This window comes from Mustelus asterias, unplaced genomic scaffold (genome assembly GCF_964213995.1).
Source record: "Mustelus asterias unplaced genomic scaffold, sMusAst1.hap1.1 HAP1_SCAFFOLD_2103, whole genome shotgun sequence".
Taxonomy (NCBI): Eukaryota; Metazoa; Chordata; class Chondrichthyes; order Carcharhiniformes; family Triakidae; genus Mustelus; species Mustelus asterias.
This window is the reverse complement of record NW_027592048.1, coordinates 1-64,746: the sequence shown is the minus strand read 5'-3', so window position 1 is coordinate 64,746 and position 64,746 is coordinate 1. Positions and strand designations below refer to the sequence as shown.

The window sequence follows — 64,746 nt, the reverse complement described above, 5'->3', positions numbered from 1 at the left end:
TCACTCTCCCCCCCCCCCCCCCTGTCACCTCCCCCTCAGCCCCCCCTGTCACCTCCCCCCCGCCCCCCTGTCCCCTCCCCCCCCTGTCACCTCCCCCGCCCCCGCCCCCCCTCACCTCCCCCGCCCCCCCTGTCACCTCCCCCCCTGTCACCTCCCCCCGCCCCCCCCTCACCTCCCCCTCCCCCCTGTCACCCCCCCCGCCCCCCTGTCACCTCCCCCCTCCCCCCGCCCCAGTCCGCGTCACCTCCCCTTTACACCCTACTTGACCCCTTTCTCAGCAAACTGCACTTCTCCCTCAATATTACTCCCAGGACCCTTGCACTTCCAATTCCAGTCTCTTAAACCAAAGCTAAGTTCCCACCCCCATCCCCGCAGCACTTGTTCCCTCACAGCTAACTGTAAATTGCAGCATTTAAATCTTAATGCCGGCTGGCACGGTATCACTTTAAATTGTGTGACTGAAAAATAATAAGCAGGTATTGGTGCAACTTAGCATGTTGTCCGTGACTGAGTGGCTATAAAGTATGTTACAAATGTATCAATACCAAACAGAATCTTCAAGTTCCTCCTGCACACTAAACACATTAGAAAATTGTAAGTTTCTTCAGGGTAAAGTAACTAAATAATATATACTGTTCCAATTCATCCATGAATGAAGAATAGAACTCAAGTCTTTCACGGACCTGGATGTCGGGTCAGATGTGTGGAGGAAATGTGGAACTGTTGACTCCTAAATTCATTGATGTAAGTGGATGCTGCTCCTTTGACACCTCCCCTGCCACTAAATATGAAAGCATGTATGAGGAACGGTTGAGGACTTTGGGTCTGTACTTGTTGGAGTTTAGAAGGTTGAGGCGGGATCTTATTGAAACTTACAGGATACTGCGAGGCCTGGATAGAGTGGACGTGGAGAGGATGTTTCCACTAGTAGGAAAAAATGGAACCAGAAGCCACAACCTCAGGCTAGAGGGACGATCCTTTAAAACCGAGATGAGGAGGAATTTCTTCAGCCAGAGAATAGTGAATCTGTGGAACTCTTTTCCGCAGAAGTCTGTGGAGGCCAGGTCATTGAGTGTCTTTAAGACAGAGATGGATAGGTTCTTGATCAATAAGGGGATCAGGGGTTATGGGGCAAAGGCAGGAGAATGGGGATGAGAAAAATATCAGCCATGATTGAATGGTGGAGCAGACTCGATGGGTCGAGTGGCCTAATTCTGCTTTTATGTCTTATGGTCTTATTATGTTGAATGCCCCTTTGGCAGACTTCACCACTCTATCTGAAATTATTTAGTGTAATTTCACCCACTTTATATTTCAGGAAACTAGGATTTAAACATTTTACCAAATATGTGATGCCTTTCTCAGTATCCAAGATAAATATCACTGTCGATATTAGATATCAATTCAGAAAACGACAGCTCTTCTATCTCAGTATTGCTCAGAAATTTTTGCCTGTTCTTCTATACCATCATGTCCCTATTGACTACTTTAGCATGATTTCCTTTTTTATTAGATCTAAATCCAAGCCAAAAGTCAGACGAGTTTATGCCAATAATATAAAAGCAAAATAGTGCAAATGCTGGAAATCTGAAATAAGAATAGAAAGTGCTGAAAAAACCCAGCAGGTCTGGCAGCACCTGTGGAGAGGGAAAAGCAGAGTTACTCTTTTGAGTCCAATATGGAATTGATAAGCGGTAGCGATGTGATGAGTTTTATGCTGTTGGGTAAGAAAGATCAGGAATAGATTCGGAGAGAATAAATGACAGAGTCATAGAACAAAAGGTAAAGGGAGGGGTAATGGTTGTAGTAAAGCAACAAAGCATTGATCCAGAGTTAATGGCAGAATACAAGGAAAGCAAGGCTCTGTATTGGGACCTCTGCTGTTTGTGATTTATGTAAATGATCTGGAAGAAGGTGTAACTGGGGTGATCAGTAAGTTTGCGGACGACACGAAAATGGCTGGACTTGCAGATAGTGAGGAACATTGTCAGAGGCTACAGAAGGATATAGGCTGGAAATTTGGGCAAAGAAATGGCAAATGAAGTTCAATCCAGATAAATGCGAAGTGATGCATTTTGGTAGAACTAACGTAGGGGGGAGCTATACGATAAATGGCAGAACCATAAAGGGTGTAGATATGTAGAGGGACCTGGGTGTGCAAGTCCACAGATCCTTGAAGGTGACGTCACAGGTGGTGAAGACGGCATATGGCATGCTTGCCTTTATAGGACGGGGCATAGAGTATAAAAGTTGGGGTCTGATGTTGCAGTTGTATAGAACGTTGGTTCGGCCGCATTTGGAATACTGCGCCCAGTTCTGGTCGCCACACTACCAGAAGGACGTGGAGGCTTTAGAGAGAGTGCAGAGGAGGTTTACCAGGATGTTGCCTGGTATGGAAGGGCTTTGTTATGAGGAGAGATTGGGTAAACTGGGGTTGTTCTCACTGGAAAGACGGAGGATGAGGGGTGACCTATTAGAGGTGTATAAAATTATGAAAGGCATAGATAGGGTGAACGGTGGGAAGCTTTTTCCCAGATCGGTGGTGACGTTCACGAGGGGTCATAGGTTCAAGGTGAAGGGGGGGGAGGTTTAACACGGATATCAGAAGGACGTATTTTACACAGAGGGTAGTGGGGGCCTGGAATGCGCTGCCGGGCAAGGTGGTGGAGGTGGACACACTGGGAACGTTTAAGACTTATCTCGATAGTCACATGAATGGAGTGGGAATGGAGGGATACAAAAGAATGGTCTAGTTTGGACCAGGGAGTGGTGCGGGCTTGGAGGGCCGAAGGGCCTGTTCCTGTGCTGTATTGTTCTTTGTTCTTGTTCTTTGTTCAAAGACATGATTGGCACTTGGCAAAAAAAAATTAAAATGAGGATAGATTTCACGGTCTGAAGTTGTTTATGAATTTATGCCTGTTTTGATGCACGCATAGTGTCATTTTATTTGATTTTGATTTATTATTGTCACATGTATTAACATACAGTGAAAAGTATTGTTTCTCGCGCGCTATTCAGCCAAAACATACCATTCATAGAAAAGGAAACGAGAGAGTGCAGAATGTAGTGTTACAGTCATAGTTAGAGTGTAGAGAAAAATCAAAATGCAAGGTAAGTCCATTCAAAGGTCAGACGGCAGCAGGGAAGAAGCTGTTCTTGAGTCAGTTGGTACGTGATTCCCGAAGGAAGAAGGCGGAAGAAACAATGTCCGCGGTGCATGGGGTCCTTAATTATGCTGTCCGCTTTGCCGAGGCAGCAGGAAGTGTAGACAGAGTCAGTGGATGGGAGGCTGGTTTGCGTGATGGATTGAGCTACATTCACGATCTTTTGTAGTTCCTTGCAGTCTTGGGCAGAGCAGGAGCCATACCAAGCTGTGATACAACCAGAAAGAATGTTTTCTATGGTGCATATGTAAAAGTTGGTGAGAGTCGTAGCTGACATGCCAAATTTCCTTAGTCCTCCGAGAAAGTAGAGGCATCGGTGGGCTTTCTTAACAATAGTGTCGGCATGGGAGACCAGGACAGATTGTTGGTGATCTGGACACCTAAAAACTTGAAGCTCTCGACCCTTTCTACTTCATCCCCGTTGATGTAGACAGGGGCATGTTCTCCTTTATGCTTCCTGGAGTCGATGACAATCTCCTTTGTTTTGTTGACATTGAGGGAGAGATTATTGTTGCCGCACCAGTTCACCAGATTCTCAACTCATTCTGTACTCTGCCTTGTCATTGTTTGAGATCCGACCCACTACGGTGGTGTCGTCAGCAAACTTGAAAATCGAATTGGAGGGGAGTTTTATTTTGCTTTCCAGCAACTTATCAATTTTGAGCTGATGCTTCCAGTGCTGAGTTATGTATTCGAGCATCCTTTGGCTGAGGCTGTGTAAATTTGAGTATCACTTAGCTTCTCATTGAGGATTTTTATATCACATTTATGCCATTCATAAGTTCAGCATTATCATATGACACTTACAGAATCAACAATGAATGTTGCTTATATTGTGTGGGGTTTACTGATAACAGTATTCCTTATTTGAATAATAACCTAACTGATTTTTGAAGCAGAAGGCAAATTGATTCATCATCCTTTCCGCAGACATGTTTTATTTTAAATTGAAGTCCTATCCCCTTAATCAGTCGACTGGGTGGACATGCTCATCAGCTTATTGTATCTGAGCATGAGACACCCGAGCACCTGTAGCATAAGATGAAAGTGCAGATAGATGGGAATGTTACAGTTGCCCATATTTTAGCTGGTCAGAACAGCAGGTCCTGCACCTTCTAGTTAGAATTTGTTAATTTTTAAAATTGGCATCTCATTGGCAACATCATTTGTACTATTAGACCAATGATACCAGCTACGAAGTGACCCATTCCATTGACAGCATTGTATAGTCAATAATCAAATTGTTTCAACTATTATGCATTGTGTAGAAGAAGAGGTTTGTGTGTGAGGCCTGCAATATGTCGTATGAGGACATCTGAGTCGGTTAGACCATTAAATCCCTCAGGCCTGTTTCACTATCTTGTGAGACTATAGCTGCTCTGCAAATAGACTCCATGTACTTGCCTTTTTACCCCATATCCTTCGAGTGGATTCTATCCCTGTCTTGTAGTAACACAAGTCTATCAATCTCAATTTTAAATTTAACAATTAATCCAGCATCAATTACCATTTTCAGAAAGGAGTTCTAAACTTCTACCTTGAAGAAGTGTTTCCTAATTTCATTCCCATTTTTTTGACTATGGCCCCAGTCCTATACTCCTCAACTGACACACATTTTCTCTGTCCACCTTATTAGTTTCCCTTTAATATCTTAAAAACTTTGATCAATTCACCATGCAAACCCTACAGTGCAGAAGGAGGCCATTCAGCCCATGGAGTCTGCACCGAAAACAATCCTACCTAGGCCTTATCCCTATAACCCCACATATTTATCCCGTTAATCTCTCTAACCTATGCATCCCAGGACATTAACGGGCAACTTAGCATGGCCAATGCACCTAACCCGCACATCTTTGGACTGTGGGAGGAAACCGGAGCACCCGGAGGAAACCCACCTTTTAACCTTGTAGTCATTTCTCATAATTTATCCCAGGGTGAGTTAACATGCAGGTGACACAGCTAAACCTGAGTAGAAACATCCATGAAATACATTTTGGCGCTTCACATGTCTTCAAGTTGAGAAATGGGATATTAACCATGTGGTGATGTCACAAATGACTAGTCAGACCAGCTTTTCAGGGTTGCTGGTTCAGGCCCTGAAGACATAAATGCTGTAAATCTCAATCACTATCCAGGTGCTTTTCTTTCCCTGAAAAGTATGAATTACCGGGTTAAATTTTCATTTTCACATGGGCGATAGTCTGGCAGAGTAAATTGTGTCATATTACAGAATCCATCCTGTTTTTATTCCAGTGTTCTACAGTTCTAAGATCTACCTACTTTGTCCTTGTTTTCTTGTTACTGATAGCGACATAGGAGATCAAATGCTTGGCCTCATCTCAAAGGCATGGCTAAAATCAGTGTTTGCCTTGCATGGGGCGTGAATATGCTTCTGTGATACTTTAATCTTTTGTTATCCAGTTTTGCTTTCTTGGAATAATATTTGTTAAAATGGCACTCTACTTTCAAATTTATTTAGTATCAGCCTTGGTTCAGTGATAGCGCTATTGCCTCTTAGTCAGAGATGATGGCTTCAGCCCTCCTGCAGAATCTTGCGTACAGTATCTAGACTGCTGCTTCAGTTCAGTAGGCGGCATCGTTTAAGTATTTAATCAGATGATTCATGAATCCTCTCTGACAGAAGTAAAGGATACTTGGTAACATCAGCTTAGATAAGGATGCAGCAACAGCAGCAACTTGCATATAAATAGCATCTTAACATCGAAAAATGGTTCGTGGCACACCACAGATTTATAATCAGACAAAAATTGGTGCCAACGGTTGACTAGCAACTTGTTTATTAAGCAGAGGTTTGGAGGTAGAGAGGTTTAGGGAGACAATTTCAGTTTGGAGCTTGTGCAGCTGCCAATTTTGCAAGATTGATTGGGAGCGAAGAATGCACAGAATGCCAGAATTGGAGGAACATGCAGGCAGGAGGAGTAGGCCATTCAGTCCATTGCGCTTACTCCACCATTGGATAGCAGCATCATGGCGGGTCTGGTTGTGCCCTCAGCCCTACTTTCCTGTCTGCCCAAGCTTTTAGATGGTTCCAGGGTTTGAGGTTATAGAGGCAGGGAGGAGTGAGTTTGTGAAGGGATTTGAACATTCAGTGTTTGAATTTGTAAGCTTCTGACCAAAGAGGTAGTTGCTACCACTGAACCAGGCTGACATGAGAACTATTCAGTCTCGTATCATGTCACTATTTCATTCATTAAGAGTGAAGCACTAATTGTTTTCTTTTTATGCAGATGTTCTCATTTGAGAAAGCACGGTGGAATTGTCTGTGTGGCAGTCAGATGAGATAGCTCTAGTGAAAATCAGCAAAACCGTATCTGTGAATTTGGCATTGTTATTCATTCAAAGTGCAACAGAGATCCTGAATTAACTGACTGCGTGTGAATTTCTAACTGTTTCAAAGTTAGTTAAAAGAATGTCACAACAAAGAGGAGCAGCATCTCAAAACCTGGATGTAAAACCCAAGGTCAACCAAGGGAAAAGTGTTGATCGTAGGGACGGTTATACATGGAGTGGTAAGAAACGTTCACGTTCTTCCAAAATGGAAACTCCTTTAGATGGAGGGGTTGGGGCTGTTGCTGGGATATCGTCAACTGCTTCCAGAAGGGAGAGAAAACTGAGCTCTCCTGGACCTGAGCTGGAGCTTGAAGACTCATGTTCACGCAGGCTCTCCAGTCGATCACTGAAGCAAAAGATTCAAGATGCAGTAGCTCAGTGTTTCCCTCTTAAGGTGCATAACCATAAAAACTCTGCTTTAGTTTCCAAAAGTAAAATCCACATTAGTGATCTGTTGGTGGATAATTGTCCGTTTCCAATAGGATCTGAGCTGGCTCAAAAATGGCACTTGATTAATTGGCACACAATGCCATTGGCTCAAAGTTGCGGAGTCTGGGAAGGCTCAGCAGTGGGATTTGATGAACATGAGCTAGAAGAAGGATGCAGAATGAGCATTGAACTAGAGGTGGACCCTCCGGATGCACAAATTCGCACACTTGAAGTGATTTCTCAGATCAATGCTTTGCACAAACAGAACTCTGAAGTAGAGCATGGAATGAATGAATTAGCATGCAATAATAACACTACATTTCCTTCAAATGATTCAGACTCTGATGAGGAACTGATGGCTCTATTCACAGATTCTGAAAATCACAATAATACCAAACTGGACTTTGAGAATAATTGCAGTTGGCTCGCACCCTTTCACAAATACCACACGGAGTTTGGCTACATCTACCGCTTAGTCCCAGATCTATTTTGGATCAGTAACAATCCATGTTACTGGGGTGTAATGGATAGATATGGAGCTGAGGCTCTGTTAGAAGGTAAACCAGAAGGTACATATTTGCTCAGAGACTCTGCTCAAGAGGACTACCTTTTCTCTGTCAGTTTCAGACGTTACAGCCGCTCTCTCCATGCTAGAATTGAACAGTGGAACCATAACTTCAGCTTTGATGCCCACGATCCCTGTGTTTTTCATGCACCCAGCGTAACTGGCCTTTTGGAACATTATAGGGACCCAAACTCGTGTATGTTCTTTGAACCACTGTTGTCACTTCCCCTGAACAGGACTTTTCCATTTTCACTTCAGCGCCTTTGCAGAGCTGTAATTTGCAGTTCCACAACCTATGAAGGAATTGATGCTCTTCCTATACCACCATCATTGAAAGCTTACTTGAAGGAATACCATTACAAACAAAAAATAAGACTGCTCAAGATCAGTGCGCAACAATGGTACGGAGGATTGAAAGGTAATCGGTAAATTTAAGAGCTACAAGAAAGATTTTTAAAGACCAACCAGGAACATTTCTACACCGTAAAGCAACTTAAGTGTTTGTCTTAAAAAGAACTTTACTGGCACTCTATTTTGTTACACTACAGTTTTGGCTTGAAGACTGCTAACTTTCAAACATTATCTTCTACTTTATCTGAGTGTTCCAATTAATTTTCTCCCCTGATTCATCAGTGCAATTAAACTAATGTACTTTGTCTGATGGGATGAATCATTAGTGCATGTCTTCTGTAGGTTACGACACTTTCTCGATTTTTTTTGCCCACAAAGCACTCCTATCATGTTGAAGTGGAAATTAAAGACTTAAAGTATTCAGTTCTGAAGCCAAGATTTTCATGGTAAAATGTACTTTTAAAAAGTCATGAAAACATTTGACATGTATATCTCAATTTTATTTGCACTTTTTTTGTACTCTTTCAAAGATGTTCATTAACCTATAATTTTCTAAGTTATCTGAAGCTTTAATTATGTAACATGGATTGTTGCAATGTAATTTTTAAAATTAATTTTACATGAGTAAAATCTCTAACAAAAATAATGCTCTTTGAAGTTTTGTTTTGCATAATGTTGCAAATTAGATATTGGCAAAAATTCAAATATCCTACTAAATATATACCAATACCCAAATGTATTTCACAATGCATGACCTGTATCTCTGAAGCAAAAGCAGAAAATGCTGCAGACAACAGGTCGTTCAGCATCTGTGGAAGGAACAATCAGATTGACTTTTTGGGTGCAGACACATCTGCAGAACACTCTGAAAGTATCTATCCCTTTTAGGTCCAAGTGGATCATCTCATACTTACATATATTGAAATCCATTAGTCACACTTTTGCCCTTTTACTTAATCTATTAATATCTTTGTAATTTTAAGCTGCAGTCTGCACTACTTACAATGTCACCTATTTTATATCCTCAGAAAATTGGATATGTGGCTCTAGCCCATCATTAATAAATATGGTAAACAGTTAAGAATAAATACTATAGAAAACAGTCACTTTGGACCTTTTGTAGATTCCCAAGTTATTACATGATATGTGGTTGTGACTGCAAAGGATGAAGTATAAAGTTGGTGAGAACTAGAGCTATTGTACAGTATATGCCATGTTCATAAAGTACAAGGTCTACCATGTTCAGATGAGTCAAAAACAAAATGACATTCCCACAATCTTTTCAGTAAGAGTAAAGGAGATGCTGATCACCCACGCTGTGAAGTAAAACAGCAAACAGTTGGTTCTTCAGGATATTTTAACAATCCCAACTGTTCTGTGCTCCTTCAACCCTATTACCAAAGTGTTACAAATTGGCAGCATTAAATGGATATACTGACACTACTGTATCAACAAAGTTAAAGTGAAACAACATTAAGTGAGTTGACATTTTAGCAAGGGCTTGCTGTGTTCATGTGCTTGAGGTAAAGCCAACCATCTGACTTGGTTTAGTTTCCCACGTTGGCATTTTCTAATGGCTATCTTGTGACTCCATTTAATACTGAAGTATAGAACCACTGAAGTAATTTAGGAAAGGCCTGAGCCATGAAGATGTAGTTTGTTTGGTTGTCACGAATGGTTGGACTATTGAATCAATGCACCTTTATTTCCTATATCATGAAATACCCCATCAGCCTAAATATTGTCATTACTGAGGTTTAGAAATGTAGAAACATTCCATATTAAATATAAATTTAAATTGTTACATTTATTAAACCATTACATACTGGTAGTTATGCATTTCTGTAGACCATTTAATCTACAGACTTCAGGAAAAAAATTCTAAAACTGAAATTTAATATTGATGGATGGATAAAACAGCAAATTACAAAATGTTAATTATCCTCATTATTTTAAAGTAATTTTTATGGTTTTAAAGCAATTGTTTCTTTGTAAATTTTGCTTCATGAAGAACTTAGGCTGAGTCTGATTGGGGGGGGGCGGAATGAAGGGAAAAAAAGAGGAGTGTCGACCCTGCTCTTTTGATCCTGGAGGGCTGAAGAAATTCACCAAATGGACAACTACAATTCTGAACCCATATCCTATACCTTTGTTGTAGGGTGTTGCTTACAGTTTGGGAAGTCTGAAGAAGTCTTTATAGTCATACGTTAACTGTAAGTTTTTATTGAGACTATTTATACATGTTCAGTGGAAGGTACAAGCTAAGCGCTCTCTCCATGCTCACTGGTATACATGGCTCTGTCCAACACCCGACTGACATTGGGTCTGGTGCATGGGCTCTCTTAAATCACCATGAGGATGGTATTGAACTCTCCCACATTAACCCTGCATGTGCTAGACCCTTATGCAACACCTTCCTCCAAGTCTTTATCCAGTTTATTTTAAGTGATTTTAGTTTACTTTATGTCTGGCATTATTTTTACTATTGTACATTTACATTATCATTACAACATTTTCACTACCCCATCTCCCCCTTTCAAGTCCTTGAATTCAAAGATTTAGGCAATCTGGAATACTTTTTTCCAGTTATTTTTTGAAATTAAGAATCTTTTCATTCAGCTCAGGAGCTACTCTGGTAAGCTGACTTGACTTTGTTTTTGAACTCATAAGTTTGACAACTTTATCCAGGCGTTCAGTCCTGTTCGGAATCTATCTTCCATGGTCGCTGATTGTTCCTTGGGTCTCTTTCAATCCACCTGATAGATTGCCAGTCCGTTTTGTAGAATTTCTCTTATCTATTTCCAAAGTCTAGATGTGCTCTTCAATATTGCATATCTCAACCTTCATGTTGTTCAGATTGAACCAAAGTTCAAGAAATTACTTAATTTTGGTTGTTAATTGTGCATTCAAGCAGCTGTTCTGATGCAACAGCAATTCCTTCTCCTGTTCCAGGCAGTTTGCACAATGTTTCCTCAAGACTTCTGATGCTGGAAGTTTACATTTTAACTGAACCTCTATCTTTATGGAATTTGCTTCTACAAGTTTGTCATTTGTGTTTCCTCTTTCAAGTGTTCTGCTTCCTGTGAGTGACATTTCGGTATTCTCATCACTTCTCATTTTTCCTTTACAAATTCATCTTTCGTACGTAACAGTTGGTTCTTTATTCTGATGAGATTTTCTTTGTAAGGAGTCTAACAACACCAGGTTAACCTGGTGTTGTTAGACTCCTTACTGTGTTTACCCCAGTCCAACGCCGGCATCTCCACATCGAGATTTTCTTCAGCAGACCATAATTCCTCTGTGCTATCCTTCAAGCTCTCATTCAGTAATTGCTCTTCTGCCAGTTGTTTCTGAGACTCTTCATACTCTCTTGTGAGAAGTTCTACTTGCCCTTGCCATTCTAGGTTCGTAGTTTTGAGTTCTTGATCAATATCTTTGGAAATGTAATGTTTTCTTTCAAATGTCCAATCGTTTTCTTCATCTGTAGTCTCTCTTTTCCTTCATTTTGAAATTTTACAGAGGAACAAACTTTGACCTGAGGGTTCTTGTAGCAGGTGAAGGTCCTTAGCAGGTTTTCCTTTTCTTTGTTAAGCACAATTGCTTCATCTTGAGTTGTCTTGTAACAGATTATCATCAAGCTTTTTCTGTGGTTCCCCCATTCTGTTGTTGAAGATACTGTATTGCTTCATGCTGCTGAAGTATTATTTTTGAATTTGATCTTGAAAGACAGTTAGTTGTTCTTCTGTTTATTTTCCTGTTTAAACCTTGCCTTCTCACTGTGTTTCAGTGCATTGCTTTTGTTACTACTGATATTTCCAACATATTCAATTGATTTAACTTATGTTTTCCCAGGGGCCTTATTGGTTCCTCAAGAGTCTTTCAAGGCCGCAATTTGTTTGAGTACATTTTCTACCTGCCCTTGTGGCTAGTTGTTGTGCCAGTTGAGTTTTCCCAATTCCTGCTTCAATTTGCCAACAATGGAATTCTGAGTAGTTAGTTCCTTCTTGTACCTTTGTGACACCTCAGAAATTTGTTTGCTCAGATCTGAGAGTTTGGTTCATTGAATATTTTAGTTTATTGTATGTTTTCGAAGGTATATGCTCAGCTTGAATTTGGTGTTTCAAATCTTCCAATCCAGCTTTGATGCACACATTTTGCAACCTCATTTCATTTTATTTTTGCAGTATTTATTTATTTTGGATTTCACCAGTCAGCTTTCCTTCATATATAGCCAGCTACTCGCTCCGCACTGCAGCTGCTGTTGCAGCTTGGGTAATATGTCAGAGTTTCCAAAAAATATATTTTTGGGACTTTCGAAAATTCTTTGCCTCTCTGGCACCCTCATGTGATTTGCTCAGGGGATTTACAGCAGGTTTTCTATCCTCTTTTAAATCTTTGTACGTTCCACAACTTGAAGATTCGAATGTTATCAAAGGTTTTTAATATTTTATTGAAGCTGAATGAGGGTTCATCAATGTCTTGCATCAGAATACTTCTGCAAATACACCAAATGAGAAAAAAAACATTAACTTGTACTTTTTCTGATTTCTAACTTAATCCTGATATACTCCTGTAATCTAAAAATTCTCTTCAAGAGACTCAATTTGGATCCGTTTTGATCTTTGCCTTAGCCTAAAGTGGTCTGGCAGTTTAATTTGCTATCCGTGGCTGTTTCTTCATAACGGGAGTACCTTTTTAATTTTTATTTCCGGCAAGATGGCTCCACAATTTTTTTCTTTTTGTTCTTCCCAAGCTGGTCAGGTATTAGCATGCTGCAGTTGTGCTAATGGGGGTCACTTTTTTTAACTAATTCTCTCTGCAGGAAACCTTTAAAACAAGAAGCCTGGACCATCACATAGAGTCTAACAACACCAGGTTAAAGTCCAACAGGTTGCACCTGGTGTTGTTAGACTCCTTACTGTGTTTACCCCAGTCCAACGCCGGCATTTCCACACCATCACATAGAACCATAGAAAATAGGAGCAGCTTTGGCCCTCAGAGCCTGCTCCCGCCATTCATTATGATCTTGGCTGGTCATCCAACTCGATATACTGATCTTGCCTTCCCCCATATCCTTTAATCCCCTTCGCCCCAAGTGCTATATCTAACTGCGTCTTGAAAACATACAATGTTTTGGCCTCAACTGCTTTCTGTGGTAGCGAATTCCACAGGCTCACCACTCTGGTTGAAGAAATTGCAAATCCCCATCTCTACCCTAAATGGTCCACCCTGTACCTTCAGACTGTGACCCCTGGTCCTGGACATCCCCACCTTGGAACATCCTTCTTGCATCTACCCTGTCTAATCTTGTATGAATTTTATAGGTTTTTATGTGCCCCCCCCCTCATTCTTCTGAACTCCAGGGAATACAATCTTAACCAACTCAAACTCTCCTTATACATCAGTGCTGTCATCCCAAATATCCTGGAAGGTGATTTTTAAACGCTGCCTTGAGTTTTAAAACTTTTTTCATTCAGTCAATCTTGGACACCACACGTTATGGTGCCAGCACTGGAACCATTGCTGCAGCTTTCTGAATTTCAAGATGGTGTCGCCATTGGAGACAAAGGGATTTCCCACACTTCCCGGTTTTTGGTAGGCTCTGCTACAATGAGAATCATGTTCAGCCTTGGGGGGTGGGGAGGAGGAGAGTGTGGAATTGAACAGTGGCTGTATGGATTGACTGCCTAAGAGTTCTTTTGCTCAGCTTTAAAGTTGTAAATTTGTTGTATCATGGCTTTATTGTGCATTTGATGCCATGTGTTAATGCACTGACTCGGAGATTAGGTTTCTAGTGACTTTTTAAAACTGCACTTCTGACTCTGAAATTTTTAAAGATTTCTCAGGATTTGCCGCAATCTGAAATATTAACATTTAGCTCACCATTACTGGGTCTGTTGATTCTGTACAATGGGATTTGAAGCTGGACTTCCAAAGGAGATGCAGTTAACTCTGTTCCTGCAGTAAGGAATTTTAATTCCCTGCCTTCAGCTTCCAAACCTTTCTTTGGAGTTTCCTGGCAATTTTTCTTCTGCACCTCTCTGATTCTAGGGCTTCTTTTCAGGTCAGAATGTTTTGTTAATTATTTTTCTCAGTTTTCCATCATTTTAGTTTTTCTTTCTTTTCTACAAGGTTTTGGGTTTTTCCACAAGCTGCCACCATGTTGTAGAATATTGATCACAGTTTGGTATGTCTGAAGACGTCTTCTTGGTACTGTGTAGGTTAACTAAGTTTTTATTGACTCGTAGAACCATATACAAATATGCAGTAAAAAGTACAAGCTAGAAGCTCTATCCATTCTTGCTGGTGCACACAGCTCTGCTCAGCACTCAGCTTACCCTGGTGTGGGTCATGTGCTCTCCTCGTCATTGTGGGGTGTACTGCTCAGTCCCACATTAACCCTGTATGTGCCATACCCCTGTATTACAACCTCTAAATGTGTCTGGCTGGTTGATCATTCAAAATTGACACTCTTTGGGAATATTTGATTTGGCATTGGCTTAATATCGATGTACATCATTTGATTAATACCTGTTAAATTCTCTCATAAATTGTGTTATAATCCCAGTTGATATAACTGGACGGGAAGATCCCAGATTGGAACCCTGGCTCAAAAGACGGTAACTTTTTAAAAATATAAAATGTGGAAGAAGACTCATAAGCCTACAAATTAGTTTTAAAGAAAAAACATTTATTAAACATGAAAAATTTGGATTATAATACTCTTTACTCCCCCTTTAGCTTAACACAGGTTGGAGGGTTAACACATTACAAAGTACAGTTTAAGCTACAATGGTCTCATTAATACACACAGTCCTTTTTAAACAGACAAGATGACTGTGGTCAAATACACATTCCACTCTGAACCCGAGTTAGTGTCTGTGAATTTCTCCTCCGAATCCCCCCAGATGATTCTTATATCATGAACCATCTTGTCTCACTGAACTCCGTCTGCCATATAACTGATTTCAAAACACACTTTCAAATTTTTTTGAAATTATGCTTTCCCTCCGCTCTTTTCATTTAAGGTTTCACACTCCCCCTTCAGATTTTCTTTGTCTTAAAGGTTTATACACAAACTCTGAGGTTCAGCCACTAATTTCCACAATTATTTCAAATAATATCTCCCAGACTAGTAATTTTTCACAAACCTTAGTGCTACTGCAGATATATTTCTGGTCCCTCACAATCCAATACCTTTTCCACTCTCTGACTTTACTGAACAGTAATCTGTTCAGTAACCAGCTTGCTCTGTTCTGTTAACTCCAAACTTCTTGGAAACGTCTTTTCATTTCTCTAGTGTCCTTAACTAGCTGGACTTTAGATTTCCAGCACCTGTTTTCTTAACCATTACTCCATAGTATGGCTTTTCTTCTCGCAAGGCTGAGAGAGATGTTCGCTCTTTAGCCTTCTATTTCTAACAGAGCTGAGAGAGCCTTCTCTCACTACCAACCTCCAACTGCAATCAAATTAGCTAAACTAAAACTTAAATGCTTCTTGACCTTACAAGGCCCCATTTGGTAAGCAGCCATTGCTGGCTTATGCCGTAGCTTATGCTGGTCTTCATGCTGTAGCCTTCTCTAAGCACAATTGTCACAGTGCATTTTCAAATTGAGACATAGGTCAACCAATTCAAGCCATATTTAAGACCAGCAAAAAGACAGGCAAACAAGTCCACTTAAATATTTAGAACAAGAAAAATATTCAATGACTCAGGAACATGAGATTAAAACTATTTAGGACATTTCGGCTAGAATTGTGCATAATACCTTTTAAACAAAACGTATTCAATTGAACATATTTCTGATGACATAAAGCTAGTGGATTAATCAGAAGAGGTTTTCTAACTGATCTTCAGAAGAGTTGGTAGGTAATTTAGAATATAGCTGAGAATGTGATTCTAAACCCAGCATTTATTCTATTTAACATTGACAACAGTTAGGGTTTTTTTTAACAAGCTTGGTTTTTGATTTTTCTTAATCCTAGATCTTCCACACACGAAGCTTAATGATGACAAATCAGAGACAAATATTTGAACATGTGTATAGAGAATAATATTAACCTTGCTTCAAATGATAGCACTGTTGCATCCGCATCAGAAGCTGTGGGACTATACATTATTTCTTCTCGAGTTCCCTTCCTGAAGGCAGGTCCGACCTACAGGGTGACAACCTCCGCCACAGGTAGAGCAGGAAGATGGATCCCAAATCCACCCCGTGCTGTTGTCACCAATCTGATCCACACCAGCCATCTAGTCTGCTGAGCCAACCAGCTTCCCAGGAGTCCAGAGTTACACCGACAAAATACACTTTAACATGCACGTTGTAACCTGGAGCTTTGGATGGTGATGCTAGAGGCTCCAATTTCTTCCCATTACACAGCTGACCAGGAATCTCTTCCCCTTCTTACTGCCTGCCATTGGCGTATGTTGGAAGGATTCACAAGTTGATATCCAACCTGTTTAGCTGTGTTATGAATGCACCTTTCTTGGTCGTCAAGTCCTGGTGTGAGACTTGAACACAGTAAGAGTTTTAACAACACCAGGTTAAAGTCCAACAGGTTTATTTGGTAGCAAATGCCATTAGCTTTCGGAGCGCTGCTCCTTCGTCAGATGGAGTGGATATCTGCTCTCAAACAGGGCATACAGAGACACAAAATCAAGTTACAGAATACTGATTAGAATGCAAATCTTTACAGCTGATCAGGTCTTAAAGATACAGACAATGTGAGTGGAGGGAGCATTAGGCACAGGTTAAAGAAATGTGTATTGTCTCCAGACAGGACAGCCAGTGAGATTCTGCAAGTCCAGGAGGCAAGATTATCTTGCAATCCTTATTCATCAGGTGAGTGGAGAGGTAGGTTCACAAACACAGCATATATAGGCGAAGGCACAATTGCAAGATAAGTATAGATTGGAATGTGAAGAATAGTTGGAATGCGAGTCTTTACAGATAATGGGGAGCACTTCAGCAGTCACGGGCATTCAGCCTCTGATCTTCGGGTAAGCGTTCTCCAAGGCGGCCTTCACAACACACGACAGCCCAGAGTCGCTGAGCAGAAACTGATAGCCAAGTTCCGCACACATGAGGACGGCCTCAACCGGGATCTTGGGTTCATGTCACACTTTCGGTAACCCCCACAGCTTGCCTCCTGGACTTGCAGAATCTCACTGGCTGTCCTGTCTGGAAACAATACACATTTCTTTAACTTGTGCCTAATGCTCCCTCCACTCTCATTTTCTGTATCTTTGAGACTTGGTTGGTTGTAAGGATTCGCATTCTAATCAGTATTCTGTAACTTGATTTTGTGTCTCTGTGTGCCTTGTTTGCGAGCAGATATCCACTCCATCTGACGAAGGAGCAGCGCTCCGAAAGCTAATGGCATTTGCTACCAAATAAACCTGTTGGACTTTAACCTGGTGTTGTTAATACTCTTACTGCATATAAAGGCTGTCAATGATTGCACTCTGAGTAACTGACAGCGTATCAGCAACACCTTGGCAGTGCTGATGCTGTTGCTTGTCAGCCAGCCTAGATGCTGTCGTCCAGGCTGAGAGGGTGCAGTCTGAAGCCTGTTCTCTGAATCCACAAGGGTGATTTGTTGACTTTTGTAGGAAATAACGTTTGTTGGATAAAGTTGGTCTGGAATGGTTGCTTTATGGTGACTTTTATTTCAATGTTATGGTCAAGAGGATGCAGCAAAGATCAATCTCGGGAATGGTTAGGCTGGTGAATGAGGATTTGAGGTTCTGTTTAGTGTTAGTGTCGTTGATAAGATGAAGTTGGATAGCTCAGTTCAAAAAGGAATGTGCTGTTTGTCTCCTTCTTGTCCTTCTCCGCCCCCTCCTTTCTCCTCCTGAACTGCACACTAACTTTGGTGGAAGGGCTGTGCCTTCATGCTGGCCAGGTTATGGAGGACACGTTCTTCCATGTGTATAATAAGAAGTCTCACAACACCAGGTTCAAGTCCAACAGGTTTATTTGGCATCACGAGCTTTCAGAGCGCTACTCCTTCATCAGGTGAGTGGAGAGGTAGGTTCACAAACACAGCATATATAGGCGAAGGCACAATTGCAAGATAAGTACAGATTGGAATGTGAAGAATAGTTGGAATGTGAGTCTTTACAGATAATCAAGTCTTTACAGGTACAGACAGTGCAAGTGAAGGGAGGGATAATCACAGGTTAAAGTGAATTGTCTAAAGCTAGGACGGTTAGTAGGATTTTGGAAGCCCAGGCCAAATGGTGGGGGTTACATGTCGTGTGACATGAACCCAAGATCCCGGTTGAGGCTGTCTTCATGCTCAAGGGCATTCAGCCTCCGATCTTTGGGTAAGCATTCTCCAAGGTGGCCTTCAAGACAGACAACGCAGAATTGCCAAGCAGAAACTGATAGTCAAGTTCCAACGTTGGTATCTCCACATCATGGCATCCATGTGTATGGTATTGCTCACCCAGAATGGTATGAGACGTGAAAACATTGCTTCAATACCCCAATCACCTGTTCTATGATGTTTTCTGTTGAAGTTACTTTGTACATGTGCTGGCCGCATGTGGTCAGGGGCAGTGAAGCAGAGGCTGGAGCCAGGTCCTAGTCACCCAGCAGCCACACTCTGTTTTGATGGTGGTGGCTCAAATTCTGAAGACACAGCAGACAGACGCAGAATGAAAGTGCAATGATTGCTGCCAGGATAGTGGGTATTTACCAGCATGATGTATTGAGCACGATCATACATTAACTCCACATTCAGGGAGTGGCAACCTTTGCAGTTGTGATACCTGTCTGCATCTAAATGCAGATATCTACAAAGCCACATGTGTGCAGTTGATGGCTCCTTGCACAATGGGGAGGTCCACTATCCTGGCAAAAGCACATACATGTTCTCCTTGCTTTTCCCTGGTCAGAGAGAACACAATGAACTCCCCTCTCCTGGCATTAAGAATGTCTGTCAACTCACTTATGCAGCTGTGGACAGTGAACTGAAAGATGTTACAGATGTCGCCTGCTCCAGTCTGGAAAGAGGCTGAAACGAACTAACTCAGGTCTGCAAGCCGAGCTGTAAGTAACGGCTGAGTTCTGTCACTGTCCTTAGTAAAGTAGAGATGACACACATACTACACCTGGCTTAGGCTGAGCTAAGAGAAATTCTTGAGACCCTAGGTGGATAAGGCGTTATGCTAAGAAACCTCATCCTCCTCCCTTTATGAGCAGCTTGTGATACTGCCTCTGCTGCATCTTCCAGACCAAGGGGTTGGTAACTACAGCACACATGACTGGAAACAAGGGGTCTGCACAGAACACTTGCAGTCAGAAATGAGGCTGTTTCCATGTGCAACGCCAACCTGTGTCAACTTCATCAACTCTGCATTAGAAATTAATCAGCAACTAACGGTAGTTGATGATTCCTTTATGTAACACAGGCAGGGTCAGGGGTGAACGGTGTCCTCCCTGTTGTCAAATGTATGTACTTAGCTGGTAAGTGGTTGAAAATGGCATCGCTGATAGCAAATCAACATTACATGCCGACTGATGTCATGATCTGTCTAATTTACATATTTATGCTCCTCCTGCCCTTACTAAAATGGCATTGTGTGTGGAAGGATGTTTGCATTCTGCAGACCCCATTTTGGTATCAAAATGGCACCCATAGTGCCAAAACTATGGGCACAGAGTCCAATTTTGCAGTCATTGTCTCTGTGCCAGTAATTTTGGTCCTAAATGCAGAAATTTTGGCCGGGATTTTCCAGAACTGTTGTGGAGGGACTGGCCACCAGAGATTTGGCAACCCAGTGAAAGGTCCATTGACCTTTGGTGGGAACCAGACGATCCAGGCAGCAAGTTGTTTTATACATTTCTCTAGAGGAAGTGACACACACAGCCAACGTAAATGATGCAATGCCTGGGGGTAAACCTTGCCTTCATTTCCTGCCCTGGCCTATCAATATGTTTATATAGCATTTTAAAAAATGACAATCCAGGTTTCTCTGCAGCAGATCCATTTGGCTAACATTTCAGAGTTCTATGATGTGAAAGCAAGGACAAGGAAAGAATTGCTATATTCAGGGTTTCTACTGTTTAGTGACTTGGCAATAACTGTTTCTGACAATATAAAGAAAATACAGTTTGTGGGGCATAGTGAAATATCAAAAGTCAATCTCACACTTTAAACAGTTACATTTCATAGAATATAATGTCATATACACCACTGTAAAATTCAGCTTTCAAGCAGATAACTCACGAGGAGGCACGGAACATAATTTGATCCATGGGCAAGACCATTAAATCAGGCCATAGTGTGAAGTGGATTTTCAAAATGCAATGGAGCAAATTCTGGCATTCGTTTCCGATAATACTTTCTGGAGACGAGCATAAATATAAACATTTCCAGGATTTTTACATGGTGGTCTATTTCTGTAAAAGAAATGAGAGACTTTTTTTTCAGTGTAAATGTGAGCGAGGGAATGGAATGAAAATCAGAGAAAGTTGGTACAATATTTAATTAACAACAAGATAAATAAAATTACAGGAACATTAAGAGTGAAGCAGATACAAGAGAAATTAAAGAGTAAAATAACTGAAAAATATAAACAATAAAGAATCTGGAACGGAGAAAAACAAAGGGCAATAATGAAATACAGATATGTTCCAGCACAGTATAGGAGGAGACTACTGTGTCTGCATCAGTTCTCTGAATGAGCAATTCCTCCAGTACTATTCCCTCTCCTTCTCCCTGCAACCCTGCACATTCTTCCTTTTCAGGCAACAATCTAATTCGCTTTTGAATATCTCGATTGAACCAGCCTCCGCCACATACAGGTAATGGATTCCAGATCTTAACTATTCGCTGTGTGAAAAAGATTTTCCTTTTTTTTGCCAATTATTTAAAGCTGTGTCTTCTCGTTCTTGATCCTTTCTCAAGTGGGTTTTTCCCTATCTACTCCGTCCAGTCCCGTCACAATGTTGAACGATGTTAGCAAATCTCTGCTCAGCCATCTTTGCTACCAAATAAACCTGTTGGACTTTAACCTGGTGTTGTTAAAACTCTTACTGTGTTTACCCCAGTTCAACGCCGGCATCTCCACATCATGACAGCCATCTTTTCGCCAAGGAAAATAGTCCCAATTTCTCTGAAGGAGAGTCATATGGACTCGAAACAAAGAACAAAGAAAATTACAGCACAGGAACAGGCCCTTTGATCCTCCAAGCCTGCACCGACCATGCTGTCCGTCTGAACTAAAACCCCCTACCCTTCCGGGGACCATATCCCTCTGTTCCCATCCTATTCATGTATTTGTCCAGACGCCCCTTAAAAGTCACTATCATATCTGCTTCCACTACCTCCCCGGCAGCGAGTTCCAGGCACCCACCACCCTCTGTGTAAAAAAAAAAAAACTTGCCTCGTACATCTCCTTTAAACCTTGCCCCTCACACCTTAAACCTATGCCCCCTCATAATTGACTCTTCCACCCTGGGAGAAAGCTTCTGACTATCCACTCTGTCCATCCCCCTCTTACTTGGATGTTGACCTTGAGGATCCAGACTACTGAAGTTAGCGGATTATAAAACACCAAGAAATGCCGAGTGCACTGGACTGCCTGCCAGGGAGCTTGTGTACAATACATGAGAGAATGAGGGAGTCCAGCTCTGACTGTCAGTGCTTGGCACAAAGCATGGAGACCATGGAGTGAATGGTTAACTCCAGGCACAATGCAGTGGGGGTCTGCCATGATGGAGCCTCTGATGACAACTCTTGACAGCTTCCACACCAGCTCACAAAGCCGCTATGGGAGCTCAGACGACTGCCAGATCTGGAGTTTAATATTAACAGGGGCTTCCAGAATGCTGCATCGCTCCAGTGCATTTTTCCCATGCAGCACAGTAAGAATGTTAAAGCTTAGTCCCATGATAATGGCTAGGGTTCCATGGGAGAGGCACCCTGCTGTCATCTCCCAGGAAGACAGCATTCCTATTCTCTCCATCTCCCAGTCAGTCAGGGCACTTTGCAACACCACACAACCAGCTGGGCTGCATGGCCCCAGTCTTCACGACTCAGAGCTACTTTAAGGCACCCACCTCAATGGAAACTCAACAGCTTTTCCCCTTTCTCGCTATAAAATACAAGACAGGCACCAGAGTTTTCGGTGGGGCAATTCTTAATTTTAAAAGCGCACAATTCTCAAACAGGACATTTTTTTTTTTCCTGATTTGATGTTGGTGTTAATGATTTGAGTAAAGTTAATGCAGCTTAGAGTGCAGAGGATCGAGTGGTTGTGAGAACGGCAGTTATAAGGATGGTGGATTGTTGTTGTTTATAGAATCAAGAGTTTCTGTGAGACTTCTCACTTTGAGGGACTGCCAGGCAATTTGCTTCTGTTCTTCTTCCTCCGCCTCTTCCTGCTCTTCACTTCTTCCACTTAAGTGATGGTTAAGGGTAGTTCTTCCAAAATGCAAAATTATGCAGTGTGTATCACTAATTTGGCGACACAACTAGGGTGTACGTCACAGCTCTTCCAGAAAAGTCCAGAGAGCAGCAGCGTTGTTTGAGTATGCTGATAACCACTGAGAGACCTCTGACAGCCACATGGCTCCTGGTGTAGGGCAGCTCTGGATCTGTATCAGGCTGGAATTATGAACCTTGTCTGGGGGCGGAATAGTACTTTTCACCATGTAGCCAGTCTGTAACCCCAAAGCCTGATTGGAATAGAAATGAGACAGATGACTGACAAGGTGAATCTATCCCAGCTGCTGCTAGGAAGCCTGTACTATCTGCTGCCTGTGATCACAGACAAAACACACTGAGGGAAGAGATATCTTTTTCTTTTTAGGAAGTTGCATGTCTGCCAGTGGGTAGCAAGTAAATGTGAGAGAGGTCTATGATCCCTTGGATAAATTGCAATGTGTGCAAAGCCAGCAGTTTCTTGCTTGGCTTCACTTGGTCCTTTGTGAAGGAGGCACAGTGGTTAGTACTGCTGCCTCATAGCTCCAAGGACCCAGGTTCGATTCTGGCCTGGGTGACTCTCTGTGTGGAGGTTGCATGTTCTCCCCTGTCTGCGTGGGTTTCCTCCGGGTGCTCCGGTTTCCTCCCACAGCCCAAAGATGTGCAGGTTAGGTTGATTGGCCATGCTGAATTGCCCTTTAGTATCCCAAGATGTGCAGGGAGATTAGCGGGGTAAATATGTGGGGTTACATGGATAAGGTCTGGGTGGGATGCTCCGAAGAGTCGGTGCAGACTCGATGGGCCAAATGGCCTGCTTCTGCGCTGTAGGGATTCTATGATGCTATGATTCTATGAGATGTTACAGCTGATCCACTTCAAATAGAGAGTATTGATCACTTTCCTGATGTACAGACATTACTTGCTGCAACAACCCGGTGACGAATGTTGGGCCACAGCGATCATGACAGTTTCAGGTTGTACTGTCCCTGCCCTTGGTTCGGGGATCCAGTCTTGGCTGCAGCAAGTGACAAAGTTTTGTTTGTAGTCTCCCTGGTGAACCAGAGCCACCTCATGCAAATCTGCTGCCAACATTCCCTCTCATTCTTGCTGTGTGCATGGTTTATCCATCCAAGAACTTAGGCCTTTTAATTATTTTGAACGACTGCAAACACACGGTAACTTAAAAGAGCCAATTGTGCTTGGCCTGTGTGCCACACAGCTTAGGGGAAACAGTGTCTGCCACATTTATCTTTTACTCAGTTTGATTCAGGTGCTCAAAATGCACATTTTTTCATGACCATTTGGAAATGTCTGTAACGCTTCTTTGACTGTATTGACGCACGTCAGAGAAAACTTGAATATCATTGCACTTTTTGCGATGGCCATTTCAAATGTCTGTAATGATCTTTCACATGTCTTCGGAATAAAGTATATTTTTGCAAAAAGTAAATAAACCTAAGTCTAACTTGGACATTAACCTGTGGGAAGAAAATAATGCAAAACAGGAATATATAAAAATGTTGTAGGAATAGATAGTCAACAGTATTACTTACCTGAGGATCTGAACCTAGTTATATTTTTTGAAGTAAAATTAAAATCCTGTTAACATTTGCAGCAGAATAATTCATATCCAGAATTATATCCAGAACACAGAATTCCTCGCCATACTAAAATCTATCAGTTTCACTTCATTTTATTTGTTTATGGGATGATAATAAAGCCAATATTTATTACCTATGCACAACTGTCCTTGTGAAATGCATTATTTATTATCAAGTGCAAGTTAACAAAAGCATTGTCTTTGTTAATATATTTTAAAAGGATGTTCCTTCCTACTCCTTTTCACATCCATTATTGACAAGTGGTATTTCATATTAATAGAGATTCTACTTACGTGATGCTCTGCCTTTTGAAGAATATAGACTGCCACAGGGAATGACATTATAGGTTGCAAGGCATTCTAGAATCAGTGGCTGCAGATTGCTGAGGATGGTATAGATAATTATAATTGCATACTTGGCCATGAGATGATAACCTGCTTCTGCAATTCCAAAGGCAGCCTTCAGCAACAGGTTAAACACATATAAGGATGACAGAGCAGATATGTTCAGCATGATCTTGATGTAAAATAGGGGATTGGTTGGATGTATCTGTAACAGAAAGTTTCATTGATAAGTGTAGTTCAGAAGAAGTTCCAGCCTTTGGGCAGCCATGTTAATGTTATTTTCTACAACCATCACAACACAAACATTTTCGAAATCAACAGAGCATATCACAGATTTGTTACGCTGACAGGGGGCCAGTGAAAACTTCAGCAAATCCTGATTTAAGTTAAGAAAAGATAAACAGAATATCTTGAGCAGGAAGACATAAAACTGAACATCATCAGGAAGACTGAGTAACGTCAAGACAGGTGAACATTTCTTCATTTTCTTTTTTGTCAGTTGAGAGAAACATTTTGCGCATTTACAATGAAACACGCCCGGCTTCATCATCAAATAATCTGCATTCCCTGGTTTTCAAACTGAGAATCTTGGGATCAACCGTTGATTCAGAGTGTGGTGTGGCGGGGGGGGGGGGGGGGGGGGGGCGCACCAGGTCTGGGTGTCTGGATGAAGGCCTAAACTGAGGAGACTAGAAATATGATGTATTCAGAAAAAAAACTGTTGTCTGCTCTGTATCATGACGTGAGATTGTCCCCATCAGTCTCAAAAGTTGTTGATATTACCTGAGCAGTTTAAGGATGGTGTCAAGTGGAGTTGGCGCACTTTCCGCTGTTTTTGAGCATTGTACCATAAGGCAATGTATTTCTCAGAGGCCTGGGAAAAGTAATCTCCCAAGGATGAACATCAAATCAACGTTAACCTCAAACTTTTCAAATCTGGTCACTTCAGGTTTAGATGTGTCCATCTCTCCAAAATAATTGCTGCCCATGTAATAAAGAACATTTCGAGATGCACTCAGTACCATTTTGCTGATAGCGATTTATATTTTCTTGCTGACAACGCCACTCTTAAGGTGTGCAGCTGACTTTTGTAGTTGGACCAGTGGAAACAAAGATTTTCAACAATTGGGATGGTAGAACGAGAGTACAGAGAGTACAATGTTCATGATTTAGGAGACGGAGCAGGAGTAGATTCTTTTCACACCAACGCCAAGATTTTTTGAATGGTGGCATTCCCTTCCCGCCATCCGGGATTCAGCGGTGAATACATTGCCATCAACACTGGCTTCACTGCAGTCATTTAATGATGAAAGAAGGAAGGAAGCCCCACCTCCGACAGCTGTCAGCCAGTCTGATGGGTCAGCAGCTCTCTCGTGCCAGCAGCAGCAGAGGCTGCAATGGACAGAACTGGGACTGTAAGCAATCCCCACAGTCTAAGTCCCGTGATACCAGGATCTGGTATGTTTTGGGCATCATGAGGCAAGAAGGAGAGGCAAGAAAGACATGTGAGGGGGTGGTGGGCAGAGGGGCTGGGGATGTTAGTGGAGAGGCAGGGACTGGAGGAAGAGCCCACAGGGGGCAGATCTTTTGGGGCCATCCAATGTTATAGTAATGTAAAGAGGCCATGGTCCCAGATGACCATAGGCTGTGACTGGTGGTCATCACCACACCTCAGGCGATGGGCAAGGTTGAGAAGGTGGGGGCCTCCATGAATAACCTCAGCCGTTACGGGAATTGAACCCGCGCTGTTGACATCTCTCTACAAACTAACCAACCATGCAGCCAACTGAGCTGAACCACCCCAATGTTATAAGGAGGTCATTGATGAAGGCACTCCCCCCTCCCCGAGGCCTGAGGAGGATCACTGTGTGGGCATTCCCCTATTCGTCAACCCCTCATGCTAGCCTGAAAAGTGAGGCAGGACAGAAAATGGCCCTTAGGTGGTCATTAAATTGCCTCTTAAGTGCCTCGATTGGGGTAAGGGTAGGGGTGGGGCAGTGGCCTCACCTGTCCCACTGTAAAATTGTGAAGGGGTTGGTGGCAGGCAGCTAGGAAGGTCATTTAAAGAATTTTATGGCCACCACTCCCTCCCCTGCTGAAACACATGCTGGGGGGGTGGGGGGCGGGGGGCGGGGGGCGGGGGGCGGGGGGGGGGGGGGGGGGGTGGAATGGGATCTTCTGGTCCCACCATAGTCAATGGGGATTCCTGTTGAAGCACCTGCAGTGGGGTGACACCATCGGAGCGGGGCCAGAAGATCCCTCTAGCATGAATGTCCCATGTCAGTATTTAAGAGCTGGTTGGATAAATCATTGAAGGAAAAGGAATCAAAGAGAAATGGGATCAGAGTACACACATGTGATTAGGGCTGCTGGTTGTGCGGAGGATAAACACCAAGTTGTTGGGTTGAACACGTTGCTTTGTCTTAATATATTTATGTAATTTTCTGTTAGGTCATTAAACATTTGGCAAGTGTTTATATGAGTCTTTGTTAGGCAGATACATCCTCAGAAGTGACTTCATGTGCAGCAAACTTACAATAAAATGCGTGAGGGAATTTCTCCCATCTTTATAACAACAGTATAGAAACAACAAGAATCCATCAAATGTTGCTTCTTCCATTTGGAATGTGCAGAGTTCTGATAACACCAGTTTCATTCTCTGCAACTCAGTCATACTAGGCAGTAACTACTAGATAGCTAAAGTCATTCTCAAACCTAAGTGTTCGGTAGCGCCAATCAACAGTCTTAACAAGTCTTAGCAAGTTATAAAGGCCAAGATTAATTTGGACGATGTCAACCATGTTCCTAATTTACATTGTTTCGAACACAAAACAGTCCACAAATCAACAGAATCCCTGAATATACAAAATAATACAGACCTTTCCTGTATTTACCATAACAGATAGAAGTTTCCAGAGTTTCTAATAATAAATATTTATGGAAACTTTATTCTAAGACAATGTTAGGAACTTTCAGGATTATAAAATGGATTGAAAACTTACAAACACTATTTAAATACATTTTTCCAAATGAAGAACAAAACTTCCTATCCAATGTCATTCAATATTATATGAATAGAGTTGAAGAACCCATGCAAACTAATTTTTTCATGAAAAAAACCTTGAATAAACCTGGAGTGAATTTCCATATGAAGGATGTTGGGGGCTATTCTCCCCGCCCTGGCCGGGAAACATTAGCAGCAGCAGCCGCTGCCGGAGCCATCAGCTCCATGCCGGAAATCAGTGCGGAGCTGATTACAATATGGAAAACGCGACTTCCATCTGATAGTGGGCCCGGGACTTAAATGTCTGGGCCCGCTAGTGACCCCCCGCCCCCTCCCCCCACCCGCTGGGTGCGAATCACTCCGGCAGGGTTTACTCCTTCTCCCTACTAACAAGGAACAGGCAGCCCAACCCTGCTGGAGGGAAGAGAGGCCATTGAGACCCCTCCAAGGAGGTAGGGGTAAGGGGGGTACCCCTTGGGCAGTGCCAGCCTGCCACCATGGCAATGCCCAAGGGGCACCTTAGCACTGCCCACCAGGCATCCAGTGCTAAGGAGGCGGGGCCAGAGGGGCTAGGGCCTTTAGGGCAGGCAGTTATGGGGGGACCCGCTGCCACTCTGCATTGGGATCGCTGGCAAAGGGAGGGAAGATGGCGATCAGGACTGACCATCCGGGTGGGGAAGGGTCGGGGCTGCCGAGAGCGTTAGGGGTGGTCATTGGGGGGGGAGGATGAATTGGGGAGATCGGAGCTGGCCAGGTGGGGGAAGGGCTGGGGAGATCGGGGCAGGTCCAGGAGGCTAGCGATCTGGGCCAGAAGGCCAGCAATGGGGGATTGCGGGGCAGGCCAGTGATCGGGAGGCTAACAGTGCAGTGTTACTGCGCTGATCTCGGCGCTGACAGACCGGTGCATGCACAGTGGCCTGCTCAGCGCTATGCGGCCAGCCTCTCGGACGGGAATAGGCCCCGACCACAGATTTCCAGAGTGAATCACACTCGGGCAGTCTGTGATGCACAAAGTGTTGGAGATCCATTCTGGCAATCACACAGATTTACTCCCATTTTCCTGCACGTTGGGAACTTGGAATCTTTTTGGGAGAATCCTGGCCGTGGTATTTATTTGAGACTGTTTGCTAGATCTGCCAATTAGAATTGAAACAAGCAAATCTCAGAAATTACCTCTCCGTTGTTATATTTTCCATCAGCCCACAAGACTGCAGAAATGAACTGAAGCAAAGGTTGTAGAATCAGTGTCTGCAAAATGCCAATTCGAAGGATTCTATAAGCTTTTCTGTCAAACAAATAGGCCAGCATTAATAATGAATATTTTAAATATTAGAGTAACAATATAGGTTTACTAATCAAAAGTAAGATGGCATCCCACTTTACATATTTCAAAATTATTCTCTGTTGTTGATATTAACTGATAAAAAAAATGGATAGAATAGCAAGAGTTTGCACCTTATAATATTGGTTCAGTTGTTATCACTCTCATATCTGTGTCAGAATAATGTTAATAGAATTGATCGACGTTGATATAGAAGTCATGAGAGAGGTGTTGCCCTTGGAAAGATACTGAACTGAAACCTTATCTACCAGGTTCAATGAAGAGTACAGGAGGGCACGCCAGGAGCAACACCAGGCATACCTAAAACTCAAGTGTCAACCTGGTGAAGCTGCAACACAAGACTAATTGCATGCCAAACACTATAAGCAGCAAGTTACATTCAGAGCTAAGCAATTGCACCCACCAGATCAGATCTAAGCTCTGCAGCCCTGCCACATCCAGCCATGAATGATGGTGGATAATTAACCAACTCACCGTGGGAGGAGGCTCCACAAATATCCTCATCCTTAATGATGGAGGAGCCCATCACATCCGTGCAAGATGCAAGGCATTTGCAAACATCTTCAGTCAGAAGTGCAAAGTGACTAATCCATCTTGGCCGCCTCGAGGGGATCCCAGCATCACAGATGTCAATCTTCAGCCAACTTCATTCACCCCATCTGATATCAAAAAAAAGCTGAAGGCACTGGATAGTGCAAAGGCTATGGGCCCTGACAATAGTCGTGAAGACTTGTGCTCCAGAACTTGTTGCGCCCCTAGCCAAACTGTTCCAGTACAGTTACAACACTGGCATCTACCCAGCAATGTGGAAACTTGCCCAGGTGTGTCCTGTACACAAAAAGCAGGACAAATCCAACCCAGGCAATTATCACTCCATCGGCCTACCCTTAATCATCAGCAAAGTGATGGAATGGGTCATCACCAGTGCCATTAAGTAGCACTTGCTTAGCAATAGTCTGCTCACTGACACTTAGTTTTGTTCCGCCAGGGTCACTCAACTCCTGACCTCATTACAGCCTTGATTCAAACATAGGCAAAGGAGATGAATTTCAGAAGTGAGGTGAGAGTGACAGCCCTTGACATTAAGGCAGCATTTGACCAAGTGTGGCATCAAGGGGCCCGAGCAAAACTGGAGTCAGTGGGAATCGGGGGAAAACTCTCTGCTGGTTGGAGTCATACCTGGCACAAAGAGAGATGATTGTAGTGGTTGCAAGTCAATCATCTCAGTTCCAGGATATCGCTGCAGGAGTCCCTCAGGCCTTTGGCTGCTTCATCAATGACATTCTGTCCATCATAAGGTCAGAAGTGGGGATGTTTGCTGATGATTGCACAATGTTCAGCATCATTTGTGACTCCTCAAATATTGAAGCAGCCCATGTCTAAATGTAGCAAGACCAGGACAATATTCAGGCTTGCGCTGTTAAGTGGCGAGTAACATTTGTGCCACACAAATGCCAAGCAATGACTATCTTCAACAAGAGAGAATCTAATCATCATCCCTTGACATTCAATGGCATTACCATTCCTCTACCCCCAAAATCAAAATCGTGGGGGGGGGGGGTTACCATTAACCAGAAACTGAACTGAACTAGCCATATAAATACTGTAGCTACAACAGCTGGTCAGAAGCTACAAGTAACTCACCCCTGGATGCCCCAAAGCCTCTCCACTGCTATAAGGCACAAGTCAGGAGTGTGATGGAATAATCCCTGCTTGCCTGGATGAGTGCATGTCTAACAACACTTAAGAAGCTTGACACCATCCAGGGTAAAGCAACCCACTTGATTCGCACCCCATCCACTACCTTAAAACATTCACTCCCTCGACCACTGACACAGTGGCAGAAGTGTGCACCTTCTACAAGATGCACTGCAGCAACTCAGAGGCGCCTTCGTGTTCTAAACACATGAGCTCTACCATCTAGAAGAACAAGGGCAGCAGATACCTGGGAACATCACCACCTGGAGGTTCCTCTCCAAGTCACTCACCATCTTGGCATGGGAATATATTGTAATTCCTTCACTGTCGCTGTGTCAAAATCCTGGAACTCCCTCCCTAACAGCGCTGTGGGTGTACTTACACGTCAGGGAGTGCAGCGGGTCAAGAAGGCAGCTCACCACCACCTTCTCAAGGGTAATTAAGGATGGGCAATAAATGCTGTTCTAGCCAGCAACATTCACACCCCGTAAATGAATTTTAAAAAGCTGGAATATGTAAAATTCAAAGAAGGGGAGTGAGTTCTCCAAGCATACCAATCATTCTCACTGAAAACAGAATATCTGGTCATTCACTTATGCCCACGTTTGTCTAATAACAATGGCTGAACTTCAAAATAATTAATTGACTTTAAAGTCGTATCTGCTACGGGTGGTGAGGAGAGTTGGGTGTGTGTGTGTGGAGGGACGCGGGACCAGGTGGGGGGGGGCAAGGGAGTTTAATGCCAAAAATATGGCAGTATTTTGGAACTTGACTTGTTCCGAGACTCTTCAACACATGTAACAAGGTTCCGTTCAGGAACGAGCAGGAAACCCCTTTGAAGGGGTCAGATCAGACAGTTAAACATCTTGTTGCAATCCCCATAGAGACCGGTAACATTTTAAAATCAGAGAGATAAATGTCCTATTGACCAACTTTAGGGATGACACATCAAGATTTCATGTGTTAAGACATTTTTTGTGACAAACACACTGAAATCAACAATGACTAAACATTTCTTTGCTGGCAACGACAGGAAAGGACAACCAACAACCCCATTTATACATTGAACTGCACTCTCAGCAGAAATGCAGTCATGGGGGGGAGGATTTTGTCAACAGTGTACCAATCCAGATGGTGGAGCCAGAGGTGTGCACCACTCCTTCTCTCTTGCTTTTTCCCCATTTCCTACGTCATTACAATTAAAATGTCACACTCCACGCGAGTGCAATGGAGATGCGTGCAATCACGCGGTGAAGCAGGCTTTTCAGTGGTGAAACCTGCCGTCAGCTAACAGTGCTTTAGTTACGGATGGGTTACAAAGGAGTCTCCTGGACTAACAGGGAGGTTCTGCATCGTGGCCACTTGGATCTCAACCATTTGTAATTGAAACAACTGAGGATTCTTGTTGCCTCTGCCAAGTGGAATTTTATTTCAGTGAAGCAGTTCTATGCTCGAAACTGTTCCAAATTTACATCAACCCCAGGGTGTTACACATAGATGATTTTTCTTTCTCGGGAAACTCCAAGTAACTCTGATTCACATACAATGAGTCAATCAATTGCTGTGATCAACCACAAGAGACCTCCTTTCAACATTTCAATGAAGTCACTTCCCAACAATGCTGCATTACACGAGAATTAAATTATGAACAGAATGCTCCTGATAATTCAATGGTATTGTTTGAATCATAGAATCCCGACAGTGCAGAAAGATGCCATTTAGCCCATCATGTCTGCACCGACTCTCCACAAGGCCATCCCACCCAGGCCCTCCTCTCTGCCCTATCCCTGTAACCCTGCACATTTACCATTGGTAATCCACCTAGCCTCACATCATTGGACACTAAGGGACAATTTAGCACGGCCAATCCCACCTAACCTGCACATCTTTTTTTTCCATGGTAACTTAATTGCAGTGTTAATGTAAGCCTACTTGTGACTAATAAATAAACGTTAAATCTTTGTACTGTGAGAGGAAACTGGTGCACCCGGAGGAAACCCACGCAGACATGAGGAGAACGTGCAAACTCCACACAGTCACCCAAAGCTGGAATAGAACCCAGGTCCCTGGTGCTGTGAGGCAGCAGTGCTAACCACTGTGCCATTGTGCTGCATTAAATAACTTGAACTACTCAACAATCACGAGGCAACATAAATAAAGTCAGAGTCTCATGAGTTAAGTTCGATTTCAGAGAATTGGACACATAACATTAGCTGCCATTTAGTGCAGTACTGAGGATGTGCTACACTACTAGAGATGTGGGGCTGGATTTTCCTCCAGAGTCAGGGATATAAGAAATCACTGTATAATAACCTCAGAAAATCTCAAGAAAGGCATTGAATATTATTGAAATCTTATGAAGCCAGCTTGTAGGACAGCTAGCTGATTGGAAAACCAAGGATAGGCCTATTATCAAGGTCAGGGACATGTGTCTAGCACAGACAGCCTGGTAAGGTCAGATCTCATAAACGGCACATAAACCGACCAACTGAGGAAAGGTTAAAAACTGCCTCTCGAGAAGGAATAAATTATTTGGGACAGGAAAGAGTTTTTCCAAAGAGATCCATGCTGGTCATTCTTCCTCAGATGGACTGGGAAAGAAATCTTCCTGGGTCCTCGGTTAGCTCAAGAAAGAAGAGAACAAAAAAGGAGGCTGCAAACAGAACAGATGAGAGAATGCAGCCCCCAGCTTCACCTGTCTGCCTGTGCTCCGGGACCAGTAAGCCATCCTTGCTTTCATAGATCATGGGTGGGATTTTCCAGCTGCACTCGCCTCAAAACCGGAAAATCCCACCCGAGGCCAATGGATCTTTGCATGGTCCACCCCTCACCAGCTACCATTTCCATGGCGGGCTTCTTGTGTGTTTAGCTTATTTTTAAATGGTTGCTTCTTAATAAACCACTTAATAAATTGCTTTAACATCACTTGTGAGCTTGACCCCTTTTTTGGGTAATCTGAGAGTCTTGGACCAGAATTCTACAGGAACCTGGAGTTGGGAACACTTTCGGATGTCATAGAATCCCGATCGGCCCATCAATTCCACCCAGGCACTATCCCCATAACCCCACGTATTTATCCTGATAATCCCCCTGACACTAAGGGGCAATTTAGTATGGCCAATCAACCTCACCCTCATAATCTTTCAGACTGTGGGAGGAAACCAACGCACCGGAGGAAACCCACACAGACACGGGAGAATGTGCAAATTCCACACATTCACCCGAGGCCAGAATCGAACCGAGGCCCCTGGAACTGTGAGACAGCAGTGCTAACCACTGTGCCGCCATGTTGACTCCCCCCTTACTGCACCAGAACATCAGAAGTAGGCTTCTGACATGACTTTTCAGTGCTGGGCCAATAAGAGCCAGAGGGCCACTTGTCGTCCAATTAAGGATAAGAGGTGCCCCCGCCCTCCCACACTCAGGCTGGAGAAACAAGAGGAGGTCCTTCAGCAAAGACACATTGGGCAACCTCACAGTCCAAGGTTCGAGCTGACAAGGCAAGGTGGGGAAATTGATATACAGAGAGAGAAACCTCTGAGATGTCTTTTGAACACTTTAAAAAAATATATAAAAATAGAAAGAGGCTGCAGCTCCCAGGCGGCTGCAGGAAGGGTTCAATAACCCATTGGAGTACTGGCCCTCAGTCTGCCAGCAGGTGGCAGCCTCCTCACATAGGCCTTGCTGCACAATTCAGGGGACCCGCTTGCTGACTGGAAAGTTCCAGTTACTTTAGGCGCATGGACTTAATGACTTTTATTGGCTTTGCCACTTGTGGGCAGGTTGCAGGCCCCAACCTATCATTTTCAAAACTGTCTCGGGGCGGAACTGTGCACACTGACCTACAGCAGGAGATTTTGGCTCTGCCCTCCAATGGGCTCTCAAGTCCAGCCTGTGCTCTCAGACATCAAACAGAGGACTCTCAGACAGATGTAAATAACCCTGTGACATTACTGTGAGAGGTCTCACAACACCAGGTTAAAGTCCAACAGGTTTATTTGGTAGCAAATACCATAAGCTTTCGGAGCAGAACTCCTTCGTCAGATGGAGTGGATATCTGTTCTCAAACAGTACACAGACACAGAAATCAAATTACAGAATACTGATTAGAATGCAAATCTCTACAGCCAGCCAGGTCTTAAATGTACAGACAATGCGGGTGGAGGGAGCATTCAACACAGGTTAAAGAGATGTGTATTGTCTCCAGACAGAACAGCTTGTGGAATTCTGCAAGTCCAGGAGGCAAGCTGTGGGGGTTACTGATAATGTGACATAAATCCAAAAAGCTGTGGGGGTTACTGATAATGTGACATAAATCCAACATCCCGGTTTAGGCCGTCCTCATGTGTGCGGAACTTGGCTATCAGTTTCTGCTCAGCGACTCTGCGCTGTCGTGTGTCGTAAAGGCCGCCTTGGAGAACGCTTACCTGAAGATCCAAGGCTGAATGCCCGTGACTGCTGAAGTGCTCCCCCACAGGAAGAGAACAGTCTTGCCTGGTGATTGTCGAGCGGTGTTCATTCATCCGTTGTCGTAGCGTCTGCATGGTTTCCCCAATGTACCATGCCTCGGGACATCCTTTCTTGCAGCGTATCAGGTAGACAACGTTGGCCGAGTTGCAAGAGTAGGTACCGTGTACCTGGTAGATGGTGTTCTCACGTGAGATGATGGCATCCGTGTCGATGATCCGGCACGTCTTGCAGAGGTTGCTGTGGCAGGGTTGTGTGGTGTCGTGGTCACTGTTCTCCTGAAGGCTGGGTAGTTTGCTGTGGACAATGGTCTGTTTGAGGTTGCGTGGTTGTTTGAAGGCAAGAAGTGGGGGTGTGGGGATGGCCTTGGCGAGATGTTCGTCTTCATCAATGACATGTTGAAGGCTCCGGAGGAGATGCCGTAGCTTCTCCGCTCCGGGGAAGTACTGGACGACGAAGGGTACTCTGTCCACCGTGTCCCGTGTTTGTCTTCTGAGGAGGTCGGTGCGGTTTTTCGCTGTGGCGCGTCGGAACTGTTGATCGATGAGTCGAGCGCCATATCCTGTTCTTATGAGGGCATCTTTCAGCGTCTGGAGGTGTCTGTTGCGATCCTCCTCATCCGAGCAGATCCTGTGTATTCGGAGGGCTTGTCCGTAGGGGATGGCTTCTTTTACGTGTTTAGGGTGGAAGCTGGAGAAGTGGAGCATCATGAGGTTATCCGTGGGCTTGCGGTACAGTGAGGTGCTGAGGTGACCGTCCTTAATGGAGATGCGTGTGTCCAAGAATGCAACCGATTCCGGAGAGTAGTCCATGGTGAGTCTGATGGTGGGATGGAACTTGTTGATGTCATCATATAGTTGTTTCAGTGATTGCTCACCATGACTCCAAAGGAAGAAAATGTCATCGATGTATCTAGTGTATAGCATCGGTATAGCTCTGCTCCGAAAGCTTATGGTATTTGCTACCAAATAAACCTGTTGGACTTTAACCTGGTGTTGTGAGACTTCTTACTGTGCTTACCCCAGTCCAACGCCGGCATCTCCACATCACATTACTGTGAAGCTGAGCGCAGCTTTTCCAGTACCTTATGTATCCTTCAATCCACAGCAGTAAGACAGTTGGAGCTCTGGTCATATCTCATTGCCTCTTTGTGGGAGCTTGCTGCTGTTAGTCTACAGTAGTCATGATGTGGAGATGCCGGCGTTGGACTGGGGTAAGCACAGTAAGAAGTCTCACAACACCAGGTTAAAGTCCAACAGGTTTATTTGGTAGCAAATACCATAAGCTTTCGGAGCGCTGCCCCTTCGTCAGATGGAGTGAAAATCTGTTCTCTAAGAGTGCACAGAGACACAGAAATCAAGTTACAGAATACTAATTAGAATGCAAATCTCTACAGCCAGCCAGGTCTTAAAGGTACAGATAATGTGGGTGGAGGGAACATTAAACACAGGTTAAAGAGATGTGTATTGTCTCCAGACAGAACAGCTAGTAAGATTCTGCAAGATCAGGGGGAAAGCTGTGGGGGTTACTGATAATGTGACATAAATCCAACATCCCGGTTTAGGCCGTCCTCATGTGTGCGGAACTTGGCTATCAGTTTCTGCTCAGCGACTCTGCGCTGTCGTGTGTCCTGAAGGCCGCCTTGGAGAATGCTTACCTGAAGATCCAAGGCTGAATGCCCGTGACTACTGAAGTGCTCCCCCACAGGAAGAGAACAGTCTTGCCTGGTGATTGTCGAGCGGTGTTCATTCATCCGTTGTCGTAGCGTCTGCATGGTTTCCCCAATGTACCATGCCTCAGGACATCCTTTCCTGCGGCGTATCAGGTAGACAACGTTGGCCGAGTTGCAAGAGTATGTACCCTTGCATACTCTTGCAACTCGGCCAACGTTGTCTACCTGATACGCTGCAAGAAAGGATGTCCCGAGGCATGGTACATTGGGGAAACCATACAGACGCTACGACAACGGATGAATGAACACCGCTCGACAATCACCAGGCAAGACTGTTCTCTTCCTGTGGGGGAGCACTTCAGCAGTCACGGGCATTCAGCCTTGGATCTTCAGGTAAGCGTTCTCCAAGGCGGCCTTCACGACACACGACAGCGCAGAGTCACTGAGCAGAAACTGATAGCCAAGTTCCGCACACATGAGGATGGCCTAAACCGGGATGTTGGATTTATGTCACATTATCAGTAACCCCCACAGCTTTCCCCCTGATCTTGCAGAATCTTACTAGCTGTTCTGTCTGGAGACAATACACATCTCTTTAACCTGTGTTTAATGTTCCCTCCATCCACATTATCTGTACCTTTAAGACCTGGCTGGCTGTAGAGATTTGCATTCTAATTAGTATTCTGTAACTTGATTTCTGTGTCTCTGTGCATTGTTAGAGAACAGATTTTCACTCCATCTGACGAAGGGGCAGCGCTCCGAAAACTTATGGTATTTGCTATCAAATAAACCTGTTGGACTTTAACCTGGTGTTGTGAGACTTCTTACTGAGTCTACAGTATAGCAGTAATCCCTCTGCTCACTATTTTAAACGGTAAGAAGTCTCACAACACCAGGTTAAAGTCCAACAGGTTTATTTGGTAGCAAATACCATTAGCTTTCGGAGCACTGCTCCTTCGTCAGACGAAGATCTGATGATCTGACGAATGATCTGACGATGATCTGACGAAGGAGCAGTGCTCCGAAAGCTTATGGTAGTTGCTACCAAATAAACCTGTTGGACTTTAACCTGGTGTTGTGAGACTTCTTACCGTGTTCACCCCAGTCCAACGCCGGCATCTCCACATCATCACTATTTTAAAGACAGCACTAACTTTTTTTAAAAGTAAATTAAATAATGCACAAAGCAATGTAATGCATGTTATAATTAATGTCACAAAACACAATTTCAACCCAAAGGAGGCTGCTGCAGTGAGCTGTGTCGAAACATGAGAACATTTTTTCAAGAGTTTAATAGTGCGAGAAATTGAGGAAAATATGAAAAAGTGAATAAAAATGCTTGGCGATGAACACTTAACTGCAATAGAAAAGTTCAGATAATTTATGACTAAATCTTATGATGGAATCAGTACCTTGAAATCTTTACAACTGTTACAGAGTGTCATTTTGAATATGAAGTGTTATATAATTGTTTTACTGGCTTTTGTTGAGGGTTCTGAGCATGTGTGGGTTTTGGAGGCTCTTCAGTCTGAGGAGAGTGTTCTACAGCAAGACCGGTTTTACTAGTGCTCATGTTTTCATAGTTATTACTGTAATTACTGTTCTGCTGAGTTATTGCTAAACTTTATTCTTCACTTGCATAAAGAAGTTCCTTCTTTTGCACAATGCATTTGACTACCTTATTTATGGTCTCAAGTCACCACAATAACCCATTCTTCTTGATAATAAATACACTGCAGAATGAATAGGATAGATGTCATTATATTTCGATCCCATTTTATTTGCTGGTGATTGGTTTCACTGTGAGTATGGACACATTGCTCCAAAAGCTGTTTAAATGGTGGATTTTATGGAGTCGTACTCCCAGTGTGGAGCTTTGTTACTGGGGCGTTCAGCCAAATTGCGAATAAATACTACCACCAGAAAATGTGAGGTGTGAAAATTCATCAAATCTACCCTCTGCTGTGTATACTTAATTCTTATTAGAGAATATTGAAGGCATTTATTACATGAAAAATAAAACAATCATGAATAAACGTGTTTACCTGTTTATCCTGATTTTTGGAAGACAGGTGCAGCAACAGCAACAAGGTCCCACATTTAGTGCAGCGTCCACATACTGCAGCTTATCAATGGCTTCAGTTACTCCGCCAAGGTAACGTACAGTAAGGTGGAAGAAACCAAACAAAGCGATACATGCGTAACTATAAAGCAGGGGGAAAAAAATCAGATTAGGGGCGAAAACTGAGTTCACAAAAGTACTGTTTTAATTATACTTACACAGCTGCCACAAAGTCAACCAAGGTTCCAGCTCGTGGAACAAACATCCCCAATTGGTAGGCAACGGTGGTTACCTAAGTAAAAGAAAACATGAGCTTTTGCTGAAAGTTCACTATTTACACTACCAAAACTAGTTACTACACGCGAAATGCATTTCGATGAAACTACACTTAAATTGCACCTAGCTGTAATGAAAATATCAATCCATACTCAACACCATTTTCCACAATATGAGTCACTTTTACATTTGTAGATGCTCAAAGGACAAAAATGTACAAGTGCTTTAAACAATAAAATAGATAATAACAGGGATGGAATTTTATTTTTTGTAATGTATTTGATCCACGTTTAGTTAGTTAATTTCAGCCAGGGAGACAATTGTTCTTCAATGCTGCTGGTCTCCCAACACTCCTCACCCGGCACGGTTAGCATTGTTGCCTCACAACGCCAGGGACCCAGGTTCAATTCCGACTGTCTGTGTGGAGTTTGCACGTTCTCCCCGTGTGTGCATGGGTTTCCTCCAGGTGCTCTGGTTTCCTCCCACACTCCAAAGATGTGCAGGTTAGGTGGATCAGCCATGCTAAATTGCTCCTCAGTGTCAGGGGGACTAGCAGGGCGCAGGGTAAATACGTGGGATTACAGGGATAGGGTCTGGGGAGGATTGTTGTTGGTGCAGGTTTGAGGGGCTGAATGGCCTCCTTCTGCACTGTAGGGATTCTATGAATTATAGTGAACTCTGTTGGAAAGCGCATTTGTGTGAATTTTATTTGATTGCATACTGGCATCGAAACTTGCTGGAAAAATAATGGCATGTTAAAGTACACACCATTATTAATGGACAAATTAGCCAGCAAGTTCAGGGGATTGAGAGATATTTCCTGAGCTGCGAATCTACAGAATTTGCCAGTAGAATTCTGCCACTCCATCCTTTATGTTGCATTAATATCATCTTGTCTGTTGTTTTTAAGAAATTGCTGGATTTGCACATTGCTCATTAAACTCATCATAGACAATTAGGGCTGAAAATAAGCAGCGTATGTAGTTTTTTAACAATTTAAACTATTCACATACATTCCGACGTGTATTAAATTGGGTTTTTCAGGCAGTGGGCCTTGGTGCCCTGTTTTGCACTCTACATCCCTCCCAAAAGAAGGTGTAATGCACAGAAACAGCCAGTTCCCACCGGCTAGGTTCACATATAAAGAGCAGTCCCTTGGGCAAGGTGTTAACACCATTGGAACTGCACCCAACCAAAGGATCAATTTTAACCCAGTGGGTTTAAGATGGGAAGGGGAGTTGAGCAAATCTGAGTCCACTTGTCCTAAGTCTCAGGACCATCAGTCCTGGGCTCCAACTGGCCAATTTCTTTCCTAAAACAGAGAGACTGCCAGCTGACACGACTCAGGCAGTTATTTACTTTCACTTGCATGGAGTTCCTCTTCATCCTTCCCACATATCTGCTGAGCTGCTACACCCTAGCGGAAAAGACACGGCAGCTCCCCCACTCAGGCTGCAGATAAAACGCCATAGGGTCCCATTGACCGCAAAGGACCAAATTAACACACCCATGAAGCACTTGTCTGCCAGCCACCCCATTTGCCATATAAACCAATGGGGTTAAGATCGTATACTGTTGGGAACAAAGTGGGAAATGGGGTGGCTCCATTTTAACAGCTGCTGCACCCTCCTAGCCAGCAGTAAAACTTCACATTTTGCTCCCAAATGTCAGAAATGGCACCAAGAATATTCAATACAATCGTGGAAGAACTTCCACCTTATTTTACAAGTTGAATGATTTGAATTTTAATGTAGAATATGTTGAGCCTCTCAGTTGCAGTCCAGTAAGAAAAGATGACGCAAATCCAGCTTCTTCCCAAACTCACTTTATTCTCTTTTACAGCTCCACGTATACACCTGCCCCCTCCAGTGCCACCTGTAACCCCTTTATATATCCCGGTGAGTACAATTAACATACAAATTAGGTCTAAAGTGGAAGGTTGCAGTTAGCCCATTCCTAACAGAATATTCAGGAACCAAAGATGATGGAAATATCATCCTCTGTTTACAGTAACTATTGATGTGGAAGCTAGTGGCATTTGCTACCAAATAAACCTGCTGGACTTTAACCTGGTGTTGTTAGATTCCTTACAGTAACTATTGCCAGTGTTTTGAAATTTTATCACCATTAATACCTAAAAGCAGCTGAATCATAATGTGCAAATATCACTGCAAACACAAGTATCTGTATAATGCATCTGTATAACACTTAATCAGAGCGTGCTACTTACAGGGAATAAGCCAAGCACCAATAGAGTCTTCTCCCTGATTAAGTCATTTTCGATGTTATGGTGTAAATAGGTCCATAGTTCAAAGAAAATCGCGTAAGTGGCAACTGCTACAATATTGAGTATGACCATAAAGGCAATGTCAGCATTAGTGAGACCTATTGAGAGAAGAAAATTAAATGCATCACAATTGAAAATTTAATCAAAGCTTGAGGTTAATAGTGTATTCAATATTGATTTATACTAAATGTCGATCCATGTGAAAGTTAAATAAATTACTCTGAAGTTCCCTCCATTGTGTGTGTCTAGTAAACCAACATATAAGGAATGCTCTTGACATGATGGACTAAATTCTCTATGGGCTAAATGGCAAGCAGGCCACCAAATGGGAATATCACTTGGCCATATGACTCCACCACTGGCATTTTCACCTTGGGGTCCTCATTTTCTTATTGAGGGCAATTTTGGATCACTAATTTTCTTTAGTTGTTCTTGTGACGTGAGCATGGCAGGCAAGGCGAGCAGTGATTACCCATCCCTAAGTGAGAAGGTGGTGGTGAATCACCTACTTGGATTGGCACAGTCCATGTGGCATAGCAGCTTGATGAAACCAAGTGGCTTGTTGGACTATTTCAGAGGGCAGGGAAGAGTCAGCTACATTGCTGTGGAGCTGGAACCACGTGTAGGCCAGGCCAGAGATGGATGGATGATTTTCTCACCAAAAGGGTATTAGTAAAGCAAATGGATTGTTTTTTTTAATGACGATTGAGCAGTTTTATCATCATTATTAATGAGATTAGCATTTTATTCCAGATTTCTTAATTAAATTTAAATTCCCTCCGCTGCCATGGCGGATTTGAACTCATGTCTCTGGAGAATTAGCCCAGTGGCATTCCCACTAAGCTACCAACATCAAAACTCCTCTTCTTAGGTTTACTGCTGCTGGGAGGAGCATAGGAGCAGGAGTAGGCCATTCAGCCCTTTGAGCCTGCCCCACCATTTAACTGAATGGCTACCTTTTTTTTAGAAGTGCAGGTAGACCACATCAACTTCATGATCCTCATCAATCCTTTCTATTACCTCATCAATAAAACTCGAGCACATTAATTAATATTCCCTTAAAAATCTGTGCTGGCTTTCATTAATTAAGCCACATTTGTCCAAGCAAAGGTTAGTTTGGTCCTGAATGATTGCTTCTGAAACGTCCCCACCATCCAGGTTAAACTGAACAGTTTGCAGTTGCTGGGCTTATCCTTACAATTTTTTTTGAACAAGGATGTAACTTCAGTAATTCCCCAGTTCTCTGGCACCACTTGTGAGTGTGAGAAAGATTGGACAATTATAGCCAGTGCCTCTGAAGTTTCCAGTCTGTCTTCGTTCAATGTCCTTGGATACATCTTTTCCGATGCTCGTGAATGATCATTTTCAAACACAGCCAGCCTGTCCAATACCTCCTCATTTACACCCATTGTCTCAACTACCTCTTCTTTCACTATGACTTAGGTAGCATCTTCTTCTTTGATAAAGGCAGATTCAAGATTTTGAATATCTCAGCCGTGTCCTCTGCCCCCACTCATAGATCCCCTTCAGTGCAGTCCTGAGCGACTCCTCACAGTGTTCGAGTACAAGTAAGATGTCCAAATTCCAGTATGTTGGGACCGAAGCCTCTGCCGGATTTTAGATTTTCCTGGAGTTTGGATGTCCAAACTGTACAGTTCCCGCATCTAATAAAGATTCCGAGTAAAATAACAAACCCTGAAACTGATACAGACCCAAAGCCTGAAACAGACCCCGGAACTAATACAACATGCCATTGCAAAAATGTCCAAAGGACAGCTAGGATTGGGATGTCCCACCTGTTTTATGTTTTGTATGAGCCATTAAACTTAGGCTCTTTCTGCCTGTTCAATTTAATCTAAAAGATCCCATGGCAGAAGGATATGGACAGGGTAAGTGAGAGAGCAAGAATATGGCATAAGGAATATAATATGATATAGTCAACAGGAGAAACAATTTGTCAGTGTCGACCTTGTCAAGCCCATTCTGAACCTTGTTTGTTTCAGTGAGATCAACTTCTAAACTCCAGAGAGCATGGGCTTAATTTACTCAGCCTTGCATCATAGGACAACCCCTCATCCTTGTACCCAATCTATCGAATCTTCGCTGTACTGCCTTGAGGAAAGTATATCCCTCCTTAGATATGGAGACAAGGTCTGATCTCGCCATTTAACGAGATCAAGGCAGATCTTCTACCTCAACGCCATCTTCCTGTATTGTACCTGTATCCCTTTATGCCATTGGTGTATAGAAATCTATAGGTCTCTGCTTTAAACATACTCAATGAGCCCTCTTGCATCATCTTTACCAAGGAAGAAGATACAACCCAAATTATAGTGAAAGTTTTACCATCCTCTGACTGAAGAAATTCCTCCTCATCTCGGTCCTAAATGACTTACCTCTCATTCTGAGATTGTGTCCCCTGGTTCTAGACTGTCCCCCCACCCACCTAAACAGGGGAAACATCCTTCCTGCATCAATCCTGTCTCACCAAAGCCCTGTACGATTATAGCAAGACTTCTGCATTCTTGTATTCCTATCCCTTTGCAAGGCCAATATGGCATTTGCTTTCTAGGGTTATATTCTGTATCTGCATGCAGACTTTCTGTACCTGCAAGCAGAATTTCTATACCTGCATGCAGACTTTCTGATTCCTTGTATAACTCTTGTTCCTCTGCTTTATGTTCTTATAGTATTTGAAGGTGGCCTGGACATTCCCCTGACCACCATTAACTCTTCAGCAGACACAGCATTGTTTGTGGGATTGTGCTGTGTGCAATTTAGCAGCTGCATTTGCCTGCACACTAACTGTGATTATGCCTCAAAAATGTTTTAGTTGTGACATGTTTAGATCACCCCAAGGATGAGAAGGTCACCCTTAAAATTGTTCCATTCATTGTGAAAAGCTATAGTTCGAGTACTTTAGATGGGTCAGTTTTTGTCCAATGTGTGCAGGAGCGTTTCCTGACACAGTATGTAGATAGGCCAACAGGAGGTGAGGCCACATTGGATTTGGTACTGGGTAATGAACCAGGCCAGGTGTTAGATTTGGAGGTAGGTGAACACTTTGGTGATAGTGACCACAATTCGGTTACGTTTACTTTAGCGATGGAAAGAGTTATAGCTGGGGGAAAGGAAATTATGATGCGATTAGGCGTGATTTAGGATGCATAGGATGTGGAAGGAAACTGCAGAGGATGGGCACAATTGAAATGTGGAGCTTGTTCAAGGAACAGCTACTCCGTGTCCTTGATAAGTATGTACCTGTCAGGCAGAGAGGAAGTGGTCGAGCGAGGGAACCGTGGTTTACTAAAGAAGTTGAATCTCTTGTGAAGAGGAAGAAGATTTATGTAAAGATTAGACATGAAGGCTCAGTTAGGGCGCTTGAGAGTTACAAGTTAGCCAGGAAGGACCTAAAAAGAGAGCTAAGAAGAGCCAGGAGGGGACATGAGAAGTCTTTGGCAGGTAGGATCAAGGAAAACCCTAAAGCTTTCTATAGGTATGTCAGGAATAAAAGAATGACTAGGGTAAGATTAGGGCCAGTCAAGGACAGTAGTGGGAAGTTGTGCGTGGAGTCCGAAGAGATAGGAGAGGCGCTAAATGAATATTTTTCGTCAGTATTCACTCAGGAAAAAGACAATGTTGTCGAGGAGAATACTGAGATACAGGCTATTAGACTGGACGGGATTGAGGTTCATAAGGAAGAGGTGTTAGCAATTCTGGAAAGTGTGAAAATAGATAAGTCCCCTGGGCCGGATGGGATTTATCCTAGGATTCTCTGGGAGGCTAGGGAAGAGATTGCAGAGCTTTTGGCTTTGATCTTTATGTCGTCATTGTCGACAGGAATAGTGCCAGAAGACTGGAGGATAGCAAATGTTGTCCCCTTGTTCAAGAAGGAGAGTAGAGACAACCCTGGTAATTATAGACCAGTGAGCTTTACTTCTGTTGTGGGCAAAGTTTTGGAAAGGATTATAAGAGATAGGATTTATAATCATCTAGAAAGGAATAATTTGATTAGGGATAGCCAACACAGTTTTGTGAAGGGTAGGTCGTGCCTCACAAACCTTATTGAGTTCTTTGAGAAGGTGACCAAAAAGGTGGATAAGGGTAAAGCAGTTGATGTGGTGTATATGGATTTCAGTAAAGCGTTTGATAAGGTTCCCCACGGTAAGCTATTTCAGAAGATACGGAGGCATGGGATTGAGGGTGATTTAGCGATTTGGATCAGAAATTGGCTAGCTGTAAGAAGACAGAGGGTGGTGGTTGATGGGAAATGTTCATCCTGGAGTTCAGTTACTAGTGGTGTACCGCAAGGATCTGTTTTGGGGCCACTGCTGTTTGTCATTTTTATAAATGACCTGGATGAGGGCGTAGAAGGATGGGTTAGTAAATTTGTGGATGACACTAAAGTCGGTGGAGTTGTGGATAGTGCGGAAGGATGTTGCAGGTTACAGAGGGACATAAATAAGCTGCAGAGCTGGGCTGAGAGGTGGCAAATGGAGTTTAATGTGGAAAAGTGTGAGGTGATTCACTTTGGAAGGAGTAACAGGAATACAGAGTACTGGGCTAATGGTAAAATACTTGGTAGTGTGGATGTGCAGAGAGATCTCGGTGTCCATGTGCATAGATCCCTGAAAGTTGGCACCCAGGTTGATAGGGTTGTTAAGAAGGCGTACGGTGTGTTAGCTTTTATTGGTAGAGGGATTGAGTTTCGGAGCCATGAGGTCATGTTGCAGCTGTACAAAACTCTGGTGCGGCCGCACTTGGAGTATTGCGTACGGTTCTGGTCACCGCATTATAGGAAGGATGTGGAAGCATTGGAAAGGTTGCAGAGAAGATTTACCAGGATGTTGCCTGGTATAGTGGGAAGGTCTTATGAGGAAAGGCTGAGGGACTTGAGGCTGTTTTTGTTAGAGAGAAGAAGGTTAAGAGGTGACTTAATAGAGGCATATAAGATGATCAGAGGATTAGATAGGGTGGACAGTGAGAGCCTTTTTCCTCGGATGGTGATGGCTAGCACGAGGGGACATAGCTTTAAATTGAGGGGGTAATAGATATAGGACAGATGTCAGAGGTAGGTTCTTTACTCAGAGAGTAGTGAGGGCGTGGAATGCCCTGCCTGCAACAGTAGTGGACTCGCCAACATTAAGGGCATTTAAAGGTTCATTGGATAAACATATGGATGATATTGGAATAGTGTAGGTTAGATGGGCTTTAGATTGGTTTCACAGGTCGGCGCAACATCGAGGGCCGAAGGGCCTGTACTGCACTGTAATGTTCTATGTTCTATGATTCACAAACTATCCTTTTCAGAAAGTGAACACTGGGAGACTGGATGGCTTTTAAGATTTAAAACCATAATCCGTGGTCCTACCTTTAATCTGATCTTCAGAACTCGGCAGGTTGTTGCTGCAGTTTGACATGATGGTTGTCGGTGAAACAAAAGGCTGTTCAAGGAACTTCAGACAAGACTAAATATTTTAGAACAGTTAAGGACTGTACCGATTTCCTCCCAGTAAATGCATATATTGTTGCAGCAAAGTTGAAATAATTGCTTATACACAGAATATTTTCAAAGGGACTTCCCTGTGATTCATCGTTGAAGTAAAATAAACACTGCAATCGGGAGCAGCATACTTTGTCTCTAATAAAACGGAACCAGAAGTAATATGAGGAAAAGTGAACTTTGTAATTTAACCCTTTGAGTAAATACTAAGGGTCTTTCTGGGTGCTTTCAAGGCACTGCACACATACATTTTTCTTGCACACAACATCTGAAACCACAAATATTTCTTTGCAGTATTCCCTGAATGAACTGAAAAAAATCATAAGTGTGAGGTATTGTTCCAATAATTACTGTCTGCAGTGGGTTAAAATATTGTTAGTTGGAGACTGGTACCGGTCAGCAGAAACAAACAAACGTCATGCTGGTGGAATGTCATGTCACAGTGAAACTCAGAATAAGGACAAATGGAATATTACAAAATGCTGAAATGTCAATGTGTAATCAGTCTAAAGATAGAACCCTGGAGGATCTACACAGGCAATGGGGAAGTAACAAACAGGATCTCCTTGTACTTCATAGCAGAAAACGTGGGTCTGATTCTCCCAAAAAAATTTTATGTGCTGAATTGGCGGGAAAAATGATGTAATTCACGACTGTGTTTTCCGTGGGAGTTCAGACTCGAATCTCCCACACTCTGTGCAATGCAGAGGTCACAATTGTGAATCTCATTAAAAGCTCAGGGGGGCGGGGCCTATTCACACCGGAGTCTGTCAGTTCTGGGCCTTTGCGCATGCACAGTGGCCCCAATCTGTTAGCCTGCAGTTTGCTAGCCAGCCCGATCACTGGCCAGCCCGGGACCCTCAGTACTGACCCTCTGACAGTGCGGCGCTCCCTCAGTACTGACCCTGTGACAGTGCGGCGCTCCCTCAGTACTGACCCTGTGACAGTGCAGCATTCCCTCAGTACTGACCCTCTGACAGTGCAGCATTCCCTCTGTAATGACCCTCTGACTGCATTAAGCACTGCTCCTCGCGACACCCTCACGGCCCGATCACAGCCCGATCGTGTCCTGGGGCACTATAATCTCCAGCCCCCCCCCCCGCCAGCAGTGACAATCCTCCCCCACCACCCCCCAGCAGACCCCCGCACCCCGCCATCGGTGACGCCCCCCCCCCCCCAGGAGGTAGACACACCTGGCAGACAATTCACCCCCCCCGCCCAGCTTGCCCCGATCACTGGCCTCCCACCAGCCCAGACCGATCCTATCTGCAGAATGGCAGCGGAACTCTCACCCTCCCCAATCGCCCCCTTTGCCCCGTCCACAACAGGCTTCACCCTTTGGCCCTGCACCATGGCCCTGCCCATAATAGGCCCCGCCCCATTGACCCCATCACTTGGTCCCACCCACAATAGGCACCATCCCAGGCCACACCCCCTTGGCACTGCCCCCAAGGCCCCACCCCCAGCTAGCCCCGATGTCTGGTGGGCAGTGCCAAGGTGCACCCTGGGCATGGGCACTTTTCCCCTTGGGCAGTGCCAGCGGTACAGACTGGCACTGCCAAGGTGCCCATGCCCAGGGGGCACCACCCCCTCACCGCCCAACCCACTGGGGGGCCTAGAAATGCCTCCCCATAACTCTGGCGGGATTTCCCGCTGTTCCCCGCAAGTGGGTAACTACTCTAAACCCCACCGGAGTGAAATACTCCTGGCGGGGTGGGAGATGCTGTCGGGGCTCGGAGATTCCGTGCCGGGCCTGATAATCACATTTGAATAACATTAAAAACAGATTTAAATCACTTACCTTGTCTTCCCGCCAGTTTCCAGCGTGGTCCCCACTGCGCCTGGTCTCCTGCTGTGGGAGACCCGTATGCATCTGGACCGCATGTGCGAATCTCGTGAAGTGGCCAACATGCAATTCTCCCAACCCAAGGCACCAAAAAACATCCACGTCGGGATGGCAGGATCGGGTGCAATATTACCATCCGAGACCTGAACTGTCACTTTAAAATTGACTTCTGCTCACTGCTTTCTCCAGGCTCATCACTGCTGGTATATAAAGTATGTGGTTTGATTACAAAGCAGGTAAAAGTTACTTAAAGCTGACTGAAATAAATGAAATAAATCGATGGATTTGGAGATAGCAATGAGGACCATCGGAGGATACAGCAGGATATAGATCAGTTGGAGACTTGGGCGGAGAGATGGCAGATGGAGTTTAATCCGGACAAATGTGAGGTAATGTACTTTGGAAGGTCTAATACAGATAGGAAATATACAGTAAATGGCAGAACCCTTAAGAGTATTGATAGGCAGAGGGATCTGGCTATACAGGTACACAGGTCACTGAAAGTGGCAATGCAGATGGAGAAGGTAGTCAAGAAGGCATACAGCATGCTTGCCTTCGGGGCATTGAGTTTAAAAATTGGCAAGTCATGTTGCAGCTTTATAGAACCTTAGTTAGGCCGCACTTGGAATACAGTGTTCAATTCTGGTCGCCACACTACCAGAAGGATGTGGAGGCTTTGGAGAGGGTACAGAAAAGATTTACCAGAATGTTGCCTGGTATGGAGGGCATTAGCTATGAGGAGAGGTTGGAGAAACTTGGTTTGTTCTCACTGGAATGACGGAGGTTGAGGGACGACCTGATAGAAGTCTACAAGATTATGAGAGGCATGGACAGAGTGGATAGTCAGAAGCTTTTTCCCAGGATGGAAGAGTCAATTACTAGGGGGCACTAGGGAGTTTAAGGTACAACGGGCAAGGTTTAAAGGAGATGTATGAAGCAGATTTTTTACACAGGGTGGTGGGTGCCTGGAACTTGCTGCCGGGGGAGGTAGTGGCAGCAGATACGGTAGTGACTTTTAAGGGGTGTCTTGACAAATACATGAATGAGATGGGAATAAAGGGATATGGTCCCCGGAAGGGTAGGGGGTTTTAGTTAAGTCGGGCAGCATGGTCGGTGCAGACTTGGAGGGCCGAATGGCCTGTCCCTGTGCTGTAATTTTCTTTGTTCTTTGAAGGTAAAGTGCTAGATAACACGTGTAAGTGGGAAAGGATGAGTTTACGCAACTATTATATTAATTAAAATAGTCATATTAATTTGGTAAGCTTGGTTGAACAATAGTTGATTCAGGACATATTTCCCTCTTACATGCACAGGATAATGAGCATGGGTCAAGACTGCTTGATTTCCCATGAATTACTTTCATGGAAAGAAAATCAAATGGATTTCATTTTGGGTGTGTAAATCTCAGATGATTTTCCTCTATCCACAGCAGTCGTATTGATACTTGATGCCCAATCGAAATAAGAGAATAATCTGTGCCCTTTTCTTCCTCTGTGACCCACTTTGTACTTTTAAGGTTACAAGAATTATGCCTCAGATCCTTGGTAATACAGAACATGCGTTTGGCTGAAAGCCAAATTCTCAGTTCTCACTGGTGGTGGGTGTGAACAGCCAGGGATTTCTTGTCACAGTTATAGTTAACCTTGCTGAGTTAGATCATAGAATCCTACAATGCAGAAGGAGGCCATTCGGCCCATCAGGTGTGCACCAACTACAACCCCATCCAGTCCCTATCCCCATACATTTACCCTAGCTAGTCCCCCTAACACGAAGGGGCAATTTAGCATGGCCAATCCACCTAGCCCGCACATCTTTGGAGTACCTTTTGAGTAGAGAGAAAACCCTGCAAGGTTTCAGGGCCAGGAAATCTTGTTCAACTCTTGATATTATGCACGAGCAAGTCCGTAAACGGATTACTATCTTTATCCAAATAATTAAATGAATATAGTACTCAGCAGCAAATACACCGCAAATTATCCTGTTTCTCCTCTTTGCAGACCTTGCTCAATGAAAGATCAATGGGTGGTCATTTTAACCGCACCCATCTGGCAGGGCCTCATTGAATCCGGCCGGCAGCCCACCCAAGTTTACTTTCCACTGGGAAATACCTAATAGCGCTTCACCATTTCAGGAAGTGAGTGATCCTAGGCTGATTGTAGGTGGATTCCAGTCATGAGGTGCCCTTCCTTCCCGTGGAACTAACATCATGGGGTGGATTTTACAGGGGGACGGATGACCCATGCCCTCCCTCCACCAAGTCAAACTGGCGAACAGTGATAATACATTGGAGTAGCCTACATATGGTGAGGCAAGGACTTCTGTTCCTCTTGCCCAGGGACAGGAAGGCCCACCCAAGGGAACCAATCTGATAGGCTGAGGGCTCTGTATTCTCAGCAGTGCCAGAGAAAGTAATGGTCACAGCTGAGACGACAACCAGTGCCCACAAAGAAAAGATGGCTGCAGGCAGGCCCAGCTGGGAAACCCAGTGATGTGGAGAGGATTTGGTGAGGGTTGTGTTGGAGAGGCTGGGTGGAGGGAAATGGAGGCGTGGTACCCTCCTGGGGAACAGGTGTCCCCAAAGGAGGTAGCCGACTTCCTGCCCACCAGCAGCCCATGCAGAGGCTAAACGGCCTATTCATGTTTCTCTGATAGTGCCATGACTTGTCAGAATTTTCCCAGCATATAAAATACTGCAGCTTCTTCACCTGAGGCTGTTTCTGCTCTGGATGATCCAAACTAGACACACAATTGACACATCTGTACCTTGGCAATAATCTAAAACCTCTATTTTCACACTCAGTAAAATGAAAATCAGTCCCATGCTGAAATGTACAAGAACATTGATTTCAGACCAAGGCTTTCTAAAACTTTTAGGGAACTGCCCCTTTTGAGTTGTACCTAAGTTAATTTGATTTTGTTTATTTGGTTGGGCACAAAAGAGTGTCATTGATTGAGGATCCAATTGATGGGCCAATCAGGGAGTCTTTGCTTTGTACTTAACCGGGAGTGTGAGTTCTTCTGACACGTCTGGAGATAGACTGTTAATTGTTAGCGCTCTGTGTACTGCTGTTAGAGTTTGTAAATAAAGGGATTTTGGTGAAGGGACTTCTGCCTCCGAAGATTTATTACAGAGCCTAATCTCACTGATTGTAAGAGGAATTTTCTTAGGTATCCCCTGGGGTGCTCTGTACTTGTTGAACCTCACTCAACTAATACATCGGCTGCGAAAGACAGTGTACAGTTAAAGAATGAAAAGGAATTTATTTGCTAATGCATGCATCAGGAGAGAGACACAGTCAATGAGGGTTGACTGTCCTCTCTGAGCTAATATTGCAAGGTAAAATTATTATATTATTCTGAACATTTCAATATCCCACCCAGTCTCGTCAATCAGAGTGGAGGGCCCAATCACAACATCACACATTATTACCTCAGCCAATTTACATACATGATTTGGAGTTGAGGACCAAGTGTAGAGTGTCAAAATTTGCAGATGACACTAAGATGAGTGGCAGAGCAAAGTGTGCAGAGGACTCTGAAAGTCTGCAAAGGGATATAGATAGTTTAAGTGAGTGGACAAGGGTCTGGCAGATGGAGTACAATGTTGGTAAATGTGAGGTCATCCATTTTGGTAGGAATAACAGCAAAATGGACTATTATTTAAATGGTAAAAAATTGCAGCATGCTGCTGTGCAGAGGGACCTGGGTGTCCTTGTGCAAGAATCACAAGGGGTTGATTTGCAGGTGCAGCAGGTAATTAAGAAGGCAAATGGAATTTTGTCCTTCATTGCTAGAGGGATGGAGTTTAAAAACAGCGAGGTTATGTTGCAGCTGTATAAGGTGCTGGTGAGGCCACACTTGGAGTACTGTGTACAGTTTTGGTCTCCTTACTTGAGAAAGGATATACTAACACTGGAAGGAGTGCAGAGGAGATTCACTAGGTTGATTCCGGAGTTGAGAGGGTTGGCTTATGAGGAGAGACTGAGTAGACTGGGGCTAAACTCATTGGAATTGAGAAGAATGGGGGGAGATCTTATAGAAACGTATAAGATTATATAGGGAATAGATAAGATAGAAGCAGGGAAGTTGTTTCCACTGGCGGGTGAAACTAGAACTAGGGGCATGGCCTCAAAATAAGGGGGAGCAGATTTAGGATTGAGTTGAGGAGGAACTTCTTCACACAAAGGGTTGTGAATCTGTGGAATTCCCTGCCCTGTGAAGCAGTTGAGGTAACCTCATTGAATGTTTTTAAGGCAAGGATAGATACATTTTTGAACAGTAAAGGAATTAAGGTTTATGGTGAGCGGGCGGGTAAGTGGAGCTGAGTCCACAAAAAGATCAGCCATGATCTTATTGAATGGCGGAGCAGGCTCAAGGGGCCAGATGGCTTATTCCTGCTCCTAGTTCTTATGTTCTTATGTTCTAATAACGTTCCACCTGTCAACAGGAATAGGAGCTTATTAGCTTATTGCCCATGTAGGTTCCTTCCCCTTTACCTGGGAAACCTAACCCACGTCATTACCAGTAACCAACGCCATAGCCAATATCTGTGATTTTTAATTGGTGAAAGGAGTCACTCTTTCAGTGGAACCTGGGCCTCCTTTATCAGCTTGAGAGCATGCTCCAGCCTCGCTACCCATGAACGAATTTACTCCCTTAAATAGCAAGCCTATGATTAAATTTGTTTTCGCGTCTCCAAAAACAGATAACAGAAGCTGCCTTTCTGTGCTCCATTGTATTTACGGAATTTCACCTGTCTACCACTGTGTTTCCCATCATGCTGCATTCAGAACAAAGTTGGCCAAGGTGCAAAATACAAATGTATTGAAATTACACTTTAAGCTTATAATACTTGGTTAATTTGTGGTTGTACAGTTTATAATACCTTCGCAGTTTATAATACCTTTGTATATTTTGTTCCAGGCACATTGTGAATTCTTACTATTTTTATAAGGCACTTTATAATTACCTTAACCTAGTCTACTTATTATAGTAAAACTAAGATGAAGGACCTGATACTAGAATTCTATACTATCCCCCCCCATCACCAATGAAGCTGTCTGCTGAGCTCCAGGGGCACCATTGTGCAGGCACCTTGATCTCCCAATGTACCGGGAGATCTCCTGCTGCCCAACCCCCCGCTCCGCACCCCAACCCCCCCCACCCCCCAACCCCCCCCACCCCCCAACCCCCCCCGCCCCCCAACCCCCCCCGCCCCCCAACCCCCCCCGCCCCCCAACCCCCCCCGCCCCCCAACCCCCCCCCACCCCCCAACCACCCCCGCCCCCCAACCCCCCCCGCCCCCCAACCCCCCCCGCCCCCCAACTCCCCCGCCCCCAACCCCCCCCGCCCCCCAACCCCCCGCCCCCCAACCCCCCCGCCCCCCAACTCCCCCGCCCCAACCCCCCCCGCCCCCCACCCCCCCCGCCCCCCCCGCCCCCCCAACCCCCCCCACCCCCAACCCCCCCCCGCCCTCCAACCCCCCCCGCCCCCCAACCCCCCCCGCCCCCCAACCCCCCCCGCCCCCCAACCCACCCCAACACCCCCCGCCCCCCAACCCCCCCGCCCACCAACCCCCCCCGCCCACCAACCCCCCCCGCCCCCCAACCCCCCGCCCCCCAACCCCCCGCCCCCAACCCCCCCGCCACCCCCGCCCCCCAACCCCCCCGCCCCCCAACCCCCCCGCCCCCCAACCCCCCCCCGCCCCCCAACCCCCCCCGCCCCCCAACCCCAACCCCGCCCCCCAACCCCCTCGCCCCCCAACCCCCCCGCCCCCCAACCCCCCCCCCCAACCCACCCCGCCCCCGCCCCCTAACCCCCCCGCCCCCCGCCCCCCAACCCCCCGCCCCCCAACCCCCCCCGCCCCCCAACCCCCCCCGCCCCCCAACCCCCCCCGCCCCCCAACCCCCCGCACCCCAACGCCCCCCCGCCCCCCAACCCCCTCCCCACCCCCAACCCCCTCCCCCCGCCCCCTCCCCCCAACCCCCTCCCCCCCGCCCCCTCCACGCCGCCCCCTCCCCCCCGCCCCCCAACCCCCTCCCCCCAACCCCCTCCCCCCCGCCCCCCAACGCCCTCCCCCCCGCCCGCCAACCCCCCCCCCAACCCCCTCCCCCCCCCGCCCCCCAACCCCTCCCCCCCCGCCCCCCAACCCCCTCCCACCCCGCCGCCCCAACCCCCTCCCCCCCCGCCCCCCCAACCCCCTCCCCCCGCCCCCCAACCCCCTCCCCCCCGCCCCCCAACCCCCTCCCCCGCCCCCCAACCCCCTCCCCCCCGCCCCCCAACCTCCTCCCCCCCCGCCCCCCAACCCCCTACCCCCCGCCCCCCAACCCCCTCCCCCCAACCCCCTCCCCCCCCGCTCCCTCCCCCCCGCCCCCCAACCCCCTCCCCCCCCACCCCCCAACCCCCTCCCACCCGCCCCCCAACCCCCTCCCCCCCGGCCCCCAAACCCCTCCCCCCGCCCCCCAACCCCCTCCCCCCCCGCCCCCCAACTCCCCCCCCCGCCCCCCAACCCCCCCCCCGCCCCCCAACCCCCTCCCCCCCCCGCCCCCCAACCCCCTCCCCCCCCACCCCCAACCCCCTCCCCCCGGCCCCCCAACCCCCTCCCCCCGCCCCCCAACCCCCCCTCCCCCCCGCCCCCCAACCCCCTCCCCCCCGCCCCCCAAACCCCTCCCCCCGCCCCCAACCCCCTCCCCCCGCCCCCCAACCCCCTCCCCCCCGCCCCCCAACCCCCTCCCCCCCGCCCCCCAGCCCCCTCCCCCACCGCCCCCCAATCCCCTCCCCCCCCACCCACCAACCCCCTCCCCCCGCCCCCCAACCCCCTCCCCACCGCCCCCCAACCCCCTCCCCCCCGCCCCCCAACCCCCTCCCCCCCAAACCCCTCCCCCCTCCCCCCCCAACCCCCTCCACCCTCCCCCCCAACCCCCTCCCCCCTCCCCCCGCCCCCCAACCCCCTCCCCCCCAACCCCCTCCCCCCCCGCCCCCCAACCCCCTCCCCCCCGCCCCCCAAACCCCTCCCCCCCGCCCCCCAATGCCCTCCCCCCCCGCCCCCCAACCCCCTCCCCCCCCACCCCCCAACTCCCTCCCCCCCGCCCCCCAACCTCCTCCCCCCAAACCCCCTCCCCCCCCCCGCCCCCCAACCCCCTCCCCCCCGCCCCCCAACCCCCTCCCCCCCCGCCCCCCAACCCCCTCCCCCCCGCCCCCCAATGCCCTCCCCCCCGCCCCCCAACCCCCTCCACCCCCGCCCCCCAACTCCCTCCCCCCCGCCCCCCAACCCCCTCCCCCCCCGCCCCCCAACCCCCTCCCCCCCTGCCCCCCAACCCCTCCCCCCCTGCCCCCCAACACCCTCCCCCCAACTCCCTCCCCCCCGCCCCCCAACCCCCTCCCCCCCGCACCCCAACCCCCTCCCCCCCACCCCCCAACCCCCTCCTCCCCCGCCCCCCAACCCCCTCCCCCCACCCCCTCCTCCCCCGCCCCCCAACCCCCTCCTCCCCCGCCCCCCAACCCCCTCCTCCCCCGCCCCCCAACCCCCTCCTCCCCCGCCCCCTCCTCCCCGCCCCCCCAACCCCCTCCTCCCCGCCCCCCAACCCCCTCCTCCCCGCCCCCCAACCACCTCCCCCCCGCCCCCCAACCCCTCCCCCCCGCCCCCCAACCCCCTCCCCCCGCCCCCCTCCCCCCCGCTCCCCAACCCCCTCACCCCGCTCCCCAACCCCCTCACCCCGCTCCCCAACCCCCTCCCCCCCGCTCCCCAACCCCCTCACCCCCCGCCCCCCGCCCCCTTCCCCCCCGCCCCCCAACCCCCTCCCCCCCCGCCCCCCAACACCCTCCCCCCCGCCCCCCAACCCCCTCCCCCCCGCCCCCCAACCCCAACCCCCTCCCCCCCCGCCCCCCAACCCCGTCCCCCCCGGCCCTCAACCCCCTCCTCCCCCCGCCCCCCAACCCCCCCCCCCGCCCCCAACCCCCTCCCCCCCCGCCCCCCAACCCCCTCCCCCCCCGCCCCCCAACCCCCTCCCCCCCGCCCCCCAACCCCCTCCCCCCAACCCCTCCCCCCCGCCCCCCAACCCCCTCCCCCCAACCCCCTCCCCCCGCCCCCCAACCCCCTCCCCCCCGCCCCCAACCCCCTCCCCCCCGCCCCCCAACCCCCTCCCCCCCGCCCCCCAACCCCCTCCCCCCGCCCCCCAACCCCCTCCTCCCCCGCCCCCCAACCCCCTCCTCCCCCGCCCCCCAACCCCCTCCTCCCCCGCCCCCCAACCCCCTCCGCCCCCCCCCCCCCAATCCCCTCCTCCCCCGCCCCCCAACACCCTCCTCCCCCGCCCCCCAAACCCCCTCCCCACCCCCCCCCCAACCCCCCTCCCCCCGCCCCCCAACCCCCTCCCCCCCCCCCGCCCCCCCAACCCCCTCCCCCCCCGCCCCCCAACCCCCTCCCCCCCCGCCCCCCAACCCCCTCCCCCACCCCCTCCCCCACCGCCCCCCAACCCCCTCCCCCCCTCCCCGCCCCCCAAACCCCTCCGCCCCCCCGCCCCAACCCCCTCCGCCCCCCCGCTCCCCAACCCCCTCCGCCCCCCCGCCCCCCAACCCCGTCCGCCCCCCGCCCCCCAACCCCCTCCGCCCCCCCGCCCCCCAACCCCCTCCGCCCCCCGCCCCCAATCCCCCTCCGCACCCCCGCCCCCCAACCCCCTCCGCCCCCCCGCCCCCCAACCCCTCCGCCCCCCAACCCCCTCCGCCCCCCGCCCCCCAACCCCTCCGCCCCTCCGCCCCCTCGCCCCCCCGCCCCCTCCGCCCCCCCGCCCCCCAACCCCCTCCGCCCCCCCGCCCCCCAACCCCCTCCCCCCCCCCGCCCCCCAACCCCCTCCGCCCCCCGCCCCCCAACCCCCTCCGCCCCCCCGCCCCCCAACCCCCTCCGCCCCCCGCCCCCCAACCCCCTCCGCCCCCCAACCCACTCCGCCCCCCAACCCCCTCCGCCCCCCCCGCCCCCAACCCCCTCCGCCCCCCCGCCCCCAACCCCATCCGCCCCCCGCCCCCCAACCCCCTCCGCCCCCCCGCCCCCCAACCCCCTCCGCCCCCCCGCCCCCCAACCCCCTCCGCCCCCCCGCCCCCAACCCCCTCCGCCCCCCAACCCCCTCCGCCCCCCCCGCCCCCCAACCCCCTCCGCCCCCCAACCCCCTCCGCCCCCCCGCCCCCCAACCCCCTCCGCCCCCCCGCCCCCCAACCCCCTCCGCCCCCCCAACCCCCTCCGCCCCCCGCCCCCCAACCCCCTCCGCCCCCCCGCCCCCCAACCCCCTCCGCCCCCCCCGCCCCCCAACTCCCTCCGCCCCCCCCGCCCCCCAACCCCCTCCGCCCCCCAACCCCCCCCCCCGCCCCCCACCCCCCCCGCCCCCCAACCCCCCCGCCCCCCAACCCCCTCCCCCCCCGCCCGCCAAACCCCTCCCCCCCCGCCCGCCAACCCCCTCCCCCCCCGCCCCCCAACCCCCTCCCCCCCCGCCCCCCAACTCCCTCCCCCCCGCCCCACCCACCCCTCCCCCCGCCCCCCAACCCCCTCCCCCCCGCCCCCCAACCCCCTCCGCCCCCCAACACCCTCCGCCCCCCGCCCCCCAACCCCCTCCGCCCCCAACCCCCCCCGCCCCCCAACCCCCCCCCCGCCCCCCAACCCCCTCCCCCCCCGCCCGCCAACTCCCTCCCCCCCGCCCCCCAACCCCCTCCCCCCCGCCCCCAACCCCCTCCCCCCGCCCCCCAACCCCCTCCGCCCCCCAACCCCCTCCGCCCCCCCGCCCCCCCGCCCCCCAACCCCCTCCGCCCCCCAACCCCCTCCGCCCCCCAACCCCCTCCGCCCCCCAACCCCCTCCGCCCCCCCGCCCCCCAACCCCCTCCGCCCCCCAACCCCTCCGCCCCCCCGCCCCCCAAACCCCTCCGCCCCCCCCGCACCCCAACCCCCTCCGCCCCCCCGCCCCCCAACCCCCTCATCCCCCCCGCCCCCCGCCCCCCAACCCCTCCGCCCCCAACCCCCTCCGCCCCCCCCACCCCCCAACCCCCTCTGCCCCCCCGCCCCCCCCGCCCCCAACCCCCTCCGCCCCCCGCCCCCCAACCCCCGCCCCCAACGCCCTCCCCCCCGCCCCCCAACCCCCTCCCCCCCCGCCCCCCAACCCCCTCCCCCCAACCCCCTCCCCCCAACCCCCTCCCCCGCCCCCAACCCCCTCACCCCCCCGCCCCCAACCCCCCTCCCCCCCCGCCCCCCATCCCCCTCCCCCCCCGCCCCCCAACCCCCTCCCCCCCCGCCCCCCAACCCCCTCCCCCCCCGCCCCCCAACCCCCTCCGCCCCCCCGCCCCCCAACCCCCTCCGCCCCCCGCCCCCCAACCCCCTCCGCCCCCCCGCCCCCCAACCCCCTCCGCCCCCCCGCCCCCCAAACCCTTCCGGCCCCCCGCCCCCTCCGCCCCCCCGCCCCCTCCGCCCCCCAACCCCCTCCGCCCCCCCGCCCCCCAACCCCCTCCGCCCCCCCGCCCCCCAAGCCCCTCCGCCCCCCGCCCCCCAACCCCCTCCCGCCCCCCGCCCCCCAACCCCCTCCGCCCCCCCGCCCCCCAACCCCCTCCGCCCCCCCGCCCCCCAACCCCCTCCGCCCCCCGCCCCCTCCGCCCCCGCCCCCCAACCCCCTCCGCCCCCACGCCCCCCAACCCCCTCCGCCCCCACGCCCCCCAACCCCCTCCGCCCCCCCGCCGCCAACCCCCTCCGCCCCCCGCCCCCAACCCCCTCCGCCCCCCGCCCCCAACCCCCTCCGACCCCCCACCCCCAACCCCCTCCGCCCCCCGCCCCCCAACCCCTCCGCCCCCCAACCCCCTCCGCCCCCCCGCCCCCCAACCCCTCCGCCCCCCCGCCCCCCAACCCCATCCGCCCCCCCGCCCCCCAACCCCCTCCGCCCCCCAACCCCTCCGCCCCCCAACCCCCTCCGCCCCCCCGCCCCCCAAGCCCCTCCGCCCCCCGCCCCCCAACCCCCACCGCCCCCCGCCCCCCAACCCCCTCCGCCCCCCGCCCCCCAACCCCCTCCGCCCCCCCGCCCCCTCCGCCCCCCCGCCCCCCAACCCCTCCGCCCCCCCGCCCCCCAACCCCCTCCGCCCCCACGCCCCCCAACCCCCTCCGCCCCCCCGCCCCCCAACCCCCTCCGCCCCCCCGCCCCCCCGCCCCCAACCCCCTCCGCCCCCCGCCCCCAACCCCCTCCGACCCCCCACCCCCCAACCCCCCTCCGCCCCCCCGCCCCCCAACCCCCTCCGCCCCCCAACCCCCTCCGCCCCCCCGCCCCCCAACCCCCTCCGCCCCCCAACCCCCTCCGCCCCCCCGCCCCCCAACCCCCTCCGCCCCCCGCCCCCCAACCCCCTCCGCCCCCCAACCCCTCCGCCCCTCAACCCCCTCCGCCCCCCCGCCCCCCAACCCCCTCCGCCCCCCCGCCCCCCAACCCCCTCCGCCCCCCCGCCCCCCAACCCCCTCCGCCCCCCAACCCCCTCCGCCCCCCAACCCCCTCCGCCCCCCCGCCCCCCAACCCCCTCCGCCCCCCCGCCCCCCAACCCCCTCCGCCCCCCGCCCCCCAACCCCCTCCGCCCCCCCGCCCCCCAACCCCCTCCGCGCCCCGCCCCCCAACCCCCTCCGCCCCCCCGCCCCCCAACCCCCTCCGCCCCCCCGCCCCCCAACCCCCTCCGCCCCCCAACCCCCTCCGCCCCCCAACCCCCTCCGCCCCCCCGCCCCCCTCCGCCCCCCCGCCCCCCCCAACCCCTCCGCCCCCCCGCCCCTCCGCCCCCCCCGCCCCCCAACCCCCTCCGCCCCCCAACCCCCTCCCCCCCGCCCCCCAACCCCCAACCCCCCCCGCCCCCCAACCCCCCCCGCCCCCCAACCCCCCCCCGCCCCCAACCCCCCCCGCCCCCAACCCCCCCTCCGCCCCCAACCCCCTCCGCCCCCCCGCCCCCCAACCCCCTCCGCCCCCCCGCCCCCCGCCCCCCAACCCCCTCCGCCCCCCCGCCCCCCAACCCCCTCCGCCCCCCCGCCCCCCAACCCCCTCCGCGCCCCGCCCCCCAACCCCCTCCGCCCCCCCGCCCCCCAACCCCCTCCGCCCCCCCGCCCCCTCCGCCCCCCAACCCCCTCCGCCCCCCAACCCCCTCCGCCCCCCAACCCCCTCCGCCCCCCCGCCCCCCCCGCCCCCCAAACCCCTCCGCCCCCCCCGCCCCCCAACCCCCTCCGCCCCCCCCGCCCCCCCAACCCCCTCCGCCCCCCAACCCCCTCCCCCCGCCCCCCAACCCCCAACCCCCCCCGCCCCCCAACCCCCCCCCGCCCCCCAACCCCCCCCGCCCCCCAACCCCCCCCCCGCCCCCCAACCCCCCCCCGCCCCCCAACCCACTCCCCCCCCCGCCCCCCAACCCCCTCCCCCCCCGCCCCCCAACCCCCTCCCCCCCCGCCCCAACCCCCTCCCCCCCCGCCCCCCAACCCCCTCCCCCCCCGCCCCCCAACCCCCTCCCCCCCCGCCCCCCAACCCCCTCCCCCCCGCCCCCCAACCCCCTCCCCCCGCCCCCCAACCCCCTCCCCCCGCCCCCCCAACCCCCCCCCTCCACCCACCACCCCCTCCGCCCCCCGCCCCCCTCCGCCCCCCCGCCCCCCCGCCCCCCTCCGCCCCCCAACCCCCTCCGCCCCCCGCCCCCCAACCCCCTCCGCCCCCCAACCCCCTCCGCCCCCCCGCCCCCCCAACCCCCTCCGCCCCCCAACCCCCTCCGCCCCCCCGCCCCCCAACCCCCTACGCCCCCCCAACCCCCCCGCCCCCCAACCCCCTCCGCCCCTCCGCCCCCCAACCCCCTCCGCCCCCCAACCCCCCTCCGCCCCCCCCGCCCCCCAACCCCCTCCGCCCCCCCCCCCCCAACCCCCTCCGCCCCCCAACCCCCTCCGCCCCCACCGCCCCCAACCCCCTCCGCCCCCCCCGCCCCCCAACCCCCTCCCCCCCCCGCCCGCCAACCCCCTCCCCCCCCCCGCCCGCCAACCCCCTCCCCCCCGCCCCCCAACCCCCTCCCCCCCGCCACCCAACCCCCTCCCCCCCGCCCCCCAACCCCCTCCCCCCCGCCCCCCAACCCCCTCCCCCCCGCCCCCCAACCCCCTCCGCCCCCCAACACCCTCCCGCCCCCCGCCCCCCAACCCCCTCCGCCCCCAACCCCCCCCCCGCCCCCCAACCCCCCCCCCGCCCCCCAACCCCCTCCGCCCCCCAACACCCTCCGCCCCCCCCGCCCCCAACCCCCTCCGCCCCAACCCCCCCCCCCGCCCCCCAACCCCCCCCCCCCGCCCCCCAACCCCCTCCCCCCCCCGCCCGCCAACCCCCTCCCCCCCGCCCCCCAACCCCCCGCCCCCCAACCCCCTCCGCCCCCCAACCCCCTCCGCCCCCCCGCCCCCCCGCCCCCCAACCCCCCTCCGCCCCCCAACCCCCTCCCGCCCCCCAACCCCCTCCCCCCCAACCCCTCCGCCCCCCCCGCCTCCCAACCCCCTCCGCCCCCCAACCCCCTCCGCCCCCCCGCCCCCCAACCCCTCCGCCCCCCCCGCCCCCCAACCCCCTCCGCCCCACCACCCCCCAACCCCCTCATCCCCCCCGCCCCCCGCCCCCCTCCGCCCCCCAACCCCCAACCCCCTCCGCCCCCCCCGCCCCCAACCCCCTCTGCCCCCCCGCCCCCCAACCCCCTACCCCCAACCCCCTCCCCCCGCCCCCCAACGCCCTCCCCCCCGCCCCCCAACCCCCTCCCCCCCGCCCCCCAACCCCCTCCCCCCCAACCCCCTCCCCCCAACCCCCTCCCCCCGCCCCCCAACCCCCTCACCCCCCCGCCCCCCAACCCCCTCCCCCCCGCCCCCAACCCCCTCCCCCCAACCCCCTCCCCCCCCGCCCCCCAACCCCCTCCCCCCCCGCCCCCCAACCCCCTCCGCCCCCCCGCCCCCCAACCCCCTCCGCCCACCCGCCCCGCCCCCAACCCCCTCCGCCCCCCAACCCCCCTCCGCCCCCCAACCCCCCTCCGCCCCCCCGCCCCCCAATCCCCTCCGCCCCCCCGCCCCCCAACCCCCCTCCGCCCCCCCCGCCCCCCAACCCCCTCCCCCAACCCCCTCCGCCCCCCCGCCCCCCAATCCCCTCCGCCCCCCCGCCCCCCAACCCCCTCCGCCCCCCCGCCCCCCAACCCCCTCCGCCCCCCCGCCCCCCAACCCCCTCCGCGCCCCGCCCCCCAACCCCCTCCGCCCCCCCGCCCCCCAACCCCCTCCGCCCCCCCGCCCCCCAACCCCCTCCGCCCCCCAACCCCCTCCGCCCCCAACCCCCTCCGCCCCCCAACCCCCTCCGCCCCCCCCGCCCCCCTCCCGCCCCCCCCGCCCCCCAACCCCCTCCGCCCCCCCCGCCCCCCAACCCCCTCCGCCCCCCCCGCCCCCCAACCCCCTCCGCCCCCCAACCCCCTCCCCCCCGCCCCCCAACCCCCAACCCCCCCCGCCCCCCAACCCCCCCCCGCCCCCCAACCCCCCCACTCCTCCCAACCCACCCCGCCCCCCAACCCCCCCCCCGCCCCCCAACCCCCTCCCCCCGCCCCCCTCCCCCCGCTCCCCAACCCCCTCACCCCGCTCCCCAACCCCCTCCCCCCCGCTCCCCAACCCCCTCCCCCCCGCCCCCCAACCCCCTCGCCCCCCGCCCCCCAATGCCCTCCCCCCCGCCCCCCAACCCCCTCCCCCCCGCCCCCCAACCCCCTCCCCCCCCACCCCCCACCTTCCTCCCCCCCGCCCCCCAACCCCCTCCCCCCAAACCCACTCCCCCCCGCCCCCCAACCCCCTCCCCCCCGCCCCCCAACCCCCTCCCCCCCGCCCCCCAACCCCCTCCCCCCCCGCCCCCCAACCCCCTCCCCCCCCGCCCCCCAATGCCCTCCCCCCCGCCCCCCAACCCCCTCCACCCCCGCCCCCCAACTCCCTCCCCCCCGCCCCCCAACCCCCTCCCCCCCCGCCCCCCAACCCCCTCCCCCCCTGCCCCTCAACCCCTCCCCCCCTGCCCCCCAACCCCCTCCCCCCAACTCCCTCCCCCCCGCCCCCCAACCCCCTCCCCCCCGCACCCCAACCCCCTCCCCCCCCGCCCCCCAACCCCCTCCTCCCCCGCCCCCCAACCCCCTCCCCCCAACCCCCTCCTCCCCCGCCCCCCAACCCCCTCCTCCCCCGCCCCCCAACCCCCTCCTCCCCCGCCCCCCAACCCCCTCCTCCCCCGCCCCCTCCTCCCCCGCCCCCCAACCCCCTCCTCCCCCGCCCCCCAACCCCCTCCTCCCCCGCCCCCCAACACCCTCCCCCCCGCCCCCCAACCCCTCCCCCCCGCCCCCCAACCCCCTCCCCCCGCCCCCCTCCCCCCCGCTCCCCAACCCCTCACCCCGCTCCCCAACCCCCTCCCCCCCGCTCCCCAACCCCCTCACCCCCCGCCCCCCGCCCCCTTCCCCCCCGCCCCCCCAACCCCCTCCCCCCCGCCCCCCAACCCCCTCCCCCCCGCCCCCCAACCCCCTCCCCCCCGCCCCCCAACCCCAACCCCCTCCCCCCCCGCCCCCCAACCCCCTCCCCCCCGGCCCTCAACCCCCTCCTCCCCCGCCCCCCATCCCCCTCCCCCCCCACCCCCCAACCCCCTCCCCCCCCGCCCCCCAACCCCCTCCCCCCCCGCCCCCCAACCCCCTCCCCCCCGCCCCCCAACCCCCTCCCCCCCGCCCCCCAACCCCCTCCCCCCAACCCCCTCACCCCCGCCCCCCAACCCCCTCCCCCCAACCCCCTCCCCCCCGCACCCCAACCCCTTCCCCCCGCCCCCCAACCCCCTCCCCCCCGCCCCCCAACCCCCTCCCCCCCGCCCCCCAACCCCCTCCCCCCCCGCCCCCCAACCCCCTCCCCCCCGCCCCCCAACCCCCTCCTCCCCCGCCCCCCAACCCCCTCCTCCCCCGCCCCCCAACCCCCTCCTCCCCCGCCCCCCAACCCCCTCCTCCCCCGCCCCCCAACCCCCTCCTCCCCCGCCCCCCAATCCCCTCCTCCCCCGCCCCCCAACCCCCTCCTCCCCCGCCCCCCAACCCCCTCCCCCCCCGCCCCCCAACTCCCTCCCCCCGCCCCCGCCCCCCGCCCCCCAACCCCCTCCCCCCCGCCCCCCAACCCCCTCCCCCCCGCCCCCCAACCCCCTCCCCCCCGCCCCCCAACCCCCTCCCCCCCCGCCCCCCAACCCCCTCCCCCCAACCCCCTCCCCCACCGCCCCCCAACCCCCTCCCCCCTCCCGCCCCCCAACCCCCTCCGCCCCCCCGCCCCCCAACCCCCTCCGCCCCCCCGCCCCCCAACCCCCTCCGCCCCCCCGCCCCCCAACGC

At 50.8% G+C, this 64,746-nt stretch overlaps 2 protein-coding genes across 3 annotated transcripts; one reads left to right on the top strand and one right to left on the bottom strand.

Moving 5' to 3' along the window:
* Positions 1-650: 650 nt before the first annotated feature.
* On the top strand, positions 651-8,493 carry LOC144489294 (suppressor of cytokine signaling 4-like). The gene is made up of 2 exons (XM_078207163.1): positions 651-744; positions 6,413-8,493. The coding sequence occupies exon 2, from the start codon at positions 6,595-6,597 to the stop codon at positions 7,936-7,938; it is 1,344 nt and encodes a 447-aa protein (XP_078063289.1). The 5' UTR covers positions 651-744; positions 6,413-6,594; the 3' UTR covers positions 7,939-8,493.
* A 3,731-nt stretch (positions 8,494-12,224) lies between these two features.
* On the bottom strand, positions 12,225-46,674 carry LOC144489295 (organic solute transporter subunit alpha-like). 2 transcript variants are annotated; one of them, XM_078207165.1, is made up of 7 exons: positions 46,421-46,674; positions 40,993-41,147; positions 38,705-38,778; positions 38,470-38,628; positions 28,419-28,530; positions 24,191-24,446; positions 12,225-12,355 (listed from the first exon to the last, which is right to left on the bottom strand). In XM_078207165.1, exons 1-7 carry the CDS (start codon positions 46,467-46,469, stop codon positions 12,345-12,347), a joined length of 816 nt encoding a protein of 271 aa, XP_078063291.1. In that variant the 5' UTR covers positions 46,470-46,674; the 3' UTR covers positions 12,225-12,344. The 2 variants fall into 2 exon arrangements, with proteins under 2 accessions (XP_078063291.1, XP_078063290.1); XM_078207164.1 differs by lacking the exon at positions 12,225-12,355 and adding an exon at positions 17,184-20,270.
* Positions 46,675-64,746: the final 18,072 nt, after the last annotated feature.

Bases quoted from the DNA above. Each gene is read 5' to 3' on its own strand.
- LOC144489295 (XM_078207164.1), bottom strand. From the start codon at position 46,469: ATGTCAAACTGCAGCAACAACCTGCCGAGTTCTGAAGATCAGATTAAA. The intron at 41,148-46,420 runs GTAGGACCACGG...TTCTCTCAATAG, and splicing joins TTCTGAAGATCAGATTAAAG to GTCTCACTAATGCTGACATT. The intron at 20,271-24,190 runs GTAAGTAGAATC...TTTCTTTTACAG, and splicing joins TTCAAAAGGCAGAGCATCAC to AAATAGACCACCATGTAAAA.
- LOC144489294 (XM_078207163.1), top strand. From the start codon at position 6,595: ATGTCACAACAAAGAGGAGCAGCATCTCAAAACCTGGATGTAAAACCC.